Source organism: Onychostruthus taczanowskii, unplaced genomic scaffold, assembly GCF_017590055.1.
Source record: "Onychostruthus taczanowskii isolate IOZ18803 unplaced genomic scaffold, ASM1759005v1 scaffold2, whole genome shotgun sequence".
Taxonomy (NCBI): Eukaryota; Metazoa; Chordata; class Aves; order Passeriformes; family Passeridae; genus Onychostruthus; species Onychostruthus taczanowskii.
Genome location: NW_024499239.1, coordinates 27,392,106 through 27,462,839, shown reverse-complemented (window position 1 = coordinate 27,462,839; position 70,734 = coordinate 27,392,106). Strand labels below are relative to the sequence as shown.

General features: G+C 46.5%; 1 protein-coding gene across 1 annotated transcript; it reads left to right on the top strand.

The window, feature by feature from the left end:
• The first annotated feature begins 16,270 nt into the window (after nt 1-16,270).
• Nucleotides 16,271-69,505, top strand: SMOX (spermine oxidase). Its single transcript, XM_041403168.1, has 7 exons — nt 16,271-16,815; nt 43,824-44,058; nt 48,533-48,759; nt 57,395-57,568; nt 60,390-61,089; nt 67,467-67,627; nt 69,027-69,505. The coding sequence occupies exons 2-7, from the start codon at nt 43,851-43,853 to the stop codon at nt 69,162-69,164; spliced, it is 1,608 nt and encodes a 535-aa protein (XP_041259102.1). The 5' UTR covers nt 16,271-16,815; nt 43,824-43,850; the 3' UTR covers nt 69,165-69,505.
• The last annotated feature ends 1,229 nt before the right edge of the window (nt 69,506-70,734 follow it).

Sequence of the window (70,734 nt, the reverse complement as noted above, 5' to 3'; positions counted from 1 at the left end):
CCTCCCCAGCCTTTTCCTTTGTGCTTATCCTACTGTGATGTAAACTGAGTAACTCCTGCTTTGTAAAGCAGCAGAAAACCTTCAGCTTCAGATGAATATACATAAAAACTTGAGTAAAAAAAGGTACTTCGTATAAGTACTATTTAATATTTACATGCAAAGACTTTCCATCAGGATTAATTTCCATTACTTTGATCCTGAAATAGTTTGGGTTGGAAAGACCTTAAAGACAATCCAGTTTCACCCCTTGCCATGGGCAGGGACACCTTCTGCTAGTCCAAGTTGCTCCAAGTCTCATCCAACCTGGCTTTGAACATTTCCAGGGATACTTCTGGCCATATGAAAGTCAGGAATGGAATCTAAACATTGCCCAGGCTCAGAGGATGGGCTGAGATTTACCCCTGTGCTCGAGATGCTGATGAATCAGTTCCCTGCTCCAGCTGTGGTCTGTGTTGGGAAGGTCTCTGCAGTGTCCCAGGTGGGTGTCCCACCTCTGGCTGGCTGCTTTTGCTTTGGTCTGTTTGTCCCACAGGAGATGGAGGGGGAGGAAGAGGACTTTTCTCTTTCAACCCACTCACCCCTGGGACTGCTGCCTGTGCTGCTGAACCCAAACAGCAGCCAGAGGTCACAGCCTCAGTCCTCAAATGTCCCAGAAGAGGAAGTGCTGTACATGCTGAAACTGTCTCCTCGACAAAACAGCAAGACCAAAGCTGCAGCTGGGGTTTAAACAGCCTGACCTTGAGTAACACAGGCTTGCCAGCTTGAAGAGAAGGTAAATGTGTGATTTGGGGTGGGAAGGCAATGGTGGGAGGGAAAGACTTGGCTTCCAGAAGGGTAAATCTCTCTGGATCCTGGTGAAAATATCTTCACTGTAAGAGCGGTCAATCATTGAAACAGGCTTCCCAGGAAAGTGGTGGAGTTCCTGGGACTGTTCAAAAACATGTAGGTGAGGCCCTGGGACATGGGTTAGTGCTGGCCCTGGCAGTGCTGGGTTAAGGGTTTAACCCGATCTTAAAGGGTTTTTCCAACCTAAATTGTCCTGTAACTGTGTGGTGATGCTCCACACGGTGACAGCACAAGGAAAGGTGTGTAGGTGCCCTGCAGAACACACCTGTGCCTCACATGGGCATTGCCAGGACCTCTGGGACAGCCAGGCTGGGTGGGGGCTGAGCCCCCAGCAGTGGATGTAGCTACTGGATCTGTCCTGGGGCAGGGAACCAATGCCTGGATTGAGACCAGCAACCCACTGAGCGTGGTGACAGCTGTGAGCTGCAGCTTGTAATGGGCACTGACACAATTCCTGACCATGGGGACGTATCCTGGCACATGTTTGTCAGCTCTAGGCTCATGCTGGGGCTGAGGAACCTGTGCCTGGGGGTTGCACAGAGCCTGTGGCTTCATTCCCCTCCTTCCTCCTTTGGGCATCTTGGCTTAAAGCCTCTTGCCAGGGCTCTCCGGCACCACTCCAGCATTCCTGCACCATCTGCCATGCCCATATGCCCAAGGTTTTGTCCAAGGGCACTCTGCACATACCCTGGTCCCCATTCTGGGGGGGTTGAGGACAGCCCTCACAAGGTCTTTGAGCTGAAGGAATAACAATAATTTCATTTTGTACCCAAAAAGAGCAGGTGAACCAGAAAAGACGTGCAGCAATTCCAGTTCAGAGTGGACACGGTTAATCTATTCCAGGCAAGAACAGACAAGAGCCCACAGCATTTAACCAGGAGCTGCTTCCTGTGGACAATGACTGACAATGTGACCATAGTCCTGCTTAATGAAATAATTTGTAGCTGGTTCAAAAGGTACGAAGGACCTGCTTGACGTTTTGTAGTGGAAAAAGTCCATGGCCTTGTTTTACACAGTGAAACGGGAAGGTCTAAGCCCTGGAGAAAGTAGCTCCAGGCAGGAAATGTGACTGGACATATGGACAGGTGGCTCTAAGGACCTTGTTTGCAAAGAGAGGCTGGAGCAGGGTAATGGACTGGCCTGGCCTGATTGGTTTGGGGGTTTCTGTGTGCTGTCTTGTCATGGGAGCAGTGGGAACAGGGGCAGGGCAGGGATTTTTAAAGGTAAAAGAATGAGCAATGACTTCAACCAATGCAAATGGATTTAGGTCTGCTTTGGTCATCGGGTTACCTGACTGATGGAGCAGTGAAGCTCCCTGCAGCCCAACAGCTTAGGGATAATGTGAGTTGGGATGAATTTGTAGGTGCTCCAGGGCCACGAACTGCCAAGATGATTCCATTATTTGACCAGGAGCTGCAGGAGAGACTTTTGGAGAAGTCTTGAACTCCTCAAGTCATCAGTCTGGGATCCTGACTGCAAATCAACAAGCCTGGCTCCCTGGGAGGATGGAGGAATTGGTTTGTGAGGAGCTCCTCACACCATCCCATGAACTGGCAGTCCTGATGGAAATTTGTCCTGTCCAGTGGTAGCATGTCCCTGGCTGTGCTGTATCAGAAGTTCAACAAACGCAATGTGTTTTCTGTGAAATGTCCAGCATTCCACAAATCTGACATTCTGATGGGAAAAAGAAAAAAAAAAGTGTTGGCCTGGAAAATTCCCAAGCATCCTGACTGGCTCTGTGTGGTGTAAGGAAACGTGACAGCATTATGCTGTCCATCCCATCCCTTGGGTGTAACCTCATCCCAGACCTGAATAACCTGTCACTCTTGGATAAAGGGTCTGGCTCTCTGCTCTGGCTCCCCTGTCCCCACTGAGCTTGTTTCCATGGATTTCTGCCATGAACATGGCTTTATCTTGGTCTCCTAAGGAAACATTTGTGAGCACACTCTGCACAAGTATGGAGGAGGCCTGGCTTCATCTGTGACCTTTGCTCTTTACCTTCCTTGAAGAATTTGACCAGCTTCCACCAGATTTCATGGCAAGAGCCACAAATATGAGCTGGTGGTTGACTTGCACCATGGGGGGATCACAAGGCACAAATCCACATGGAATCATTAGGCATTGTCAGCTTTGTTGCATGTTGAACTATTGTTCATGTTGAACTGTTGTTCTCTCTCCACTCCTCTTTTTGCCCTGCAGGGTGAGATTGAAGGGGCCAAGGAAGGTGCACATGCCTGGAAAAAGGAATTTGCAGGCTTATCTCCCTTTTGCTTTCTGTATGGGGTTTGTAGTAGCTCTCCCCAGCCCAAAGTCAGGCTGGGCCCCTTTGCTTTCCCCTCTGGATGTTTCTCTGCAGAGCAGAGCCCATGAAGTCACTCTCCAGATCCTTCATTGGTCTGTAAAAGCCTCTGAGATTCAGCTGCTTTATAAAAGAAGAAGTTAATTTTTCATGTTAATGTAGCACTTTTGACTTGGCTGTCCAGAAGCCTACAATGTGCAAACAACAAAACATTCCTGCTGTAAAATTCATGTGCTCCTCAAGGGATTGCAGGGAGGCTCCAGGAGTTTGGAAGTCATAATTTAGGCCTTCAGCTGAAGGCTGGAAAATTCAATGGATTTTGGTGTGTATGTGACTTGATAAAATCTGGGTTTCTCCACTTATTGAGCAACTGCAAGGGTGGGGCTTAGGAAGGGTGATGAGGATTTGGACACTCCTGATGACAAGGTGTGAGCTGGCGATGTCCCTTGTCCTAGAAACACCTCAGGTGGACAAAATGCATCAACACAGAAATGAGATGTTTTCTGGCATCTGATAAAACCAGTGAGCTCTGGCATCCAGACCCTGCCCTGATTGTAAAATGGCCACAGCCACCACCAAAAGCAAGAGTCATGCTTTGTCCACGCCTACACAGGAATCACGTCCTACAGGGATGTCATTTGAGGATGGAGTCCACTCTGCTGGGAGTATTTGGGCTGAACAACACCTCTTGTCCATTCCTGCAGGAATGAGGGACTTTGTAAAGAAGCAGCAAGCTCCATGCTGCCAGCCAGAGGGATCCTTGGACAAATCCAGGTGCTGCCAAGCCACCCTCTTGACCCTGCTCTTCTGGAGACACAACATCTCCTTGCACTCCTGGTTTGGAACATGAGTCTCCTCCCCAGCCACCCAAATAAGCAGTTGTGGTAACAAAGAGGCTTTCACAACCTCCTGTGTGACAGTGGAAGACGTGGGGAAGGTGATGATGTCAAGGGTGGTTCCTGCAGCCACCCAGCATCAGGGTGTGTGCACCCTTTCCAAGAATGTGGCTGCGGGGTGTGGGGTCACAGCTGAAGCCCTCGGATGGGGTGGATGGAACACGGGGATCAAATCAATATTGAACCAGAAAAAGCAGGGGGAGGAGAAGTGTAGGAAAGAGCCACAAAAGGAATTTGAGGGGGGCAATGGGAGTCCATGGAGGACAGTATGATTAAAGGCCTGATCCTGCTGCTACGTGCCACCTCTGGGAGTGGCCACCTGCTGACCTTGGTGTCAGTGGCACTGAGCACCAAACACTCAGTTTCTTGCTTGGTTTGACCAAGCAGGGAGATCCCAACAATGGAAGGAAGGTCACAGGCTGCTCTTGCACCCCTGACCTACATCAAAAGTAGAATAGAGACTTCTATGTCATTAGAAGAGCTTTAATTTAAAAGAGATCCAGGCGAGGGACCCTGGTCTCTGTCTGGGGGCTCATGGAGAGGATCCCACTGGAAGGCAGAGGAAGACCATGGAGCAGCAGAGACTGGTGCTCTCTTCTCCTGGCAGGTTTGAATTTCCAAGTGCAGAGTGTGGTGGGCACAAGACAAGTCAGCACATGGTGATGGATAGCATGATTACGGATAGATGGCATTATTATGTATTATTGTCTCTGCCCCATTCCTGGAAGTGTCCAAAACCAGGCTGGACAGAGCTTTGAGCCACCTGGGATAGTGGAAGGTGTCCCTGCCCATAGCAGGGGGGGTGGAACTAGGTGGCCTTTCAGGTTCCTTCCAACTTAAACCATTCTGTGATTCTAAGAATACAGGATTCTGTGATCTGCTCGATGGGTTACCTCAGTGACAGGTCAGCAGAAAGGTCTGGGGATCCTAAGGGATGAGTCTTTATGCTTCAGGACCCCACTGCACCCCCCTCTCCTGTGGGCAAAACACCCTGGCTGCCCTTAACGTGGAAAGATGTCAAAATTCTCTTTTGCACCTGAGGAAGAGCCAGGCACAGCCCTTACAAAGCTGCATAATTCAGGAAGATCTCCAGGTTCTCCCCTGGACTGCAGCCTGGAGGTGCTTTGTCTGAATGTAGCAATGCTCTCTGATGTGTGGGATTTAGTGGAAAATAAGGGCATTTATCAAATTCTCTGAGTGCAGCAAGGAGAGGGGTCAGCACGTTCCTGCTTCCCAGCCTCACAGCTCAGTTCTGTGGAACAAGGATGTGTGTTGGAATGAGAGAGGTGGGCCAAAGGCCACCAGGCTCACCCTGATTTCAAATCCCTCTGTTCCCTCACAAGCCCAGGGAATCTCCAGAGGAATTCTCTGCCTTCCAAACACACAGGAGCTACAAACTGAAAGGCCTCTCTCCTGACTGAAAAATATTAGCCAGATAAGCTGAATATTCTTCTTTTAATTTAATTTTAATAGCCAAAACATACTATGCAGGCAACAGATCCGATGTTTCTTGGCTAGCAGGGATGATTAGATCTCTATAACTATATGCTATGAAGTGTTCTTGCTACAATAAATAAAGGTCAAAGGCAAGACACTTCCTGCTACTTTTGCTGACACGTGGCTGCCATTTAGTGATTCATAATCTCTACACACGGCTTGGCACACGCAAGGGATTTTTTTTTTTTTTTAATAGGAGCTGTTTTCCACTTGTGCAAACACAACAAAGGATTTAAAGGGACCTGCTTTGAGCCACCTCCACCACCAGCAAGATTCAGCAAAAGGTAAAAAAGATGTGCAGGACCATGGGCTGTGTGTTGAGCTATGCACAAGTGGGAGCTGATGCTCTGCTGGCTTTTAGGGGTCTTTGAGCTGAAAAAAGTTTAAAGATATGCCTGTTTTTGATTTTTTTTTAAATAGTTTTTTTCTTCTGTATATCCCAGTGCCTCGTGGAACTGCATAAGCACTGGGAGTGCAGATAACAAATGCTGGGAGATAAAAAAAACTGATGGTGTTTGGGTAGGATTGTGGTGGGCTCTGGTCTTCTGGTCCCCAGGCTGGGATTTAGTTGTGACATGGACTCTGATGAGATAAATTTTATTATCTGGACAGGAAAAGGAAAAAAATAGTACAGGAATTAAGTGTTTTGCCATGTTGGGTCTGCTCTGTGGTTTGTACAATTTGTTGGTAGCAGGTGTACAGGGGCAATTGCAAAAATATGTGAAATGCCCTTCATATTTAGGAAGAAAATTGGGCATAAGCTGCTTGCTTCATCCATCAGGCATTCTTAGTTCTGAAGAGTTAAGTTGTGTAAGGCTGTGGTTATTTTATTTGAGACAACTTTTTTTTTCTGTTTCTGTGGAAAATATCTGCAAGACTCAGACAAACCTGAAACATCAGGATGTGGAGAGCTGCTGGGTATTTGGGTGTTTGTCCTGAATGCAGTGAAAAGGAATGACTTTTTAAATGCACTCTCACGATTTCTCAGAGAAAATCAGACTTTTCTGCACTAAAAGTCTGCCTCGTCTCCCATTTTGTTTTGTTTCAATGACCTCACAAGATGTTTCCAGTTGGAGGTGGACTGGGAGATGTGCATCTGTGAGCAGGTAATTCCATAAAGTTACCTTTGGTGGTCGGTCCACTTCATTTCCTTTTGGTAACTTTATTTTTCTACTGTGCATTCATGAAAAGTTCAGGGAAATGGTTTGAATTGTGTTGTTTGAGTGAATTCCCCATGCAGTCATGGAATTGTAGGCTCACGGAATGGTTTGGGTTGGAAAGGACCTTGAAGATCATCTTGTTCCAATCCCCTGCCATGGGCAGGGACACCTTCCATGATCCCAGGTTGCTCAGAGCCCTGTCCAACCTGGCCTTGGACACTTCCAGGGATGGAGCAGCCACAGCTTCTCTGGGCAACACGTGCCAGGCTCTCACCACCCTCACAGGGAACAAATCCTTCCCAATATCCCATCTAAATCTTCCTTCTTTCAGTCACTTTGGGGTTTGTATAACAGCCCAGCTCAGAGACTGCTCTTAATTGTGCAGCAGGAGCCAGTCCTTGCATGGGAGCCAACAGCCGAGGGGCACAGGAGAGAAAAAGCTGGCTGGGGAAGGGGAATCTGAGTGGGAGCCTTACACAATCCATGGTCCTACTGACTGAATCACGCTGCTGATGTCATTTATTAGGGTTGTTTCCTGCTGAGGAACAGACCCAGCAGCACACAGGTCTCCAGCCACTGCTGGCACGCTCCGGCGCGGTGAATCACCCGTGCTGTTTGCTGAGCTGAGTCACTGGCGAGGACAGAGACCTCACAGAAAATATTCCTTGGTGAACAAACTACTCCAGGATCTCAGTTAAAAAAAAAAAAAAAAATCCAGGTTCCTTTCTGGCATTCTTTGCCTGATGAAAGGAGAGTTTTTCTCAGTGGAATATCTCTGCTCCAAGGTGGTGTCTGGGTGCAGAGTGACCTGTGTTTCCAGCTGGCAGAACAAAGGCAGGGATCGTGTTTGAAGGCTGTTTGTTCAGCATCCCAGTAGCAAGACTTTGGGCACCTGGAAACTTTGGCAAGCAAAACCTGCATTTCATGATTTTTTTTTTTTTTCCTTCTGAAATCTAAGGAAACAGAGAAAAAAAAAAGGTTTAGGTTTTTTTCTTTTCAACCAAAAAGGAAATTGTGCAAGGAGGGGGAAAAAGGAAAGTTGTTCCAAGTTGTTCCAAGTTGTTCCAAGGCCAAATTATCACCTGCTCACTTTTAATATTGGCTCAGGTAAGTAAAAAGAGAACTGAAGAGCACACATAGTAGGTCTGGAAAAATCCTGTGCTTGAGAGACAGGGTAGTGAGGGAACAGCCAGCCAGTGTCTTGGCTCTACAGGAACTAGTGGCCAGAAAATGAAATTGGTGGGATACCTCCATGAAGGTGGTTCCTCATGCAATGGGTAGCTGAGCTGGAAATGTCTTTCTGAAGGATATTGTGGATATGAAAATGTTCAGGAGGTAAATGGGCTACTGAGAGATGATGGAATTTATGGAGAGACATCTTCGGGGATTTACTAAGCAGATAAATCCCATCAGGCTCAGGACATCCCTTGAGGTGAATATAAAGAAGGCAAGGAGAGCTTTGGGGAGATGTGTTTTGTGTGTTTGACCCTGTGATAGTTTACTTCTGGGGAACAAAGTTCTGGGAGTTCCTTGCACTTCAAATTCCAACAGACCCAACCTTGAGCAACTCCTCGTGGCCACTGGTTTTATTTATCTTCCCATTACTTTAACCTGAAGCAGCAGGAAGGAAAATGAGCTTGGCCACTGAAGCCACGGTACTTTGCACCATGTGAGCAGAGTTGGGAAGAGCATCCCTGGGCACCAGGGGCAGGAAAGTGTCCTTTAAAAGTTTGAGGTGCCCCAAATGATACCAGAGAGCTTATGAGGATGTTCAGCTTTCCTCTTACATTTTCTTTTCCAAGTCCCTTCCTACCTTCATCTGCACCAGCCAGAGCAGCTTCCAAGCTGGATGGAGCCTGAGCACTGTGGCTCTTTTTATTCCCTAATGTGTCCTGGCAACACTGGGCAGCCAGCCTGGCATTTTGACTGAGATTTTAAAGGCTTGCTATTACTGATTTCTCTTTTTCCATTTCTCTCCCAGCAACACTGGGTTATTTTACCTTTTTTTAAATTATTTTTTTAAACTCTTGCTTTGCCCTTCCTTTGGGGACTAGGACAAAGGACATAGCTCCTCAAAAAATATTTAGATGCCAGATCCCTGCTAGCACCTATCACCAACTGTACTGTGCTGCTACCTCTCTTCTTCCCCACCTCAGAGCCAGGCAAACACATTCTGTTCTTTTGAGATTATATCCTGGAGATCTGAATGTCACAGCAGGCTGTGCAGTTTAACACAGGAAACATTTGTGCCTGCTATTTAAGAGAAATAAGTTGCTCATGTTTCCCTGGGAACCAGCCCGTCAATCGAGCTCACTTGACTCCCCTGTTATTAAAATAAAATGTGAAAGAGTCAATGGATATATTGCAAGCCGTGGAAGGGCAAAAATGCTATCTGGGTGTATTTTGTACCCAAAATACGCATCCCTATGTAAAGAAGAAGTGTTTTTTCAGCTTTTTCAGACGGATTGCTGCTCTTTTGGATTACTTTTGCTGGCAGTGTTGTGTCTTCACACACAGAACTTGGAGCTGACTGTAAAAGAGCCCCCTGCAGCTCAGCAGTTGTTGCATTACGTCTGTGTGCAGGTTACACACAACACTTGCTCCCCAGGCACCCTGGCACTGCTTTTGTGGCTGTACCAAGCCTGTGTTCTTTATTACATCTCTTAGACCGCTCCTTCAGAACTTGCCTCTCCACCCCAGGAGTGTTCCTCACCTCGTTTTTTTGCGGCTTTATAGGAGGGTTTATCTTTAAGACCTGCCACTGGGAGAGGTGGCAGGTTATCCGTGGGGCAAGGCTATTTTTAGGGAGCGCAGTGCCAGGATGGCTCACAGCTCTTGGCAGCGAACACGTGCGGAGCACAAAGGCAGCCTCTGTGCTCAGGGCTGCAGAACTGGGCACCCTCAGGAGCTGGGAGCCAGGCACAGGCAGGGAACAGGGCACAGCAGGAAAAAGGAGCTGCTCTGGGCAGGGAGAAGGGCTGTGGGCGCTGCCAAGGCACAGGAGGGGAGGCAGGGGCTGCCCAGACTGGGATGGAGACAGGGGAGATTCTCAGGATCGTTCTCTGGCTTTTGCAGCTATCAGCCCTTGGCTTTTGAAGGGAAATAGCCAAACCAGTAACATAATGCCTGGAAGAGAGATATATTGCTCTCTTTGATTATTGAAACACCTGGCCAATGCTGGAGATCAAAAATGGGAGTAGTTTGCATTTTCCCACCGTGCTTTCCTCTACCTGCTGTGAGATAAAAGGCAGGAGCTGTGCTGCCGTCAGCAGCAAAGCCTCCTCCCAGATTTCCACATCCAACCCTGTTCCTTTGCACCTGCCAAATATTCATTTCCTGGATTCTTTTTGTGTTCAGAATAGTTTAAGTGATTGCGGTTTCACGCAAGCTGTGCTGAATTGGCGACAAAGGGCTGTAAGTGTTCATAGCTGCTTTCACAAGAAGGCATGTTGGGTGAGATAGGACTGGATCTCCTGGGGATAACTTGTGAGGAACAGAGGTTAGAGGTGCACAGAATAGTGATAAATTGCTGGGAATCCAGCTGTTGACTGTGTCACACAATATAAGGACATGAGAGCACTGAGGGCTGGAGCACCTCTCCAAAGAGGAAAGGCTGAGAAAGCTGGGGGTGTTCAGCTTGGAGAAGTCTCCAGGGAGAGCTCAGAGCCCCTTCCCGTGCCTGAGGGGCTCCAGGAGAGCTGGAGAGGGACTTTGGACAAGGGCATGGAGTGACAGGCCAAGGGGAATGGCTTCCCACGGCCAGAGAGCAGGGATAGATGGGATTTTGGGAAGGAATTCTTCTCTGTGAGGGTGCTGAGCACAGGTTGCCCAGAGTAGCAGTGGTTGCCTCATCCCTGGAAGTGTCCAAGGCCAGGTTGGAAGGGGCTTGGAGTGATTTGGGATGGTGGAAGGTGTCCCTGCCCATGGCAGGGGATTGAAACAGGATGATCTTTCAGGTCCCTACCAATCTAAACCACTCCATGAATCCAGGATTCTCTGATGAATGGAAATAGCCAGGTCCTTGCAAATCAAAGGATTTTGCAAATCAAAGGATTTTGATTATTCCTTGATTCATTGTCAATATTTACCTGAAGAAAGCAGACCAGCTTGTGGAAACAAAATACAAAGAAGGTTATTAAAAACAGGGGAACAATGTCTACCCCACGAAGCCCCTGTCAGAAAATAACTGGGAGCTGAGAGTGGTGAGTCCTGTTCTCCCACTTGTGGAGACTCAGGTTGTTCCCTGGCCAGCACACAGGTGTGTGGAGAAGATAGTGCCACCTTTTAATCTGCTTCCTGCCTGTGCTCCAGGGAAAGAATTTCCAATTTTCCTCATCCAAATGAAACCAAAAGGGCACTTTAGGTACAAGAACTCAAAGAAATGGAATCGTGAAGGATTTTTAAATTTAGCAGAGAGAAATTTGTGGCAAGAATAAGTAATTGGGACTTGAAGCTGGACAGATAGAAGCCAGAAAGAGCAGCACATTTCAAGTTTTTAGGGTGTGTGCTTGCTACCCCAATTTATTGAGGATTGCAAAGGATCTTTCACACATGGATTTTTTTAATATTGTTGAGATTGGATACTTTACTCAGAAGCTATATCCTTCCAGAAATCCATGTAGGAAAGTGTCAAATCCTGTAGCTCTCAGGAAGAAGAAATTACTGCTTGAGCAGTCTCATTCCAGAAATTGCCTTCCTAGAATGGAATAAGGATGAACAAACATGGGAGGGGAATTTCTCCTTCTCACCTGGTCTAGTTTTATTTTTAACCACAGAGGTGAGCTGGGTGGTTGTTCTGTGTCCAGATTGTTCATCATCATCATCAAGGGGAAATATTTATGAGAGAGCTCCCTGTCACTTGGACAGCCTGTCAAATAGCAAAGGTCATTGTTACTCATTCCCATGAACTGCTGCAGCTACACTGGGATGACTGGAAGGTCACAAAGACTTTTTTAGCAAAGGGCAGACTCTCTGAAGTGACTTTTGAAACTGTCTGTAGCCTGAATTTGCTTTCCAAGGGAGGCTGCTGGGCTTTCAGGTTCCCTTTGTAGTCTTGGTAAAACCTTTAATTGACTTATTGTCAGGGGATTGTGAGGAAAATGAGGAAAACACCCACAAGATGCAACACTGTTTGATCTCTGTGTTTCCTTGTTGTGCTTGTGATCTACAGCCTTGCTTCAGATAAAATTTCTGGTGGGATTTTGTATTTATGTTAGAATGTTTCTGTCTCCTGCACCGGACGTGGGTTTGGCTTTTTTTTTTCTCCTGGGAACGTATGTTTTTGTTTGAGCGCTCAAGTGTTCCTCAAGTGGGTGAATGAATCATGGAAATTCTGTATTATGGACGGATGGAAAGATAATAAAGCATTATGTGTGGGCCTTCATGGTAAGTTTGCTTTGCAGGTAAAAGGGATTAGTCTTTCTCTAGTAAACAAATAGTGCAGAGGATGGAAAAGCCAGCTGGGCTTGTTTGGAGTTGCTGTAGTTATTTAACACAGGTAATTTTTCAGACTGTACGTGGTGTCCTGCTTAGGGAAACACAAGCAGCTTTGTCACTGTGTGTCACCCTGCCCAGAGCAGGAGCCAAAATCAGTACCCAGGTACCCTTAGGATAATAATGCCTGGCTTACAAAACTGGAAACCCCTTTTCTGATTTACATATTTTCTGTTCAAGTTATATTTTAACTTCATGAGGGTCCTGCCAGATGTCAGTGTCTGAGTGGGATTCCCCAAAAACTTGACCCAAACTCATGAGGCCTTTTCACTGCAGACACACTCCTAATGCCAAAGCCAAATCTTGGCAAGAGTGGGCAACCTCTGAAGCACAGCACAGCCTGTGGCTCATGTTGGGGGTCTTTGTATTGAGATTCCTGATTTCAAGTAAATAACAGCACTTTTCCCAACATTTTTAATATGAGGATGAAAAATGCTGTGCAACAACAGTAAGGCAAAACATTTTTCTGCCAAACATCAGGAATGTGTTTTGGAGCACAGAGGGGTACTCTGGGGTGCTTGATGCTGTGCAACAACAGTAAGGCAAAACATTTTTATGCCAAACATCAGGAATGTGGTGTTTTGGAGAACAGAGGGGTACTCTGGGGTGCTTATTTTTACCTGCTACTCCTGCTCTCTTTTTCAACCAGCTGGATCCTTATTTTTCTAAAAAAAGCTTCATACCAGGCTTAATGCTCATCTCACCTGACAGTTCTAGGAATGGGGCATTATGTTGGTCAATAGGAATCTAGAGAACAATCACTTAATAGCTTTAAGTCATTATTTTGCTTGGCAGAAAATAAAAAAGAAAGAGCAGCATCAGTCAATCCAATAGATCTCCTTGGCCAGACTTCAAACCTGCCCAAACCTAAAAATACAACTTCACAGAGTGCCCAGGTACCCTCTCACCCTCCATGTGCCCACCATGAGCTCTCCTGATTTGTTTTCTGGAATACCTTCCCCATCTGAAGGTGTGTGTGGAAGGACATGAGACCTGAGCTATTTCTGTCCATTCTGTGGTGCAAAAAAACCCTTCCTTCAATTTTCGTTCTTCACATTGATTACATCTCTGGATTGCAGCTCTGGGCAATCTTTTCAGGTGTGTTGCACAAGGTCTTTGTCCTCCCTGTTTTTATAGGATAAGCTCTCCAGACTTTTACCATTTGCTTTACATTTCAGTCATAAATCTGTCCTTCAAGAGTGCTTCCCAGGAAAGATGCTTTATTCACTGTGCGGTCTGCTTATAGAAAACAAATGTCAAAGGCATAAAAAATGCTGATTTTAGGATTTCATCAGATTTCCTTGGGACTACTGTCTGCAAAAGGCACCAGCCCCAGTCCTATCTGTCAATTACTCTTCCTTAATGCATCGAACACTGCATTAAACATAGGTTTGCAAGGTATTTTAGCTTTATTTTCCCACAGGTAATTGCATTTCTGTCTACCCTTAAAACACCTCACAAGCATTCCTAGGGTTTAGGGCTGACTCTGTTGCCAAATCTAAACTGGAGAAAGAGGGTAGAGCCCAGGGGACCCCTAATACCCAGAGCTTGCTAGATTTAGTTCAAATCCTTCGCATTGCAGCCAGGCGAGCTCAGAGCTGGTGCAGCCCTGCAGCACAGTTGTTTATTTGCTGTGGAGGAAATAGAAGTGCCATTCAGTAGGAATTGGCTCCCCAGCTTTCCCAGCTGCTGGATGACAAGCATCCCTCATGGTTCAGCTTTTCTGTGGGTACAGGGGACACCAGTCTGTCCTTTGTGGCTCCTCTTTGCCTACGAACAAACACGGCCTGGATTTGGGGCAGCCCTGAGGGGCAGGTGTTGCTCTGTGAGATGCTGAGGACTCCAGGCAGGAAATCCTGGCTTCCCTTCTATCCTCTGCAGATAAGGATCTCCAGGCTGGACCATCAAACTGTCCCTATTTCCTTATCACCTCTGACTTTGTCCGGTCTGGTGGGAAAGGCTGCTCTTTCCAGCCTCGTTGCCAATTCCTCTCTTTCCAGATAGAGCTGGTTAGAACAGGGATATGGATCATTTCCCTGAAGTCCTTTAATTTGCAAAGCTCTGTTTCCCTCTGTAGGCTTGGTGGACACCCAGTGCTGGGGCTGTGAGGCAGGTGTGGGAGGGCAGAGCCCACCACCAGGCACAGGCTGGCTCCTGGGTGGAGGCTCACAAACCACATCCCAAACAGTGTGTAGCCATGGAATCACAGAATATTCTGAGTTGGAAGGGATGCACAAGGACTGACCACTCCAATTTCTGGCCCCTCTGGCACACGACAACCCCAACAATCCTATCCTGCTCCTGGGAGTGTTGTCCAAACTCTCCTGGAGCTCTGGCAGCCCTGGGGCTGTGCCCATTCCCTGGGGAGCCTGGGCAGTGCCAGCCCCCTCTGGGGAAGAACCTTTCCCTAATATCCAACTAAACTCCACCTGAAACAGCTTCATGCCATTTGTTTGGGTCCTGTCAGCGGTCACCAGAGAGCACAGATCAGAGCTGCCTCTATTTCCATTCCTAAGGAAGCTGCAGACCATGGTGAGGCCTCTCTTCAGTCTCCAGCTGAACAAACTGAAGGACCTCAGCCACCCCTTGTAAGGCTTTCCCTCTAGACCCTTCCCCAATTTCATGCTGCTCCTTTGGATGTTCTTTAAAAGCTTTATATCCTTCCTATATTGTCCCTTTTCCTATACTGATTGTCAAACATAACAGTGGCTTCAGCATCTGGGTGCTTCAAGAGGCTTTGAAGGGTTTTAAGTCCAGTGGTGATGGCAGCACTGAAGGGCAGCCAGGGAAGCTCAAAGTCTGGAGTAAAACAACCTGCAAACACTGCACATATGAAATTGAAAAGTTTGCACAGTTGTCTGATATCTGAGGGAAGCTGGGAACCCCAAATCCACGTTACTCTTGCTGTTTTCCCCAGATGTTTTGGCTGGCTCAGCAACCTCAGCCCAGCTGTGCAGGTGCAAACCTCTGGCAGGCGGCTGAGCATGTTTTATAAAACCTTAAAATGCTGGAAGGCAGCGTGCAGACATGACTGATTTCCATCCAAGGCGCAGTCTTTCCTCCAGACTTTCCCTCCAGGCATCCAAAAGCAACTTCAGCCAGTGTTTAATGGGAAGGCAGCGGGATGTCTGAGCACTCCAGCTCCATGGTGGACCCGCAACCCGTGAGTTACACATTGCTCAATCCTGGTCACAAACTTTTTTTGGAAAGAAGCTGTAATTTAATAAAACCTGCGTTTACAGGGCTGCTGCTTGGATAAAACCTGTGTTTATGGGGCTGCTGCTGGGAGAGGAGACTTTTGCCCTGCAGCTGCATGAAAGACATCGAATTCAGAAGGAACAGGGACGTCTTTCCTTTGCTTTAGGGCTCTGAGTGCCAACTCCCAAACTGTGACACTGGAAATGGATTTTTTTGGCTTTCCCATCCATTTGGAAGAAGCCTCCATGACATAGGCTCTGTGCCCAGAGCCACTTGAGAGTATTCTTATTATATACAGAATTGCAGAATGGTTTGGGTTGGAAGGAACATTAAAGATCATCTTGTTCCAACCCCCTGCCATGGGCAGGGACACCTTCCACTAGAACAGGTTGCTCAGAGCTTTGTCCAAACTGATCTTGAACATTTCCAGGGATGGGGTGTCCCATATACATTTAGTATGTATACGTATGTATATATAAAATATATATAGATACATACAAAATGTTTATTTTTTATAAATATATATATGTGTATTATAACATATATGTAGTACATATATATATTATGTATACATATATTTACATTGCACATACATTATATGTTATAGTGTGTGTGTATATATATATATATATATGTATGTATATGTTGGAGAAGGTCCTTTGTTAGCTTTTAGGGGTCTTCAAGCTGAAAAAAGTTTAAAGCTATGCCTATTTTTGATTTTCTATAACTTTTTTTTTTTTTTTTCGGTATATCACACTGCCCCGTGCAACTGGGTCAACACTGATATCAGTGCCTGGCAGAAACCAGATGGTGAGAGATAAGAAACTGTGACGGTGTTCGGGTAGGACTTTGGAGGGCTGTGTTTTTCTGGACCACAGGCTGGGCTTTAATTGCGAGGTGGACTCCGATGAGATTAATTGCATTGTCTGGACAGGAATAGGAAGAAACTCGTGCAGGAATGAAGCTATTTTCCACACTGGGTCCGCTCTGTAGTTCGGTGAACGCCCCGGAGCAGGGGTATCAAAGCAGCCTTGAAGTACAGCGGCAATCGCAAAAAGTGAAAAAGACCCGTCTCGCTTAGGAAGAAAATTAGGTTTAACACGCTTGCTTCACCAAACAGCCGCTGATATCCTTAGAGTTTCACGTTCAAGCTGCTCAAGACCAGGAGCGGAGCGGCGGAGGCGGCGCAGAAGGCGGAGGCGGAGAAGGGGAAAGAGGAGGAGGCGGAGGCGGGGGATGCTCGAGGCGGAGCCGGGGCGGGCCGCGGGGGAGGCGGCTGGAAAACAGGCCGGCGCTGGTTCTCGGCCCGCAGTGCCCGCAGCCGCCGCTCAGCCGCGCCGGGAGCCGCTCAGCCGCGGGAGGCAGCGAGGCGAGAGCCGGGCGGGCGCCCCGACCCCGACAGTCCCTTCCGGCACCGCACAGAGAGGTACGCGGCGGGCGGCGGCCCCGGTCCCCTCGGAGCGTCCCTTCGCAGGGTCCCCTCGGCCCCCTCAGCCCGCACCTGCGGCGGGAGGGCCGGTGTCGCCTCGGCGGGGCTGCCCGGCTCTGTCCCCGCACAGAACGCCCGGGCAGCGGCGGGGAGAGGGCGGGGGGCTTTGTCTGGGGGCACAGAGCCGGGACTCGTCCCACACGCCCAGCTCGCCGAGCCGCTCTAGGGGTCGTTCCCGGTGCCCCGTCCCACACACCTGCCCGAGGGGCCGTTCCCGGTGCCCCATCCCAAACACCACCCTGAGGGTTCAGCCCTGTGCCCAATCCCAAACACCATCCTGAGGGTTCAGCCCGATGCCCCATCCCAAACTCCACCTTCAGGGTGCAGCCTGGTGCCCCATCCCAAACACCACCCTGAGGGTTCACCCCTTTGCTCCATTCCGAGCACCACCTTCAGGGTTCAGCCCTGTGCCCCATCCCAAACCCCATCCTCAGGGGTTCAGCCTGGTGCCCCATCCCAAACACCACCCTGAGGGTTCACCCCTTTGCTCCATTCCGAGCACCACCTTCAGGGTTCAGCCCTGTGCCCCATCCCAAACCCCACCCTCAGGGGTTCAGCCTGGTGCCCCATCCCAAACACCACCCTGAGGGTTCACCCCTTTGCTCCATTCCGAGCACCACCTTCAGGGTTCAGCCTGGTGCCCCATCCCAAACACCATCTTCAGGGTTCAGCCCGGTGCCCCATCCCACACATGACCCCGGAGGAGCCAGCCCTGTGCCCCATCCCACACACCGCCCTGAGGGGCCATTCCCCGTGCCCCATCCCACAATCTCACCTCCCCAAACTGCTGCAGGGGACCTTCACCCCAAACCACCCCAGGGATTTGCTGACCCTCATTCCTCCGCCCCTTGACACCCCAGCCCAGGTGCAGAGCAGGTGTCATCCCTGCCGCTTTTTATGGGGACCGTGGGAGAAAGGATCGCTCTCTCGGCTAAGGGAGAACGTGCATGGTTGTGTTGGGATTTTGGGGCGGTTTGGGTGGTTTTTTTTCCCCCTCCCCTGTGTTGATGTCGGTGAATCTCTCATGTGACACGAGTCCGCGCGTGCCTCCGCATTCCCCGCCTCGGCGTTCCCGGTGATGACACCGGGAGGAGAGGTTAAGTGGGGAAGTCACCGTGCTGGGGATGCGAATGACGAGCGGCGAGGGCTCACTCCCGGCTTGTTTGTGTTTCTGCTGTTTTCGTGTTTATACAAAGCTGTTACAATACCGGGGGCTTGGCGGCTCGCACCGGCGTTTTCAGTCGAATCCGTCGACTTGTGCGGAATTGCTCCCTCTTTGAGATCGGTGTGGTAGATGAGGGATTAGTTCCGAATGCCGGGTAGTAAATGCACAAAGCCAATTGTCAGTTACGGAAACTCAAAACAAAGCTTTTGTTTACATTCTCAGCCCCATACACGGAGCTGCTCTGCTGCATCCTTGCTCTGCTCATCCCACAAAGTGCTTTCCGTGGATTATAGACATGCTGTCTCAAACCTGGTGCCGGGACCGGCTGTAATTGCCTGATATATTAGATGTAAACACAAGCTTTATATAAAAGTGAAACCATATATATCGCCTAACACGTGTCCACTCTGTGATCCTGCACAAACAAAGTCGAGCCCAGAGCCCTGTCCTTAGCTCACCCTGTTGATCCACTTTTCCCGTAGCCTGTATGATGCAGTCCTGTTCCCAGAGTTACCAGACAGGTTTAGTGGAGACCAAGAAGTCAGCCCAGGAGCATTTTCTGTGTTGTGCAAGAATGCTGGTATGTTCTCAGTCCTTTACAGATGTTGTTTTATTGACTTAGTGATAACATTTTGCTCTCCTAGGTCCTTTTCCCTTTCCAGATTGTTAGGCCAGCACTTACTAATCTTCTATGCTTTTATGGCACTGCTGTGGAACAGATGTACTGCGTTTTTTAGGGAGTAGTAAGCTCTGTGGTTTCAGCTGGCTTTGCCTATAAAAAAAAAACAGCACTGCCTTTCCCTCGTGCCACTGTTGTGGAGTGGGTAGCTGGACTAGGAAGCCTGTTTGGATGACTACTGAGCTGGCAAGAAATCCAACCGGTTTGGGTCTGACTCAGTGCCTAGATCCAAATCATTGTGTGGCTGATCAAACGTTTACCTGGACTTCTTTGGGTTTGGAGCAGCATCCAGCTGGTATTTTGGCTAAGCTGCGTGTGGAAGGGGGTGTAGAGGTCTCTAAATGCTAAAAATGCTGGGTGCTGTGGTCATTTATCCCTCTCCATCCTTTGGCTCCGTGGAACAGCAGCTCTGGAGCTGTTCCTCTTTGTGCCACGCTCCCCTGAAATGCTGGAGCGTGCGGCTGGAACACCACAAACACGCTGCACGTGTCCTGGGGTCCCGTGTCCTCAGCCCTGCTGCTGGCACTCGTGGTTGTCCCTCTCTGGTTTGAACTGGAAGCTCTTTCTCCCCATTGTGTTTCTCCCACCAAGTGTCACGAGTCAGCTGTCGTGTCTCTGAAACTCAGTGTTTTTTTGGGATGGTGGAATCTCAGTTGACTTGGTGGCATTGGAGGGGCTGAGGTAGGGTTTGGAGAACTCTGTCTAATTGTTGACATTCATTACAAACAGCAGACACGATTTCTGGGCTCCCTACAGCATCTAAGAGGTGTAGATGTACTTTTACTGACCTCCACCTTAGCCAAGTAGTGTAATTTGGGTTTTTCTCACTTATCCATCCTCAAAAACTATCGGACCCCTGCCCATCTCTGCCTCAGAAGCTTGGAGAGTATTCCTGCACCTTGCTGCCAGCCTCAGGAGTGTATCTGCCTGTCTCTCAACCCCACTTCCATTGTTTCATGTTTTCTGTTCCTGTCATCTCACTGAAAAGAAATCACTTCTGATCGAATCTGAGGTTCTCCAACTAAATTCCTGCTGGCCCAAGTGCGTGTCTAAGGAAAATTGTGATGCTGACTTCTGAAGTATGTGGAATTACTTTGTGTGATTGGGTTATACAAAGAAGAGAGAGAAATTATTTTCTCTCGTTTTTTTCAAAAGTATTAAAACGCAGCCTGCTGTGTTTCACAAATCTCACCGCTGTCTCCTTCTCTCAGTAATTGTAATTAACAGACCAGAAAATGGAAAAATGTAGAAATACTCTTTTCCCACTGGCCACAAACATTAGTCCTGTCCAGAAGTTAATGAAGTCAAGTCTATGGAAATTAAATAACTGGTTTTTTTTAGTTCTGTTGGTGAGCTAAAACATTGTGTTAGAGTGGTAAATAATAAATATAAAGGGCTGTAAAGATCTCCTCTTGGAATTGATGTGGGTGAAGAATGGATTTGAGCTCTTCTTCCTCTGGAGGGTCTAAACCTCTGGCTTTAAGATGTGGCTGAGGGATCTGTCCTGCTCTGCTTGCGTGCAAAAACTGATCTAAGCCCGGCAGTAAAGTGGGAGAGAGATGGTAACCCACCATGAGAATAGGGAATAAACGCATAACCATAAAAAAATCCCAAATGCAATCAATTCATCAAATTATGGAATCCTAAGACACAAATAGTTTTACAAGTGACACTTCAAAGCCACCTTTATGGTGTTTCCAGATTGTGTTACCATCTTTGTTGTCTTCCTGTTGAGGGACCATGAACATTTTCAGCTACCTTGATCTTTTGTTCCATTTTCAGTGGCTCTGTTGCTGCGTTGGCTTTGCTGTGTCTGGGCATTCCTTGCTCCGTGTTGAGGGCACGTGGGTGTGTGCACTGTAATAAATCTTGAGTTTATAGAAGTCACTGTGGAAATTGGTTGAAAAGCTTTCCTATTTAATTTTTTTTTTCTTTTTATGATCTAAAATTTCAGTGGTTTCTTCTTGTTTTAACAAAAGATTCCAGAAATACCATGGGTGGGAGTGTGAACCACTTGGGAAATAAATCTTCGTGGCCACTCCAGTTACCTCCATGAGCCTGGTGGCACCTGAGGAGCACATTGGTGTGGTGCAGGTGGTGTGTGGCTCTGCTCTGGAAAGTAGCTTTGGAGGTACCTTCGTTTGAGGTCCTGTTTTTGTGTTTCCATGAGAACCAGTGCCCTGGAAGGGCCCTGGGATGGGGTTGAGCTGCAGGCTGGAAGAATGGTGCAGAGCTGCAGGCTGAGAGTGTGTTTCCATGAGAACCAGTGCCCTGGAAGGGCCCTGGGATGGGTTGAGCTGCAGGCTGAGAGAGCTGTCCACCTGGAGAAGAGAAAGCTCTAGGATACCTTTAACCACCTTCCAGTGCCTAAAGGGGCTCCAACAGAGCTGGAGAGGGATTCTGGATAAGAGCCTGGAGTGACAGGACAAGAAAGAATGGCTTCCCACTGACAGGGGGGACTTTTAGATTAGATATTAGGAAGGAGTTCTTTGGTCAAACAGTGATGAAGCCCTCATGGGTGGGAGTGTGAACCACTTGGAAAATAAATCTTTGTGGCCACTCCAGTTACCTCCATGAGCCTGGTGGCACCTGAGGAGCACATTGGTGTGGTGCAGGTGGTGTGTGGCTCTGCTCTGGAAAGTATTTGGAGGTACCTTCGTTTGAGGTCCTGTTTTTGTGTTTCCATGAGAACCAGTGCCCTGGAAGGGCCCTGGGATGGGTTGAGCTGCAGGCTGAGAGAGCTGTCCACCTGGAGAAGAGAAAGCTCTAGGATACCTTTAACCACCTTCCAGTGCCTAAAGGGGCTCCAACAGAGCTGGAGAGGGATTCTGGATAAGAGCCTGGAGTGACAGGACAAGAAAGAATGGCTTCCCACTGACAGGGGGGACTTTTAGATTAGATATTAGGAAGGAGTTCTTTGGTCAGACAGTGATGAAGCTCTGCACAGAAGCTGTGGTTGCCCCATCCCTGAAAGTGTCCAAGGCCAGGTTGGACAGGGCTTAGAGTAACCTGGGCTAGTGGATGGTGTCCCTGCCCATGGCAGGGGGTGGGAATGAGATGGTTTTTAATGTCTCTTCCAACCCAAACCATTCTGTGATTCAGCCAGCAGCCCTGAGCCGTGGATAACACAGCACACAAGGTTTTTATAACAATGTATTTGCTGTCTGAACCCAGCCAGCAGCGTGACAAGGACATTTACTGTGGGAGATGTGCTCTATATTCCGGTGACCTTTTCCTCTGGAAATCTTTAAATGCAGTGAATGTGGTGGTGTTTGGTGAATTTTAATCATGCCCTTGGTTTTAAGTGCAGATTTGGTGTTATTTTTCATGGTGGATTGAAGTTTTTGTTTTGTGACGTGTTGGAGCCGGGGCTGTGAGGCTGCGAGGATGGGATGGAAGGGAAATTCTAAGGATGCAGCAGGAGTGGTTTGGCTCTGAGGAAGGCCTGGGTTGCTCTGAAGGTGATGAGCTCAGCAGCAGGAATGTAATGCAAGAGGGGTGAAAAAGCCCCTCCCTGCTTTTCCTGCTGGAGTTTGATCCCTGAGCTATTCTCGGGTAGTTCTCTGCTATCAGGCCCTGCTTTAAAGTCTCAGTCAAACAAGGCACTTATTGTTGGTGCTCTCTAATTCCAGATGATGGTGGCTGGCAGCTTGCTGGGTCTGCGGGAGACAGGTTTTGCAGCCCCAGAGTAGTGATTTACACAGGGCTGTTGTTGGATTTTCCCTCTTTGGGGCAGTTTTCCATATCATGGAAACTTGAGTCCACGTTTCCCTCGCTTCCTGGAGGAGAAGGATGGAGCGAGCACTGGGGGCCACAGAAGAGATCAGTGCCAGAAAGGGAGTGAGGAGATCTCAGCTGTGGAGGGCCCTAAAGAGCTGAACTGACGTAAACCCAGGCAATTTCAGCTTGTAGGGAATTTTTGGTTTGGTAACTTTCATTCCTTTTATCCAGTAGGTCATTCAAGGGCTGCAGAGCCTTTATGATGGCTTGAAAAGTTCATTTAATTCCACTTTTAGTGTGTGCGTGTGTACTTAGTAAGTTCAAAGGCAGGAACTACCTTTTAAGAAATAAAGAAAATATTTGTTTTCCTGGCTGATGAAGTAGAAAACTAAATGGATGTAGATAACTGTTGAAGAATGGACACTTAGTTATTAATTTCTTCAGCATTCATTATTCTTGATAATGCCAGATTTTTCTAAGTGTGTCCTCTAGATTGAATTGAGTGGCATGGAATAGTGTAGGTTGCTGGCATGCTCAGAATGACTGAAACATTGGACAGGATATGGTGATGTTGGCACATTTTGAGAAGGGGGAAGAAAAAGCACGTTGCTTTTGGATGATTTGTGTTGTGAATCACTTACTCAAGCTCCCTTGTAGCTGATGTAGGCAGAAAATGCCTTGTGCTAGGTGAAGCAGATAGTCCTAGCCTATCCCTAAGCTGGGAATTGCATAGGAAAGGAGGAGTTTCTTTTCCTTTATAAGAGTTGGTTCAGTTCAATTAATTTTCCAGGGCAGGTGGGGAATGGATTTTCTCTCAAAGAGGTTGCACAAGTGCAGCATTCAAGCATACTCACCTGATGTTTCTGTTGGATGAGTAAATACTCTGAAACTGAATTGAAAATTCTCCTGTCCCATGGGATGCGTGTTCCAGGATATAGATGTAACCTCCTGCTTTGATCTCCAGTCTTCTTCTAACAGGATTTTCTCTTTTGAAATCAGTCACCATTGTGATCCCAGAGGACTCTGCCAGGCAGATGTGCCTGGTAATCCTTTGGTTGAGCTCCTAAAGCTCACAGACCCTTTGGGGAAGCCTGGCGAGCTGGCACGAGGGTTGTTTTGCAATAGCCTGGCTTTAGGAGTGGAGCTGCCCTGAGATGTTTTCTCTGAGCTGTCCTGTCTCCGACTGCTTGTTTCCTCTCTTGCATAACCCTTTTCAGCCGTCAGAGCGCAGGCTGGCGGGTGACTTACACAGATTTAAGATGCTGCTTCTAGGAAAAGGAGTCATCCTATTCCTGTGCATGTTCTGTTTGACTGTGGGTGCGAGATCTTGGTCAGGGAGCCCACACACTCTGGCAGAAGATTGTTATTTTTATGGGGTCATTTTAAGTTGGATCCAATCCCTGGCCCGTCCTGTGACTGGTGCTGTCAGCACTACACGTACAGTCAGGACTGTCCTTTAAGGACAGTACAAACTGGGATCTAAGTTTTCTGGGATTGCATAACTGTGCCCTCAGATGTGCCAGGGTGTACTGACAAACACACACATGTGTGGTTATAGCTGGCATGTGCTCACAGAAACTCTCACATGTGTGAATATTTCTCCTTGGGACCACTTCTGTCACCTTTCTCCTTTGTTGTTCCATAGACAGAGCTTGGAGGTTGACTTTGGATTTTCAAGAATGAGCCAAGAGGATTGTTGGGGGGCTCGCAAGGAAGCAGAAATTGTTAAAATCGCTTTGATAGGCCAAGCTTTAACCCTGAGATAAAGGTTGGTACTTCAGAGTTTGCAGTTGACACTCTGCTGCTCGCATGCTCTGACCCCATGAGGCACTTTGTGCCATTCATTAATGCTTGCAGGAGCATAAAGTGCTCCCAGCAGACTAAATTAAATGTCCTTTTCTTTGTTGTGGGGAGCTCACACCGTTGCTCCAGTGTCACAGTGGCATCTGGTGTCTCTGTTTGGGCTTTGAGTGAACTTGACAAAGGGCTGAGTGTGACCACGGGCTTTGGAGTGAAGGACTGGGTCATTAATCTTTTTGTCCCCTGATTCCCTTTGGGGTGGGATCCAGGGCTGTGGTGGGCAGGGATCCAGTCTTGAAGATCTTACACAGGAAAATATTCCAGGGAGGAACAGAAGAAGGGCCTAAAGAGAAGAAAGAACTACTCAGACTGTAGGGTGAGATGGGAAGGGGACAATGGGAATGGGCTCCTGTTAGTAACTGTCCCCATGCTGTGGGATGTGAGAGGGTCTGTGTTGTTGGGAAGGCTGTGCTGGGGAGCTCTTCTTCCCGTGCCTGTTCTGTGAGTCCAGCTCTTTGTGTTTTCCCTGTATTGCTCCTCCAGGGATGGAGGGAGAAGGTACCATGTGGGAACAGGCAGCTGCTGCACGTGGGACCTTACAGTGTTTCTCCAGTGTATGACAGAAATATCAGGGAGGCTTGTGTGCTTTGGGGCTGCTGCTGACGTGTTCTGTTGTCATATTTCTGTTACAAGCAAAGAGCTGCAGGGCCAGAAGGGACCTTATGTTGTCTAATCTGACCTCCTGCCCCAAGGCTGGGTCAGATCTATTCAAACTTTCCCAGCAGATGTTTGTCCAAAGCAGTTGTTAAAGCTTCCGGTGATGGACTTTCCTCATCGTCCCTGGGTGATCCTAGAAACTCCGTAATTGTTCTTGCCATTACCATGATTTTCCTGGTTTCTGACTTTGATTTCTGTGCAGCAGTTGAGAATTGCTGCCCTCTTGCCCTTTTGTTACTGTACAGAGTGAGCTGTTCAGTCCTCTCGAGCTGCCTTTGGGAATCTCTGGGCCGTGTCTTCCTCGAGCTGCGGCGTCCAAAACTTCCCTGGAGAGCTGTGTCTGATACCTGCATGTACTGAGCCAGCAAACACCATTTTGTGACTCTCATGTAGACTTTTGGGGTGTGATTAATGCATTTTAGTTTTGGACAAAGCACTGGTGAAGTGTTTTGTCATGGAAGGTTTTATTGTGGCTTTGTCTCTTTACCAAATATAAGAACAGAGCACTTGCTTTTCTTGCTCAAGCACTATATTTCCACAGGGATGTGTTCTGGATCTCTGACTGTTCCAGACTAATTCCTTGCTGTTCTAAGGTGAAGGAAATCCTTGCCAGCTGCCCTGACCAAGGCTTTCCCCATGACGAGCTTGATTACAGCTCAGCCATTGTGCTTTCCTGCTCTGACCTGCCAGCTGTAGCTCAGGAGTGACCTTCCCTTCTCCCTCCCTGCCGTGATTACACTCTGTGCATCTGATTTTATACCTGCTGTCCCTTTGTTTCCCTGAAGGATTCAGCTATTCATGCATTCTAAAGCTGGTAAAAAGTGGATGGAAGATTATTCTGAGAGGTAGCACTCAAATATAAAGCATGACAGAAAACAGATCAGCCAGCACTAGAGGCATTATTTGCTAAGGTAAACTCCTTCACTTTATTTTTGAGGGAAAAAAAAACCCCAAAACTTGCCTGTGTGTATTGTTCCAGGTATTTTCTCTGGATCTGTTAACACCTCTATTATACCTTTCAGTGGGAAGAAGTAGGATGTGTGTGTGAAAGGTTTGTCTGCACACAGATGGCTTTTGTCCTGAGACAACTGAAGAAGCTCTTACCAAAATGAAGGCTAGTCTGGACAGGTCTGAAACATCTTTTGGCATCGACTTGTGTTTATTGCTGTGGGAAGAGCAGGTAGGGAGGAGCAGTCTGGCTTTTTTTTTGTTTGAACTATCAGTATGTATCTTTGAATTCCTCAGTGTTCTTGCAGAGTTTTTGTATGATAACCTGTGTAATGTGAGTCCCCAGTTTCTCTTGTTCTCTTTCCAATTGCAGTGAAAGCTCTGGTCTTTCATTCCTTACTTTTTTTCTCTGTCAGTTGCAGACACTGGGATGTTTAGTCATGTGGAAGGTATTTTATTGACAGCTTTAGAGTCTGAAGTACTTGCTAGCACTGAAGAGGTGTAAAGTGATGTAGACTCTTGGGCAAAATCCCTTTTCCAGTGTTCCTTGATAAAGATTTCTTAGAACTGAAGAGTAAGTGAAGTGGCTCAGGAGATTTGAAGCTCTCTCATCGGACTTCCTGCTCCAGACAGAGCCAGGATCAAAGGTAGGTTTCTTGTGAACTTTTTTGGACTTTTTTTAGTCAAGAGTGGCAGGTTGACGCCATGCTTTGTGCCCTCATGGTCAGGAATCCTTTCCTCCTGTCTGATCAGTATTTCCCTCGCTGTCAGTAATTCCCATTGTTTCTTGTCCTTTGGTTTTTGCCATCCAGTCTGGCTCCATCTGCTCAGTAAGCCTCATTTAAGTAAAGACAGTAACTGGATCTCCCACTAAGAACCATTTCTTCTCGAAGCTCAACAGCTCCAGTTCCCTCATTCCCTTCTCACATTAGGTGCTCCAGTCTGTTGGCTGCTGCCTTTCCAGCTCAGTGATCCAAGCAGATTTGGTGACCACAGAGTCATGGAATCACAGAATGGTTTGGGTTGGAAGGGACCATAAAGACCATCCAGTCCCACCCCCTGCCATGGGCAGGGACACCTTCCATTATCCCAGGTTGCTCCAAGCCCTGTCCAACCTGGCCTTGGACACTTCCAGGGATGGAACAGCCACAGCTTCTCTGGGCACCCTGTGCTGCGACCTCCCCACCCTCCCAGGGAAGAATTTCTTCCCCATATCCCATCTATCCCTGCTCTCTGTCAGTTTAAAGCTGTGTGTTTCACCCGTCCAATTAGTATGTCCCCATTTTTCTATGTTGATGAGCCCTGGACTCTTGTTCTTTCCACTCACATTGATGGCCATTATCTTGTTTGAAAACAAAGGTTAAAGCCAGACGGTTCAGTTCAAGGGAACCAAACTCTGAATGTTCCTGCTGGATTTGGAAGAAGAGGTCTACCTTCAGGATGTGTCCTGCTTGCTTGCCTGCACTAGTCTGTTCTTAGGAACATTTCTGGTTTAAATGGATCCAGCTAAATTTCACACCTGGTGTTCTTTAATTTTGTTGTTCTCCGCAGGGTACTCTCAGGTCTGCTGTTCCCAAGAGCACATGAGCAGTGAGCAGCTCAGGGCAGGACTTTGCAAGGCACAGCTGAGTGCTTTCCATGGCTCATCCCTTGGGCTTTGCCTTCATGCACCTGTGGAACTTTGTTGAATGTCACCATTTTGTCTTGACCCTTTAAGAGCCTTTTCTGGAGTCTTTCTGAATAGAGAGTTGCTCCCTATTTTTGTATTTGTACCTGGGGCTTCTCTTTCTTAATTACCTGATGTCAATATTGGACAGTGCATGAAGGTAATTTAGAAATTGAAATCTGTACACTGTGGTGCTTGCAAATCCTCCCAGCTGAATCATCTGTTGGGTTTATGGCCATACATTCCAGTCTGTCATCCCAACTGGTAATGAAAATATTACACAGCTCTTATGCCTGGCTGGACCCGCTTTCCAGTGCCCTCCCAGTTAGATAACAAACCCTTGATAATTATGCTCCGAGAAGGATGTTGTCATGCAGCCATTTTATGGTGATTACATCTAATTAATGTTTTCTTAGGTAGATCTTATGGGAATGTCATTATGTGGAACAGCATCAGAGCTAATACAGATTGCATTTCTGAATCTCCTTATCAATCTTGTACATTTTTTCCTGGTGATGCACAGATCCTTTATTGCTCCATAGATGTCTGATGCTAGAAGGAACTACAGAGGTGATGAAACCTGCCCCTGTCAACAATGAAAGTTCAACTGAGCAAGTCACACCAGATTGATCAGGAGTTCTGTAACGGGACAGTTGTGACACAGCAGCTCCAGGAGATCAAGAGGAAACAAACGTGATGTGTTTATGGATCCCAAACAAAATTAAACAATTACCTGAGTGCAGCTTTCGGAGCAGCCTTTGAACGAATCCCAACCCTTTTTCTGCAAGGGCTGGGAACATAAAGAACGTGTCTAATCTGTACTGCTATCAGGCAGCAGTTATCAGTGCCTACGTGCTGTTACTCAGATCTCGTTAGCTGCCTAATTGGATAATAGGCAGGACACTTCACAACTGCATAAATATATTAAGTTTAATCTGCTCTGAGGCAGGGAGGGGAAGATGGGCTTGGTGAGAAATGGACACAAGAAGATGCACAGTGGGGCAGAGGTGTAAATATGGGGCTGTGTCCCCATCACTTCAGTCCCAGTAACTTTCTGAGGCAGAGGCTCTGTGTGTCTGCAGCATTTACATCAGTGCTGGAGTCCCAGAGCAGAGACTTTCAGACTTTATGCATGTTGGCCAGGCAACTTCACCTCCAAAAGCACAGTTTTTGTAGTAGTTAAATCCCTTTCTAACTTATTTTCAATAAAATGTATGGTATAACTTAATACATTGTTTTTAAATCCAACGTGATAGAACAGAGAGAAGCATCCTGTGTGTTTGTGTGGTACTGGACTTTGCAGCACATTCCTGGTCCTATAGCTTGTTTCCAGCACATGCAGATGGACAGTGGACAGGATCAGAAAGCTTCCACAGTTCTGTACATGGAAAGGAGAAGCTGTTTGAGTATTACATACTTTTCCTTTTCTTTCCTGAAAGAATGCAATTACTGCAGTTACCCAGTTTTAAACTTTTGGAGTGGGTTGTCTCTTTCCAAAGGTTCAATGAAACGTAAGTCAGATTCTTGTAGACGTGGGTATGAGCACATTTCATGAGTTGTCACCACCTGTTCTATTCTCAGGAGAAGGAATCTGCAAGGGACATTTCTAGGTGCAAAAGATGGATCTGCTAAGGGGATCTTTAGCTTAAGGTAATGGGAGAGTGACTGTGTGAACTGTGTCCTCTCCATTTTTTTTCTGGCTTCCTTTGGGACTGTTGGAGTGTTTTCACAGAAACCCCAAATTGAGCCCAACTTTTGGCCCTGTACCCTGTGTGAGGTGCTTACAGCTTTTCATTAATTTCTTGCTTAACCTCATAGGAAAAGTATCTTCACCTTGTGCTGTCCAGAATCTGCCTGTAGCTAGGCAGGAAAGACGTGAGCCACCCTCTTAATCTGCAAGTGTCTTAAGTAAAGGTAAACTCCATTAAGTGTGTTTATCACTGAGTAGCTTGTTCCCAGCTCTGCAAAGCACCTTGTGGTTGGTTTGTATGGAATGTACAGAGGATTCTCTGCTGCTTTGTCCTGACATCTGTGTTTGTGACCAGCAAAGATTAAGAGCCAGGCACTTGTCACTAAAGGTTAAGTGTGAGGACACAGTTCCACTGTGCTGTGGATTTACAGCCTGCTGATTTTCCCATGGAAAATGTTATTTCAAAACAGAACCCCTAAATTGCTTTTATTTTGGATGAAGGGAGACACCGAGGGTTGTTTGGTCCATTTTGGTGTAAAAAAGCTCTCAGATGGAGGAACTAAAGAATAGTGATTGAATGCAGAATAATTTTTATGGTTACCCACACCTGATGTATTGCCTGCACTAAAAGTGTGATCAGCAGGGAAAAACAGTATTTTTTTCCAAAGGGTAGCTCACATCTCAGCAGCCCAATTCCTGGAACAGGCTCTGGAGAGAGTCTGTGTCCTTGTTTTGCTGACGTAGTCCCTCTGAGGCACTGGTGGGGGGATAGCTGCAGGTAACTCTTCCCTTCTGTTGCTTGTGCCTGGATCATGCTGCAGTTGGAGGCATCCAGGAGAAATGAAGGAGAGTGGGCTTCTACAGATGGTCTCCTCAAAATGTTGGATGTGTTGATAGCATGTTTTCTGTAGCTATACACACCAATATTGCCTTTATCTCCCATCCAAATCTGCTGGGTATTGATGTGGACTCAATCCGTCATCAACTTCGAGTCGGGCTTGACTTCAACCTGTACTTATTAAAGAGTGAAGAAGGCTCTGTCTTATATGCAGTTGATAAGGGAATTTAGAAATAAAAGTGCACATTAAACTGTCAGTAGCATTTTTTCCCCTCTTTATCTGGAAAAAAATAATGGTAGGGGTTGTTTTCTTCCTCCTGCGCGGGCAGTTTCTAGACATGCCCAACACTTGCAGGATTGTTTTTCAGACCCAAGATAACCCTTAGGGTGGTCCTGTCTGCCCCTGCCTGCTACAGATCAAACCCACACCCAGACAGGCAGGAATCAAAAGCAGAACACCTGCTTGGTTGGTCTCTAGTGTGTTCTTTGCAGAAAGTTTTAAAAACGTGTTTTTTCATGACAATGAAGAGGTGAGATTTGTGACACTGTGGATTCATCTCGCCCTGTGGCTGAGCGTGGATGAGCTGTCCTTGTAGAGGGAGCCACAGGAGGATTGTGTCACTCTAGGTCTTCATTAGGGTTGTTAAGCACTATTTTAAGTTTCCTGAGCTTAAGTCACAGAAGATCTGATGTCTGGAGTCAAGGCCTGGCCTGTGACAGGCAGTCCTTTGGAAAGCTGTGCAAAGATCCTCGTGTCTCTCCAAAGCAGTGCCCTGTATTTCAGAAAGGAACATTGTGAGCGAGGAGAACAAGTTTCAGATCACATGTTCCCCAGCAAATACTGTCCTTTCGATAGGAAGACTTGTTGGAGAATGTTAATTGAGTCCCTTTTTAAATGAAGGAGGCTTTGCTTCCTTCCCAAGTTTTCAAAACAAATTTTCCAAATACAGTGCCTATGTTTCATTCAAGTGTAAATCCTTTCTCTTTAACCTGGAAGTTATCCCAGAAAAAAGCCTATCCATTCACTGCAGGACAGACCTTTGTGGTTGTAGAGGAAAAAAAGAAGTGGATCAGATTGTCCAAACAGGAAGGGTATTAAGAAAAGCCTTTGCTCAGTGAGCAGAGCTCTCATTTCAGTTTAAATGGCGTCCTACAAATTCCACTTTATATCTCCATTGCTTTTGAAGCATCACACAATGATTGAGGTGTCTGCTAAATTTAGAAATTACAATTTTTTTCCTGCCAACACGCCAGCCTGGCTGGAGGGATTTCAGCATGTCGTTATGGGATGGATGCAAGTGGTGATTTGAAATTTACTGGCTTGTTATCTCATCTGACTTGCACATAGCTCTGTCCTGGTAGGGATTTAATACCTTACATTGGTGCCTTTTCATTCAGAGGGCATTAGTGGAAATGGTTTTCTGGCAGAGCCAGGTGCTTGTGCTGTTTTACATTTGGTGGAGCTGAGGTACTGAAAGGATCCAGCGTGGTGTGCTGAATAAAATGAGCTCCCACCTAAACACATTGAAGTTGTGCTTTATTTTGAGCAAGTTATGGGCAGGATTGTCACTCTTTTACTGCAGTCACATGGCAAGGCTGTGGAAGCAGAGATAAATCACAAGTGTCCCAATTCACAGTTTCTACTGCTTACCATATGACAAATCTTCCTGCTCTGTGAAAAATGTCTTAGATCTAAAATACAATTTTTTTTTCTTTCCTCAGCCTGTGGTATTTAATTACTCTCTTTCTGAGCAGCATTTAATCTCATTTCTGTTGAAGCTGTTTGAGGCACAATTTATGCAGAGGATCAATACTACAGTAAACTTCCTTTTGTTTTGGTAAAATGTCTTGATTGTCACAGAGAAGAAACATTTTGAGTTCAGGTGTGTCGGGAGAAATGAAAGGCACCTTGCAGCAGTGGTAATCCATCACAGGAGTGCATCCCACAGCACTCCAGGCTCCACTTTACCTGCAAGGCACTTAAAACCTCAAAGCACAAGAAGTCGACTGGAGGATGTTTTCTGTTGGAATCTCCAGACAAAATTTCCTCCTCGGGCTTTGTTTTGAAGTTTGCAACAAGATGGGAGCAAAGGTGAAGGTGTCACTGTTGTGTTTTCTTCTCTTTCCTCACCCACCCTTCTGTTTCTTGTCTTTGGTGTTGTTTGACCTTTAAAGATCCCTTGCAGCCCCAACGATTCTGTGATTCCATGATTAATGAGCTGTTTCTGCTCTCTGCTCCATTCTGCACTCAGAAGGAAAATCACTCAGCGGGGGGAATTGTTCCTGTCACTTTACAGCAGGGATGTGGTCCTGTATAAGAGATTTTCCATGGCAATACTGATTTCCTTTGGATATCTCTGGGTGACCTGAGTGCAGGCAGTCTGTGGTGAGGAGACTCTCTTTGCTTTTGTACTGAAATACTTCTTACTGTCATACACAAACCCATAGGGAAAAATTCCCATCTTATTCGAGGGAAGCTTTTGGTGTGACCAGACAGCCACTCTGCCAGCCATAACCCAGCCTTCAGGATCTAAGGATTTGCTTCCCAACCTGAATTGCCCTGGGCTCTGTGCTGCTCCGGGGTGTGTTTGTGCAGGCAGCAGGACGGAGAAGGCTGCGTGAATCGGTGCCGAGGCCAGCCCTGGGTACGTGTCTGCTGCCTCAAAGCTGGAACATGTGGTTTCTTTAATGCTCCAGCAAAGCACAAGCCCAGGGAAGGTCTCTTTGATACAGCTGCACCTGGAGAGACATATTTTTCCTGGAGTCACGTCTAGTCTGTTCCAGGCTGAAGTCGATCCAGTTACTGTGGGAGTAAATCCATGCGGTGTTTGGCTTTTCTAATTCTGGTTCTCTTCCCATAGTGTTGCTGTTGGATTTAATGATTTTCCCTGTGGCTTGAATGGTAAAGATGTGGTAACTGCTTGGGGATGGCTTAAAATCAAAGATTCAGTGTGGGTGTTGCTTTTAAAAAGAGAAGAAATAATGCTATTTCAAGAGCTGTGCTGCTATTTCAAGGCAGTTTGGTAGGTCTGGGTTCTGAGGAGTGGTGAGGAAAAATAATTGCTTTTGGCTATCGTGTCTCATATGATGTGTCCTGAAATGATCCTCATGTACACATAGAGCTGGAACCCGTATTGAGCCTCTCTGCATGGGAATTTGTTCCCTGTCTCACCCTCCTGGTACAGAGGATGGGAGGAGAAGAAAAGATTCCTGTTGAAATTTTGCTCCCAAGCTTGCTGCAACGAATTTAAAACCCCAAACCACAGCAAATTCCCAAGTGTAATATGGACACCAGTGTTTATTTGACTGAGACATGATTGTGTTCTGAGTTGTGCAAACAGAGGCATATTTCCCATTTAATTAAGGCTCGTTTTATGAATTAAGATTCCCAAACAAAAGGAGAAAGAAGGAGGGTGGAAGAGATAAGATCTCAAGGTTGTGTAGACGGGATAGGGTACAGCTCTTTTTGGCAGCTGGAATATGACTTCTGCAGGAAACTTTTGCAGCATTGTTCTATTAATTATGCCAGTGTTTTTAGCTTATAACCTTTTTTTTTGTTCCTGTAGTTCACTGTCTGTCTTTCCTTCCTTTTACAGTCCTGAAACACCAAGCTTTACTTCTGCCAGGAGTGTAGGAGTGGCAGATACCTCCCAATGCTCAGTGTGATTGAGGAGCTGGAAATAGGGGTCGGCAGAGCTGGAAATGGGGAACAATTCCCACTAAGGATCTACCAGAGCCTGGCAAGCTCACAAAGGCACAGGAGAAGGCAGGCCAGTTGGGACTGGTTGTTGCTTGTCCTGCTTATTTCAACAAGTCCAAGTTGTTCCTGAGCTGTCAGCCCTTGGAAATGGGGAACAATTCCCACTAAGGATCTACCAGAGCCTGGCAAGCTCACAAAGGCACAGGAGAAGGCAGGCCAGTTTGGGACTGGTTGTTGCTTGTCCTGTTTATTTCAACAAGTCCAAGTTGTTCTTGAGCTGTCAGCCCTGTGTCCTGTCAGACTGACAGAGCCAAACTGCAGTTTGATGCTCTGGTTTACGTTCTGGCCAGCTGTTTTTAGATCCCTGGTGGCCAGTAGGATTTGGAGACCAAAGGCACTGGAATTCTTGGCTAGATCACAATTTCTGTCACCAGGGTTGCGATGGGAATATCCTGTTCACTGTGGCAGGTTGAGTACAACTGGTGTCCCCCTGTTCTTCAGCTTCTGACACAGGAGAGTGTTGTGGCAGTAACAGCTGTCTCTGTGATGGGTGGATATTGTGGGATGCATGCTGGGTAGGTGGGACCTTCTACCTCTCTGCAACCTTCCAAACAAGGGGATGCTGATGTGCCAGCTGCAGCACTTGTGTTCAGTCTGCAGGGGGTGTGCAGAGCAGTGGCTGTACTGGATTTGCTCCTGTGTTGCCTAAGGAACATGCCAGAGCTGTTCTTTTTGTCACTGCAGTGGAACTCCTTTCAGCTGTGTAATACTGTAGCCTCAGGCACACGAACCACAGCGTTGCAGTTCAGATCCTGCTGGATGTAGGGACAGGAGAAGCTCTGTAGCCCAGACTACATCCTCAGCCCATTTCTCTGGGAATCACCTAGGGATGATGACTGCCTCCAGAGGGAGTTTGTGATGGTGGAGAGAATCCTCTAGTCCTTCATTTTATCCCCACACTGTAAATCAAGATGCTCTTCCACTCACCAAGGTGTGTTCCTGGTAGCAGCTTCCATCCCATCCCCTTGGAGCTGGCAGATCCTGCCACGTTCTCAAGGAACCCTTCAGCCAGAGGAACACAATTATTTTCATTTCTTTTCCCTCAGATGAGGAGGATTTGAAAAACACATAATGGTGCATTTTATCAGTGAGTTTTAAATGGTGTGATTCATCCCCTGTGCTCTTGGCATGACGCTCCTTGGTTTATTTTTTTGGATATCCATGCAGTTCTGTCAGTGCCAAGCACTATAAGGAAGTGCCCCGTGGCAGACAACCTGCTCTGCCCATATGTTCCCTTTAAAAAAAAAAAAAAAAAAACCCAGCTCATAATAGGAAGTCTTTATACTGCATGCCAAGACGCTTGGGGCTTGTTAAATATATTCTACTTGTCAACAACTACCCAATTTAAAAAGTAGCCTTGGTGTGAATCAGCTTTGAACAAGTTCATTTGACTCAAGGGATAGTTGCAGGCATTAAAACAAGTTGGATCACAGTGGTAAAAATGTGCAGTGGTTTCCTGATCAAAAGCACCATCCAGTGACCCTTTTTTTTTTTTTTTTGGTTTGTTTTAATCACCTTCAAAAGTGCAGAGATTTTCCCAGCTGGTGATTTTGGAGGGTGAAGGAGGTTTATTGGGGTGAGTGTTTCTGGGGACCACTCAGTGTGTTGCTGGAAAATCAAATGGCAGAGGAGGTGCCTCGTGCCTCCAAAGTAGCAGGTGATCTTATTCTGGAACTTGTTCCACCATCTTTGTTGATTGAGAGTTAATTATAAAATGTCAAATGTCATGGTTAAAGGTCTTTTTCAGCTCGAGTGGTTCTCTTGAGTGCTGTGGTTTATTCTCTTGCTCCCTTCTGCGTTTTTCCTTGATGATGATGTTGTGGAAAGAGGCAAAGGGGATGGCTGTCCTGGATCATACTTGCAAAAAAAACCTCAGAACAATTTTTTTTTACTGTTGTTGAAGAACTCAAACATTTCTGCTTCACTTTCTGGGCCAGCAGTGCAGGACCACAGAGTGGTGCTGTGGTGGCAGACTGTATTCTGCGTGAGGTGTGATGGCCTCAGCTTTAATATCCACCAGCTTTGGGCTTCTTCTCTTTCGTAACTTTTGCAGTAGTTTACAGAGTTTGTTATTTGTTCTGTGTGCACTGAAGAAGCACAGCTTCTTCCCAGCTTGGGAGAGGAGACAATTTAGTATGGCCTCTTCCCTGTCTCTCCTGAGATGAGGGGAGGGGAAATTCCTGCAAGTGAGAGGGTAAATGAAGTTAAGGCTTGGTAAGGTCAACTTCTCAGAGTTAAGGAGACGTGAGTTTGGACAGGCAAAGGTTAATGCTGTATTTTCCCGTCTCTTCTGGGATGTGTCCAGAGGAAGAAGAGCACAGAGCCAGCCTGAAAGTCCCTGTTGTCTTCAAAAAACCATTGCTGAGGAGGTTTGGGAGCGAGCTGCAGGTTTGGTGTGTGGGAAAAACGGGAAGCATTTTGGCACACTGCTGTCCAAGAGTACGCATGGTGTGTCATTAATGCCTTTCCTTCCTTGATGTTTGAGCCAGCCTGAACTCCCTGTGTGTCAGTCACTGGGGTGGGTCAGTAATTTGTAAATGGAGCTGGTGTTGCTGATGTAAGATCAGCATTTTCAGTGCCTTGAGCCATGCTTGATGGCTTGGGCTTTTACAGGGATAAATTGTAGTAGTGGATGGTAACATTTATCTTCAGTTCCAACTATGTTTTTCTCTCACAGCCACCCCTATAAATTCCAGCAGCTCTCTGGAAATCAAACCACTTTATTTCAGATTCTACCTGTGGAAATACAAGGCAGGACACAAGTAGTTTGTTAGCACAGGGAGTGCTGGTTTGTTTTTGGGAGTCTGTGTTCCTTGTACCACCATGGTGAGAAAGATGAGCCTGGTCATCTTTCCATCGTGAGGGCTGGTGGGCAGAGATGAGGCATGCAGGATAAATGGTGTGGGATGCAGTAGAGAGGGTGCTGCAGAGATGATGGAGATGTTCCACTCACAATCTGCTTGAGACTAGGCAGGGTTGCTCACTCAGGCTCATGTGTCCCTGTGCAGCTTCTGCAAGGCTCTTTGCTCTGCCCAGGCAGGAAGAGGTGATGGGGGGATGAAGTGTCACTGATAGGACAAGCAGGGATTTTGCATGTCTCCTTTGTTTCAAGTATTGAAAAACACTGTGTTCAAGGAGATCATGCTGGTGATGGTCCTGCTTGGAGCAGCAGGTTGGAGCAGAGCCTTTCTGACCCACACTTCAGTTGCTGTGCACTGTCAGGACAGGTCTGCTCACATCTGGCAGCTGCCTGCAAAAGAGGGGAGCAGAACTGGGCTGGGACTGAGTGACTCCTTCCAACTTCTGCATCCACTTGGCAAAGCTGCTCACACTAAAATTCTGGCTTGAATAAAGCCTGAGCACAAGGCTGACAAGGAAGTGTCACTCTGCAGGTGGTTTCAGCCCAGCAGCTGGAAGTGAGCTGCCAGCATGTGCAGGTGTAACATGTGTTAACCTTGATCCCAGTGGCGCTCTACTGTCAGTGACACAGGTTTATGAGCTTGGGAAGGGCTCTGGCATGTACAGAGGAGGCTGTGGGCCATCACCCTGCTCCTGCAGCTCTGCAGGTAGCTAAATAAACAAGGTGTGTCTGCTCCCGTGGAGCTGCAGACACAGCTGGCCCGGGCTGGTGTTTGCACAACACCTGTACAAAGGCAGCTTGGAACAGCAGGCTGGTGTCACCCCCTATGTCTGACTGATGTGGAGGACTTGGGATCAATTAATGACACTCCTGGAAGGGTGTGAGTGGTGATTTTGTAAAGGGTTGTGAGTTTGGTGTACAGCCTGCTGGGTTAAAAAGGAGGGAGAAGGGAAAAAGAGACATCTTCCAGTTTGACATATTTGCAGTGTGGAGAGCTTGGAAAGAGCATCTTGGAATAACAGGCAGTAAAGATTAATGTGCTTGTGTTTGAGAAGGCTGATGAAAGGGGGAAGGAGGGATAAGTTACAAAATGCTTGTTCTGTTGTGCCAGGAGCTGTGGAGAACAACAGCTCCCAGTTTTGGGAGGCACTGACAGGCAGTGCTGGAGCCAGCCCAGAAATCCCTTCCACTTCAGTTCTGTATCTGCTCAGAGATATGATGTGTCCTGACCTGTGCTCAGGGAACAGCCTGAGTCTGAAACCTGCAAATGTGTTAAAGGAGATAAAATTGCTCCAACCAGAATAATCCTTCCAAGCACTTCTCTCTCAGCTTAGGGAAAAAGGTGCTTTAGAGATGATGACTGGAAATTTTGTTATTGCAGTTACTTAGGTGAGGGTTATGCACTACAGCCATGCTCAGTACAAGGAGTGCTGGGCTGTGTAATGAGTTAATGGCCTAACAACTGCAGTGTCTTTACATCTGCTGAATAAGTCACCTTTCTCTTTCTGTGTGGTGGAGCTTTTGCCTTCGGGCTCAGCTAACAGTGCTTTCAAATAAACACTTCTCTTTATGCAGCTGATGAAATAATAGAGGTTATTACATCTATTGAAAAGAGGCTTTTGAAACTCTGAATCAAAAAGTTTGCTGGTATTATTATTATTTTTTTTTCTGTTTTCATCATGGTAGATTCCTGAGGTGCAAAGGCCACAAAATTCTGTTTTGCAATTTAAACCTGGCCATCTCCAGTGAATTGGCAGGATAATTCCCAGCTCCACAGCTGGGTCTTCTGCTGGGATTGGAGTGTAAATGTTTGTGACAGATTGGATCCTGAGTTGAAAGCTTCAACCAGTATCCTCTCTGTCTTTAGAGGAAAGTATTTCAACAGCTGATTAGTGTCTTTGTTAAAATTAGATATTTTATTTTTGTTGTGATTTTTTTCCTAGCTTCTGCTCTTGGTTTCTCAGTCTCACTTTGTGTCTGCTTAGACTGAATTAATTTGGTGTCAGATTTTCTCTGTAAACACTTTCAGCTGTGATGACAAACCTGCATTATAAACACATGTGTGTGCAGTACCCCTTCATGTGTTGATAGTATTTTGAATAGCTGCACTTAAAATAATGAGGAAATAGTAGTGTGTTTATTTCTTGTGCTTCCATTTAGTCTTTCAGCTGATTCTTGTTGCTTTTATCCAAGTTCCTTTCAAACACATGCAATATCATTGCTTAGCTTTCTGATTAGGGATGATGCTTAATTCTCATCAGATAAAAACCTCCAGGGAATAAAGTGATTCTGGTAAATTTTTCCGCTGGTCTGTGCAATCAGCAGGGAATTTGTTTGTGTTGATGATGCATTTCTCACCCTCCAGATTGGCTGTTACACTTCTTAGTCTGAAGGCTGTTGATTCAACACAATTTAAGAGCACTCAGAAAGGTCAGGTGACCTTTCAAAATTGTCTGTAAGCTCCCTTCCAGCTCAGCCATCCTGAGACAGGAATGCCAGGGGTCAGCAGGATGGATCTCTCCTCCTCCCCATTCCCTCAAAGGCTGTGGGCAGCAAATGCCAGCTGAAACCTGCAGTAGTGACAGGGCTGAGATGGGTCCCTCTGGGATAATCGGGAATTTCTTCTGGGAGTGCCAGCAGTCCCAGCTCATGGGTAAATGGCAACCTGCTGTGTGATACAGAGTCTGAAGGAAGGTCACTTTTTAAAGATTAACCGGTCCTGGTGGAAAACCCCAAACAAACCCCCAAATCCCGACCAGCCTTCAGCCAAGCCTTCAAGCACACAAACCTCATTTTCAGAGCATTGCCTTGCCCGAGTCTTTGTGTCACCAGGGCTACAACAATACTGCCACAGGAGAAGTTGGGTGAGCTAAGAATAGCAGATTTCCTTGAGAAATGCTTTTGTTTATTTTGGTTTTCTATTTTTAAATAGTTGGAGCCTCAGCGACCTTTTTCTGAGGGGTCCTAGAAGAATTGCCTGGTCACAGAGTATTGTTGTATTAAGGAGGGCAGTTGTGAACTGCCTTAATTCTCTGGCTTCTTCCTTGTGGCCTGCAAGGTTTTGCTGGCAAAATAATGGGGGGAAAAAAAAAAAAAGAAGAAGTTGTCACCCCACTGAACTTGTAGTGGGTACAAATGCCAGGAATGGAAACCCAAGATTCTGGCTTGGTAGAATGATGCCCATCTTAGAAAATATGTTTTTGCAAAGATTTGTCTGCTGGAAAACTTTGGTGCAGGATTTTTTTTTTTTTTTTTTTTTTTTGGGAGGGGTTGGTTTTAGAGGTTTTTTTTAAAGGTGTTCATTTGGGTTTTTTTGATAGAAGGAAATAGACAGGAGTGAGAGGGGATGAATGGAAGGTAATTTCTCTTAAGAAGTCAGGGACAGAATGGTGATAGAGACTGAGAGAAGGGGGCAAGTCTGGAAGTAGAAGTGATTAAAATATCCTGAGTGAGGCACTTAAAAGAGCTAAGAGGATCAAAGCTGTATCTTTTAGACAAAAGGAAGATGTGTATTTGGATATTTTCTTCTTGTGGGTAACCAGTGCCTCTTGGCTGTGTCACAAAATGCTCTAAGCAAGACAAAGCAGGGGAATTTTACTTTGAGTGAAGCTGTGATTTAGTGCTACCCTTGCTCTTAGATGGACACCAAGTAAAATTACAGTCTGAGAGAGATTCACAGTACAACAGCCAACACACTTCTTACCCTGTGATTAAAAGAGAAAAGAAAAAAAAAATAAAAGAGAAACAAGCCTTTTTAGCATTCAAGAAGAAGTAAAAAGCCAAACTTTGTGTCAGAGGACCTGGTAATATCCTGCCTCTTGGCTGTGTCACAAAATGCTGTAAGCAAGACAAAGCAGGGGAATTTTACTTTGAGTGAAGCTGTGATTTAGTGCTACCCTTGCTCTTAGATGGACACCAAGTAAAATTACAGTCTGAGAGAGATTCACAGTACAACAGCCAACACACTTCTTACCCTGTGATTAAAAGAGAAAAGAAAAAAAAAAAAACAAAATAAAAGAGAAACAAGCCTTTTTGGCATTCAAGAAGAAGTAAAAAGCCAAACTTTGTGTCAGAGGACCTGGTAATATCCACTGGCTCGAGAGTCCTGACTGATGGATTGGCAAGTGCTGAAGGGAGAGCACTGCACACAATGGGTGACAGAAAAAGAGGACACAATCTCAAGCTGTACCAAGGGAAATACAGGCTGGATATCAGGAAAAAGTTTTTCACAGAAAGAGTGATAAAGTTCTGGAATGGCTGCCCGGGGAGGTGGTGCAGTCGCCATCCCTGGGTGTGTTTAACAAAGCCTGGATGTGGCACTGGGTGCCAGGGTTTAGTTGAGGGGATGGGGCAGGGTTGGACTGGATGATCTTGAAGGTCTCTTCCAACCTGGTCATTCTGGGAATTCTGTTTTATGTGCTTGTCTCACTCATGAGCCTACCAGAGGGAATAATTGAAATACAGAAATAAAGTGTAGTGGGGGCTTTCTATATTTTTCCACCTGTTCATTCCACTGTGGAATGTGGATCCTGGTTGGAAAGCTCAAGCTTTTGGTAAATTTTAATTGCCTTTCCCTGCTGATCATATGGTACAGGTTGTTGGCTAATTAAGGGTGGTTTCCAAATCACACAAAATACCCTGCTATTTTCTCATCTGTCTGGACAGGTCACATTATCCAGTATTAAAATGCTGAAACGGGGGAAAACATTTTCTTGCAGCTTTCATGTGAACAACTCACAGAAGCTTGCCAAAGCCCGGATGAGGAAAGCTGTGCTTAAAGAACTGAGCTAAAACCCTTCAATTTCTACTGACTATAGATGACAGAAAAGATGTTCCTTTACTATGGCAATGAAAATACATGGATCAAAGTGTTATCAGGAGAACGAGAAGGGGAGAGGGCTGTAGAATGTCTGTGTGAGGCAATTCTCCCCTTTTGTTCTGCCCTAGTGAGACCCCACCTGCAGTGCTGGGATCCCCAACAACAGAAAGACCTGGGGCTGCTGGAGTGAGTCCAGAGGAGGCCACAGAGATGCTCCAAGGGCTGGAGCCCCTCTGCTCTGGAGCCAGGCTGGGGGAGCTGGGAATGTTCCCCTGGAGAAGGGAAGGCTCCAGGGTGAGCTCAGAACCCCTTCCAGGGCCTAAGGGGGGCTTACAAAAAAGACAGAGACTTTTTACAGAGGCAGACAGTGATAGGACAAGGAGGGAGCAGTTTTAAACTAGAGAGGGCTTTAGATGGGACATTAGGATGAAATTCTTCCCTGTGAGGGTGGGGAGGCCCTGGCACAGGTTGCCCAGTGAAGCTGTGGCCTGCCCCTGGATCCCTGGAAATGTCCAAGGCCAGGTTGGATGGGACTTGGAGTAACCTGGGGGAGTGGAAGCTGTCCCTGCCCATGGCAGGGGTGGGAATGGGATGAGCTGGAAGGTCCCATCCATCAGAATTCTGTGATCTACCTTCTGTTGGGCTGTGGCCGTTGGAAGTTGCTGCAGTGGCAGTTGGAGCTGATGCAGGGCCAGCTGGGACAAGCTGCAGTGGCAGAATCAGAGTTTGCACACACTGTGCAAATCCCTCTTGCAGGTGAGTCCACAGAAGGGTGGATTGAGCTGAAGCTGTTTCAGTTGAAAGCAAACATTTTCAAAAGAGTTGTCAGAGCTCCAGTGGGACCACTCTCCTCTTCATACCACTGCCTGAATCCCTGCTGACTGTAGTCTGGTGTCAGCTCCCTTACAGAGAGTGGATATTGCTTGGTCAACATACATAAATTCTCTAAAATCATGGAGAAAAAGGGACTCTCCAAATGAAACTGCTTCATTAGTTCCTGTGATCATATACTGCAGTAGGCCAGCAGTGTTTTAAGTCGACCCTTCTGGTGATGGAAGAGAGGAGTAGGAATCTTTGTCAGTGGCCAGATGTTGGGAGAATTGAGGAAGAACTCAGAATGGATATCCAGCAGCTTGGCAACAGGTAGAGGCAGCACACTATGAGCTCCTTGGATATCTCTGTTTGGGGAGGGAGGAGAGGGAGGCAAGGAATTGTGTTTGTGCTTTATCCAAATTACTGGGCATCAGCTGATTCCAGGGCTGATAAATCCTGGGCTGTGTGTTTATCCTTTACAAGTTGGGACTCATGTCAGCTCGGGTCTGAAGGGGTAGGAATCTCTGCACCCTGTTCTTCGTGCTCCTGAGGGCGGGTGTGAACCACCCAGAACCAGGTAAGTGCACACTGGCTTTTGTGAATAAAGACATCCTGCACTGGTCATCCCTGCTCAGGGCTGAACCTTACCCATGGGCTCAGGCCATGGTCCCACCTACTGAAATGATGTGATGGGACCTGAGAAGTAAGGGTAGATAGCAGTAAAAAGGTGTCTGCTAGGAGTTTGCCAAGGAAAACAAGGTCCCGCTTGGAGGAGCAGTTGAATGTATTGATAGGTGGAGATTCGGGTAGATTTGGACTAGTCAGGACTGGTGTGGGTTTGAACCTCTCATCTAAGCCTGAGGCTGAGCCTGATGTGGCAGGACAGGGTTGGCTCCAGGGACTGCATTTTGTGAAAATTTGGAGTGGCCCTTGTTGACTTAACATCACTTGAAACATTTCCCTGTCTGTCCCGTTTCTGTAATGGCTGGCTTGAGATCCAGTGTCCTTGCTTTGAGCTAAATCCTCCTTACCTCCTCCCCTACTTAGAGGATCTGAAATTTAGGCTTTGTGGTTGCCACAGTGGCAAAGTGGAGCTTCATTGCTGGGTTGTGGAGCTTGTCAGCAGTGGGGACGTGGTTCTCTTTCTTCTAAAAGTCTTCACCACAAAATTACCACTTTTGGAGGTTATATAAAAAGATGGGCGTTTGAAAGTCCTTTGACTTGTTTGGAAATAGTCTACATGGCATGAAAGGGTGGAGATTTCTGAAGTTCTTGGTGCTCCAGGCTAAAAAGTTGTTTTGCATCCCAGCTTGACCTCAGTTATCCTTTCTGTGCATCCCATGTTGAAGGCTGGGTCTAACTCACCGAGTTTTTTTTTCCCGCCGGACTTCTTCATTTTTGATCCTTCTAACTGCAGAGGATAAGCTGTGTCTGAGCTCCCTGAACACACCTGTGTGCTTCCTCCTACAGGTTCCTTAGAAAGAGAGCTTGGACGGCATGCAAAGTTGTGAAATATCTGCAGACAGCACGGATGATCCTCTTAGTAGTGGCCTACGGAGAAAGCGACAGCCTCGAATAGTCGTGATCGGTGCTGGGCTCGCGGGCCTGTCGGCAGCCAAGGCGCTCCTGGAAAGCGGATTCACGGATGTAACAGTCCTCGAGGCGACCGACCGCATCGGGGGCCGCGTGCAGAGCGTCCAACTCGGTGAGAGTGAGCCGCCTTGGGCTTCAGCTTTCTGTTTTTTTTGCCTTTGTTCTTCTGATTTTTGGGCTGCTTTGGTGTGTGGGTGTGGGTTTCGTGTAAGGGGATGGTGAGCTCTCTTCACGGAGTAGGGAGACACGACAATGCCTTGTCTAGCTGGGAGACCCAAAGCCAGATCCAAATCTCAGGCCCAAGAGCGTAAACAACGTGGACTGAAGAGAGAAAAATATGAAGGATGGGACTTCATGGGCTGGGGCTGTAATTGGACAATTAGCTCCGATATGCTAATGGACCAAAATTTATAAAAATGTGAGTTCTTGTGACTAAGCCCTCTTTTTGCTTGCATCTTGGAGCCATCCGGGCAGAGCCAACACCGTGGCTCTGGTAGTGCCAGGGTGTGGCCGTTCAATAAATATCCTTATATTCCCCTTAACTCTGTTAGCCTCTGTTCCAGCTGTTTAAGGCATCAGCTTCTGGTGACCATGAAGGGACAGTGAGGCATCTGGAAATGGCATCAGTGCCTACAGAGGGCTGCTGGTGGGGTTTGTGTGGCATGACGTCAAATGAACCTTGGAAATGGAGTTATGTGTGTTATCAAAATGGTTTGAGGTGTGGCTGTGTCAGGAGAGTAAATATTTAAATCCTTGGGTACCTCTTGGGGTGGGTGAGTGATTCTGTGCTGTCTGGTGCTTCACTTGCGACCCAGGGCTGCTCCCAACCTGTGTTTCCATGAAATAAAGGATTTGGGTGATTGTTTTCTCTTGCACATGAAGAGCTCTGTGTAACAGGTTTGTGATTGAGTGACTGTACGCAGACTGTTTCCACCCAGGTTTTCCAGCTTGACTCTTTCCCAGGAGCAGCCAGTAAATCTCCAGGCTGTTGATGGGTTGTTTCTCAGGGCTTAGAGCCCTTGGAAAGGGGAAACCCTGAGCTGTTCTGCTTCACAAACAGCCCCATTCATTTCCCTAGAACTAATTTGCTGTGTGGGGCACTACCCACTGGGAATCAGACTGCTGGAAAAACATCTTCAATGTATCCCTTTATCCTGATTTTCAGCTTTCCTACCTCTGCAGCCTCCTTTCTCAGTGTGTAATAAAGGTGCAGACTCTGAATATTTGAATGCCAGGTCAATTTAAAAATATCTACAGGCAAAACTCCTGGAACAAACATTGTCCTTTGTAGCACAGGAGTCACTGAAGCTTTTCTTGGTATCCCGAAGGACATTGCCTGTCTCTTCACTGCAGGAGGCATAAAGCTCTCTGCTTTTCCTGAATTGCTTTCCTGATTTCAATTAACTAATTCTGTTTCTGACCTCACTCTGGAGATTACCTCTGGCCTCTTGCTGCCCTTTCTTTTTATTTCTTAGGTGCTTAAATCACTCACTGTGTTTCACTTGATAAACTCACCACAGTGAATAAACAGCAGCCTCCTGTAAACTTGCAGAAGGGAAACCAATGGAAAGGCAGTCAGAAAAATCTAATCTCTAGGGGTTTGAGTAGGGCACTTTACATTCTGCTGAGACTTGGCATAGAGGTTAGGATGGGAAGTGTGTCCTTTATACACAATCCGTTGTATTAAAAATATCCTGGACGATGCCTGTGAGAGGAGGGAAGTGTGAACGAGATGAAATCTTTGGGGAGCCACAGATCATTCTCCCAGAGCACCTGTGAAATAGTTCTGGTGTTTTTAGTACTGAGGCTGATTCTCTTATCTTTGCCCGCCTTCACCAGTAACTCGCATCTTTGCCTTTGCTGGGAATCCACCTCCTCCTCATTGACACCTCTTAATTAACAGTAGAGGAGAGCAGATGTTTCAGTCTGGAGGCAATTTCAGAGTTTGTAGATGTAACTGTTAGTTGCAGAGCAGAGGCTGACATCCAAAGTCTTAGTCTTTTGTTAATTTTTTAAAACTCCAAACTGTCTTTTCTTATCTTTCTCTTATCTTCTTATCCGCCAGCTCTCAAGGTTGCCCTGTGTGGGTGTGGGCTGCAGTTCTCTGCCAAGGTGGATCCATGTTCTGGCTCTGGCCTCTCCCCTGTCTGCACACTTGACTAAAGATCTGATTTAAATTTCAGCAGAACTACTAATTCGGAAGAAATTCCTCCCTGTGAGGGTGGGGAGGCCCTGGCACAGGGTGCCCAGAGAAGCTGTGGCTGCCCCTGGATCCCTGGAAATGTCCAAGGCCAGGTTGGATGGGGCTTGCAGGAACCTGGGGTAGTGGAAGCTGTCCCTGCCCATGGCAGGGGGTGGGAACAAGCTGATCTTTAAGGTCCCTTCCAAACCCCAAACCATTCTGTGACATTGTGCCACCTTCTCAGGGTTATATCTGAATCCTTCTACCTCACTGAGCCATGTCTTGTAGGGGACAGTATTTTCCCTCAAGTGCACAGATAGTTGCTTCTCAGCCCAGGGGAATAATTTGGATATTCAGAGGCTTGGTTCTAGCACAGGTGAGGCAGAGGGTTTGTGTCTTTGTGCACTGTGTGTTTCCTGCACATGACCTATAACATCTGTATCCACTGCAGCTGTTTCACAATTACCCAAGAAATGGCCAGGGCTGCAAAGGGAAGTGTCAAAGTTATCCCTGTCCAGGAGGCTTGATGTACAATCTGTGTGTTTCTTTGCTTTTTTTTTTTTTTTTTTTTGATTATTGTATGGCATGATTCATTCCAAATAGATTAATTTTGAACCAAAAATCCTTTAAGGCCCTATTTGTTTTTTTTTTTTTTTTTTTTTTTTTTTTTTTTTTTGGTTGTTGTATGGCATGATTCATTCCAAACAGATAAATTTTGAACTGAAAAATCCTTTAAGGCCCTGAAAGTAAATTGGCTGTCTCTGTTTAAAAGAATTTTATTTAATTTTACACTTTTCAATAACTAATCATTTAACTTACACCTGCTAAGACCTGGCTTATCTAGTAGTGATGATAGTGAGCATGAATATTACAGGCAAGAATGAGCTTTTAATTTGTTGGTATTTGATTGTGTTCCACACAGCTCAACAGGAGAACTTGGAACACATCATCACTGTCACCAAGCACTAAGGCAGCAGCAGGAGCTGCTGGCAAATTGTTTTCTTGGAAAAATCAGGTGTCTCAGCAGGATTGCTGTGCAGCAGAGACCAAGCTCCTGCCCTAGAGCAGGAGGCAGCATTCCTGCTGCTGCTTGGCACGGCCTGAGTTGCAGGAGGATTGCATTAACCAGGGGGCTGCCTCTTGCAGTATTGATGAGCTCTGTACCTTTGGGTGCCAGTGTTCAGTCATTTCCACCTGGCTGGGTGCTCTGGGCTGTGTTGGAGTCGGTGTCACCTGAACTATTGGGGTCTGTGTGTTGGTGCTGCTCTCTGCAGCAGGTGCTGTGGTGTACAAGCCTCCTGCTGTAGTGCAGGTTTTGAAGAGCAGTCAGCTCTCACTGACAACGGGGCTGCTTGGAAAATGAGATCCGTGGAGCTTCCCTCCGAGGCAGGGGCTCAGCCAGGGAGCAGCATTCCTTGGAGCTTTCACTCTTTAAACCTGACTGCAGCACAGCTCAGTGCTGCAGTGCCTCTGTCTGAGCATACATTTACATGTTAAACAGCAAACGATAGCTGGGAACTGCACCATCCTTTCTTCATCAAGCAGGATCCTATTAATTATCCTGCTTAATCAGGCATTCCCACACTGCTGCAGGGGTGCTGGGAGATGCCCAGCTCTGTCAGACTTTAAACTAGCTTTGGCCTTCTGAGAATCTGTCAGAATATGGGGGGATACGTGACCCAAGCTTATTTTTAGCATCTCCTTTCAGCTGCTGAGCATCCCCCTGTGCTCTCAGCCCAGTCTGGCAGTGCTGGATTTGGGGGGGACAAAGCCCTGGTGCAAATCCTGATAGTTGTAAGGGGAGAGTGGGGCTGACCAAACTCTTTGTGTTTTTCAAGCAGAGAGTACAGGTGACGAAAACAAAATGCTTTTGATGTTTAGCCTGACAATGCCTCTTTCTAAAGAACCTGATACATAAACCTCCAAAGGCATAAGTAATAAAATACAGCCTATGTACTCATTTGGGGAATGGAAGTGCATGTTTTATTGCAGTTAATCTGAGGTGTATTTGTAAATAACAACCATTTTTAGTCACAGTACAAGGTTCAGTATTCTGGCCAATGTTGCAATCCACATTTCCTGCATCTCCCTGCTGGCAACAACCCTGGTGAGAGCTGGGAACTGAGAAGGGCTGAATTTCTCCTTAAGTATCAGAGGTGTTTCACTGTGAGGGATCTTTATTACAACATCCCATCTTTCTGGCAATACCCAAACCTGTATCCCAAAGGACCAGCTGGAAGAATGCTGGCATTGTGTCTAACAGAGAAAACTCCCTTAAGGGATGTTCAAACATGAGCTGTCCTTGGGCAATTCTGCTTTTGCACGTTTTATTCACGGCTGAGCGTGAGAAGCTTCCAGGAAAACAGGCTTCCATAACCAGTTTGCTTGGCTTCCTCTCCTGCAGGGCATGCCACTTTTGAGCTGGGAGCTACGTGGATTCATGGTTCACATGGAAACCCAGTCTATCATCTAGCAGAAGACAATGGTTTGCTGGAAGAGACCACTGACAGCGAGAGGAGCGTTGGGCGGATCAGCCTTTACTCCAAGAATGGGGTGGCTTATCACCTCACCAACAGCGGGCAGAGGATCCCGAAAGATGTGGTTGAAGAATTCAGTGATTTATACAACGAGGTTGGTGTCCAGCTGCTTTGTCAAGTGGTAGATTTGACTGGAACACTGAGACCCCTTGGCAGTTAGAACATTCCAGGACAAAGGTAGAAAAACAGTCATGTCTTTAATTTATTTGGGAAAAAAAAAAAAATCAATGCTAAGTTTTCTCTCACCTGCTTCACTGTACCCCATTTGTCTCTGTTGTGGGATTAACTCTCTGTGGTGAGGAAGAACAATCTTTCAATTTTTGTAATCTGTTTAATCACTTCCAGCAACTATTTCTGGGGAAGACCCAGTAATTTGCTGGGGACATCCTGTAATTAATCCAGTACTTGATTAAAAGAATAGTGGAAGGATCAAGTTGCTAAACCAAGTAGAAGGCAAAACCTTAGCAACAGCCAGCTAAATATTGTATCCCTGTGACTTTTTATTGGTTATAAATACTACGAAATGCTGTGTGGTGTGCCAAAGTCAGTGCAGTTTTGTAGGAATTTAAAGGTTTTTTTTGCATCAGAAGGAAAGGAATCTCTTTTCTGGGAGATTCAGACCAGCATGGACTTCAGATGAAGGTTATTTAAACTCTTTTGCTTGCCAAAGTTAATTATAATTATTCCCCACATTTTTTTAATGCTGTTTGTGAAGTACATTTAGAGGGGTCAGTGCAGACTGTCTGGCCCTGCAGGTAATGTGATCTCTCAGTGGGTTGTAGAAAATGGAACAAAACATGAATATTTTCATCAGGCTGTAACAGTGCCTAAAACCTTCAGATTTTCATCTGACAGCAAACTTTAGTATTTGACTCTTGGCTGAACACTCACTAGATTCAGGTTACTCTTGCATACTTTGTTTAAAAATATGTCTGGGAGCATTAGAAAAGTCACTGTAGCCTGTAAAGAATTATGAAGAATTGGGTGGGGAGCAGAAAAAGGGACTTTTTTTTTTGAAAAGATTTTTGGCACTGTCCTGTGTTTCTGAACTGGAATCAGTGATGGGATGGCACAAAATCATTTCAGTTTCAGAGAGGAGTAGTAGGAATTTAAAAGAAATCTCGTTTTGGGAAGGATTTGTCAACCTGTGGACAATGTCTTGGACAAATGCAGGTGGATATAATTCACCTGAACAATTTTTCATGCTACCAGATTAAAAAAATGAATGAGACTTTTTCCAGGCAGGAAAAAAAGACAGATGAGATGTGTGTGGAGGAAGATTAACAGCAACTGGGGCTAGAAGGAGTAAATGAAAATACTGCAGTGAGCAGCATTATTTATGTAAATGGAATGGTGCCAAACTGTGCGGGGCTTGGTGATCAAATACTGCAGTGAGCAGCATTATTTATGTAAATGGAACGGTGCCAAACTGTGTGCAGGGCTTGGTGATCGTCCTGTCTGGAAGATGATAGGAAAATCTCCAGCAAAGGGAGGGCAGACTCCAAAATGAGAAGGGAATACAGAGATGAGAGCCACTTAGCTTTGAGATAAACCCAGTAAGATAAAGGTCATAACAAGGTACCAGTGTTTTAGAAATGATTAATTTGGTAAATCTACCCTTTCTTTTAAAGGGGAGAGAAAGGGGCAACCAGTGACATGAGAGAACAGCACATTAAAAGTTAATCTTCTTTACACAACACCTAATTAGCTTATCATTGCCACAGGATATCTTTATCGCTAGGAGACAGAAAAGGCTTTCACATTTATGGCTTGTAAAAATGTCTGCAGCCACTCGTGGTGATAAAAAATACTTAAGGGACATCTGGAGCCAAGCAGGGGACATCAGCCAGCCCCTTAATTGCTCTTGCTGGGAGGGGCTTTTTCTGCCTTCCTCCAAAGCCTGCTGGAATTTCTTGCAGGAGCAGCTCAAGGTTTTGTGGAGCTGCTTGTCCCAGCTTCCTTGGGGTGCCAGGCTGGAGGATCTGTAGTGATTGAAGGCATTTGGCTGTGGTTTATTCCCTGCTCTGCCTAGGAAAAGTGGGAATTCAGGCAAGCTATGTGATCTCGTAAAAATTCCCAGTTAAAATGGCTGTAGGAAAAACAAGTGCCCTGGAGTGGGGGCAGCCAGGAGCAGGTGTGTGGCTTTGGGGACATTTTCCTCTGGCGTAAAGTGCAGAGGGTGTTCCACACATGCTGAGTGTGGCGGAGGTGTTTCTGGCCAGGTTGGACAGGGCTTGGATCAATTTGGTTTAATGGAAGATGTCCCTGTCCATGGCAGGCAGTTGGAACAATACAATCCTCAATGTACCTTCCAATCCAAACTATTCTGTTATTCTGTGAGGGGCTTTTTGCTTGTTCATGAGATGTTACTAATTTTTTTTTTTTTGGTCAAAGTTCTGTTGCTTTAACTGGTGATGAAATGAATGCTGGGGAGGAGCAGCAAGAATTTTCAGTTCTGCGTCTCTGGTTTTTTTTTTTTGGAAGGCAGGTTTTATGATTGGTTTTGTTAAAGCATTTTGGAGTTGTCCAGGATAAAAAGTCATCTTACAGATCACTAAATCCTGAGGTCAGGGTTTTCCCTTGTCTCATAGGAGCTCTCAGGCCTTTCTCAAATTTTTATTAGCAGTCTCACCATCATGTCATCTCACCCCTTCAGAGGAGGCTGAGATAGCAAAGGTGACACACCCTGTCCTGAGCCAAAAAGAAAGACCCCCCCACAAAACAGCCAGCAACCCATGATGGATGCAAAGCCTAATCAGGGATGTAGGACTGGCATGAGCAGTGGAAAATGTATCCCTGAATGAGCAGGGCTAAATTTGTCACCCTTCCAAAGGCCTGCCCTCCCTGCACAGCTGCTCGCTCTCCACGCACTCACACCCTGCCTGGCTTTGCCTGCAGCTGCTGCTGTGGCTCCAGCCTGTGCCTCCAGCTCTTCTCCTCCAGCTGGGTCTCTCTAGCCCCAGTTATCTTGTCATCTGGACACCAGATTCTAGGGAATTCAAAGTGCAAGGGGTCTCCCTTGAGTTTCACTGGGGCATGTGGAGTCTCTGAAACTGCATTTTAGCAAGGCAAGGTCTTTCTCTGCTGAGTTTTCCTGGAGTGAAAGGCAAAGCACCTCTGTACCTCCAGAGCTTTGCCTCGCTAATTCATCTGGAAAGTCCTTAGGCTTTTTCCAGGCACTTATCCAATCTTTTTTGGCTGGCTTCTTCTACCTCAATACAAGTTTTGCTGCATTTTTGTTTGCAGTAGCCTGAATTTTTAATAGCTGTAGGGATGTCTCACAGGAGCCTTTATTTGGTTACGAGGAAGTGGAGCAGTCAGACTGCTTGAAGACTGCTCAGCTCTTTATTTCTCCAGCAGAAAGTTCCTTGGGTGAGGCTGTTGCCCTGCACTGGGGTCAGTCAGGATTTGTCATGAGATTGATGTGACCTGAATTCTCTTTGTGGAAGGAGACCAGTGCCTTCAAGGAAGGTCTCCAGTCCACCTGGATTCCCAGCCATGCATTGCCAAGGGAAGCACCATGAGACAGGGCAGGACTTTTAGGATTGTCCTTCTTAGATCGTGTGCTGTGTGGGGCTGGCACTGCTCAGGGTCATTGTCACTCCATTTGGTCAGTCTCCAAAAGGAAAGGCACCAGCACAGGGAGGTTCCCCAGGGTGTGATGCCCACATCATGTATTTGTCATCTTCCAACCTTCCTCTCCATTCCTTCTAGGATAACTGGGGGAATCCTGGGCCTGTCAAGAAGAGACAAGTCCACCTGGATTCCCAGCCATGCATTGCCAAGGGAAGCACCATGAGACAGGGCAGGACTTTTAGGATTGTCCTTCTTAGATCGTGTGCTGTGTGGGGCTGGCACTGCTCAGGGTCATTGTCACTCCATTTGGTCAGTCTCCAAAAGGAAAGGCACCAGCACAGGGAGGTTCCCCAGGGTGTGATGCCCACATCATGTATTTGTCATCTTCCAACCTTCCTCTCCATTCCTTCTAGGATAACTGGGGGAATCCTGGGGCTGGGAGAGGATTTTGTCTCTTCTTGCTTATACTACATTTGCATGATTCTCAGGAAAATGACCAGAGTGGGACCTCTGAGGGTAATGTCTGCACCTTTGGGGTCTGTGTGTGTATGACTCCTCAGAAAATGGGAACAGGGACAATTTATCTCAGAGCTGTTCCTCTGTCCCTGGTAAGTTCTTATTTCCCTTTCCAGGGAGGTGTTTGAAGCCGATTCCCAGGTATTAGTGAGAAGTGGGAAGTGGTGAGCTGGACAGGTTAAATGCAGCTGGAAAATCACAGTCCATCACCAGCCTGATTTAGGAGAAGTACCTGCTTTTACTTCAGCTTTTCAGCAAGGATGTGGTCCCGAAAGAGCTGCTTCCCAGGAACCCTCCCTTTAACAATCAGCTAATTAATGGCCTTGTTATCTGTCAGCTTTCTCCTGTGTGCTGCAACAGCTTCTCGGGGAGGGATGCAGCCAAAGAATGACAGCGTTTTTCATCCTCCACACCCCCACCCCGTGCTGGGCTTCCTGCCATCCCCAATTAAGCTCCAGTGCCTTGCCTTGCAGTTATCATGGAAAGCAGGACCAAAGGGCCACCGAGAGTCACCGCTCCCTCCCTGCCTCTATTGCACTGACAGATGTCTGGCCTGGGAACAGCACAGCCCTATCTCCATCAGGGCTTTTTACTGGACAGGGATTAAGTCACGGCAGTTTTTAAGCCAAGTGAGCAAAAGACAATGCTGGGCATCGTCACCGGAGCTGACAGGAAGGAGTGTGGATGGGGATGTGCTTTCCTGACCTCCTTCAGTGCGGAGAAACTTCTTTATTTAGCTTTGTTCTTCCTAAGAAACTGCTTTTTCCTGTGGTGGAGGAGCACGTAGGTAGTAAATAAACTTGTGGAGGAGGAAGCTTGTAGGTAACAGAGGGGTGACATCCCTGCTGGAATCCACGTTCCCTGCACAGACCCTGGTTGTGGGATGCCCCAGAGCTGGTCAGAAAGAAGACAGAAGATGGAAGCTGAAGTGAAACTGTTTTAGGACTGTGGACATTCAATTAACTTGTTTTAATTTCTTACCTTTAACCCCTTCTGTCTTGCAGACCCAGGGAGCTGGGGTTGTTCAGCATAGAGAAGGCTCCAGGAAGACCTTCCAGCATCTTCCAGTGCTTGAAGGGGCTCCAGGAGGGCTGGAGAGGGACTTTGGACCAAGGATGGACTGACAGGATAAGGGGGAATGGCTTCCCATTGACAGAGGGCAGGGATGGATGGGATATTGGGAAGGTATTGTTCCCTGTGGGGGCAGTGAGGCCCTGGAATGGATTTTCCAGAGAAGCTGTGCCTGCCCCTGGATCCCTGGAAGTGTCTGAGGCCAGGTTGGATGGGGCTTGGAGCACCCTGGCATCATGGAAGGTGACCCTGTCCATGGCAGGGGATGGAACTGGATGGCCTTTAAGGTCCCTTCCCACCCAAACCATTCCATGATTCTGTGAATTCCCTGGAGGATTGTATATAAGCCTTCAGAATGAGGGAAGGAAGAATGTTTAGAATGAATGGTTACTTGAGATCTCTGTTTTTTACTTCAGTTTTTTTTCAGTCAGGCTTCCAGTGCCACTTATGCTGTCCCACCTCAGGGGAACTTCAGAGTGAGACATGTTCAGGTCATCCTGCTGGGATGTGAGATTGCCAGTGGTAATGATGCAGTCTCTCCTTTGCTTTTTCTCCCTGCTTGTATCAGGTGTGTGATAATAGAAAAGCAAAGGTTGGCTGGACTCTCTGTGGTGTAGCTCTCCTTGCTGGACATGGAGCTCTGATTTGGATGCAGGGAGATTTTGAAGGGTTAACTAGAAAATCAGCGGAATCTTTCAGGTCATTCTTGTTGTTACCTTTCCCCAGGATCTTTGAGGGAAAGCCCATTTCTACTCTCTCAGGAATCCTGCTGCTGAAATGTTGAAATGATTGGAGGAGTATGGGTTTTCAGATATTACAACTGCCTGTTCCCAGTGACCCCAGGGGTGGTCCCATAGGAATGACAGTGCTTTCCCCATCTGGAGAGGGAAAGCCTGGATAATTCCAACTCCAGACAGCATAATTTTGCTCCTGCTTAGTTGGAAATCTACCTTAAATGAGGTGTCCTAGTGAAGCTTTTCCATAGCTTCTTACACAGGATGTGTTTGCTGCTCATGTTCATTAAAACATACATTTTAAGCATCTTTTTCACTCATTTATTCTGACCATATTCTGACTCTCAAGGTAGGACCTGCTGTTGTTTCTCCTTTTGCTTCTTGCCTACCACAGCTTTGCCTCCTCTTCTTCCTCTGATGGTTCAGCACCCCCAAGAATCAGAGTATCCTGAATTAGGAGGATCATCAAGTTCAGCTCCTGGGCCTGCACAGGAAAACCCCCAAAGTCACACCTTGTGTCTGAGGGTGTTGTCCAAATGCTTCTTGAACTTGAAAAGCAAGGAAATAACAGGAGAAATAAGAAATCCTGATGTGATTGAACTTACCTGCTGTCTGATGAATGGGATGGCACCTCCAGGAAAGACTTTCCTTCGTGGTTACAGCACACAGAACTTGTGCCTTCCTGCTCTGCTCCCTGTGGGGCAGTGAAGAATATAATGGTTAACAAAAACATAGTCAGGCTCACTTCTCCTGTGGGCCAAGTAGTGGCTGGGTTTTAGCAGGGCTTTGCTTGTCCTGTGAGTTTGTTATCTGCTTACAGAGCTCAATCAGATTATGAAAGCCGAGCTGATTGTGCTGACGCAAGGTCTGTGCAGCCTGGACCTGCTGCAAGTGCTTGTGGCCTCAGAAATCCAGGGACCTGAGAACAAAGGGATGCTGGAACTGCCAAAGTTTCCTTTGCTGGAAGCCTTTGTTTCTTATAGGACGTTGGGCCCCACCATTCTTGTCTGGGAATCTCCTTGGAATGGCCATGTCCCAGGCAGTGTCTGCAATTCTCTTCTGTCTTTACCAGTCCCACTCATTTTCCTTGTGATTGTTTCTTCTCTGTTTTTATAATTTATTTCTCCCCCCCTTTTTTTTTTCATTCTTTCCCTTACTTTCTTCAATTTTCTCCTCATCCCTTACTTTTCAACTCACCTTCCTCCATTTGTTCACAGATCTCCTCTCTCTCACTCCTACCACTGCAATGTGTTTATCCTCCTCCCTTTCCTCCTGTTCTCTCTATTTTGCCACATCAATTTCACTTTATTCCTAAAACCCAAGATAAAATCAAGCTCTTGGGGAAAATTGGAGTGGGAAGAACGTAAACCAGAGTGGATTAGCCCTATCAGCAGGGAATGAGAAGCTCCAGGAGTTTTTGAAGGCAAGGCTGCCACAGTTTTTTACCAGCCTTGTACCAGATATTTACTGTAGACTTCAACTTCTTGACATATCCAGATCATCTCATCGCATCCAAAAAATGATCATAAGGTGTAATCAAACCATCTTTGACAGGAAAAACTCCCCAGGCAGAGATGTAAGAATATTGTTCACTCTGTGGCATGATGTGCATGAGAAGGGGACACATTCTGGACAAACAAATCATTAATGGGATGTGCTGCATTTCTGAGAGGCATCTTTTGAAAGCCTTCCTGTGTTAAAAGATTCCTCTTGAGTTTTTTGTTTTCCGTAGAAAGGAAGAGCCATGATGCAATTGCAGGCTCTTCTGGCAGTAATGTAGATAGAAATACAAGTTTTTCCAGACAGCCACAAGCAGAGGGCTGAGGTGGATGGTGTTTCCTTGCCTTTACGTAGCTTGTATGGAAAACTGGGGTTGAAAAACACCAGGAATATCTTCAGAGAAGAATGATTTGTCACAAGGGATTTTTACTGTGGCTCCTGGTGAGGGGCTCTAGGCATGTCACTGTTTTCCATGGATTTCTGCCTGTCCTGTGCTCAAGTAAAATTGTGTGCATACAGAATTCCTCTGCTGTTTGTCACCCTGATTTCATGGGATGTTGGAATCCAAAATGCAGGGAATTCTCAGAACTTTGGGCCTGTAAGCCAAACCTAGAATTAAATGCAAGATTTGATCTGAGACCTTGGAAAAGTCTTCCAAACTTAAGTACTACAAGCGAGAATGTGGATTTATAGTTTAAAGCAGAGACATGTTAAGGTAAAAAGAGGAAAGTTTAGAGTTTTAGAATTTAGGATATAGAAAAAATAAAAGTAGTTACAAAGGTAAACAAGTTTAGAATACAGTACTGTAAGTTTATGTATCATAACATAATTAACTAAGAAAGGTTGCACTGCAGCATAAGTCCATAAAAAATCCTAAATATTTAAGGATTAAGTAAAAAACATAAATATCTTTTTTAACAGTGTTTTATTAATCAATAAATCCTTAAAAGGTCTTATAACTAGTGATCTTGTGACTTTCTAAAGCATGCAGTAAAGATGTGAGCTAAGCTCACCCTTCCTGTCGATGTCGAAGATATGAAAAATCACATTCTCTAAAAACTCAAAAATCCCATCTCTAACTCATTCAAAATTCCTTCAAAAATCCCCATAAATGGAACAACAGAATAACAGCTGTGAAACTCAATTCACCCACTCTGGTGGATTCCTTCTAAATAATGGAGAAGGTGGAAGGGCTGGTGTCCGGATGGGATTGGCACGGAGGTGGGAGAAGAGCCGGTGCTTTTTATCAGATGTGAGGAAGGACGTGGCTTCTGCTGGGAGGAGGAGGTGAATGTGCTGGATGATCCCATCCTTGTGTCCTGTCTCTGGCAGGTCTATAACCTGACTCAGGAGTTCTTCCAACGAGGTAAACCAGTCAATGCTGAGAGCCAGAACAGCGTGGGCGTTTTCACGCGGGACGTCGTGCGCAAACGCGTCAAGGCCGACCCGGATGACACGGAGGCCGTCAAGAGGCTGAAACTGGCCATGATCCAGCAGTACCTGAAGGTAGGTGTGCACATCATTGGGGTGTTCTGTTTGAGTTTAAACTAGGAGCAAAAAAATCTTCAACCTCATGCACCTCTCTGAGCCCTGCCCAGCCCTGGAAATTGCTTTCTGCACTCTCTTGCAGTTTGTGTTTCTGTTGACAACTTGCCCTCCTGGTGCAGATCCAAAGACACTGGGCTGCAAGAATACTACCTTTATTATTTTTTTTCTTACTTTAAAACCCCAGTTGTCTTAATAGAAGAGACTTTCCTAGGCCTTGTTAAATTTTCTGGTATGATCTAGGGGTTTTTTTTGCCACCTGAAGTAACTCTATTGTCAGGTTCTTTTAGTAGTGTCTTATCTTGTGACTTACACCTGCATCCCCTGATCCTGCCTGAGTGTTTTTTACCTCTCAGAGACCAGAAGAAGTGTAACTTTGATGCTAGTAATTTGCTGAAGAAGTCCCCAGAAAGCATTTTGAAGGTAAAGCAATAAAATCCAAGACAGACAACTTTCCACACAGCTTCCATAGTTTTTTTTATCTCCTTGGTGCCTTGGCTAATTGAGTTCTCTGTGGGATGAGGACTTAATGCTGCATCAAGCACTCCACGAGTATAGTGTATCAGTTATTTTTATTTCAATTAGAATGACTTAAAAGCTTCAGAAATGAGGCAGGGGAGGCAAGCAGCACTTTGTTATGAATTCACTGTTTTCAGGTGGGAAGCTAAACCAAAGAGGAATAAAGACCTAAAGTGTCTCGCAGGAGATTTGAGATGAAGCTGAGGTTTGAACCCTGGTGTCCTGAGCCTAATATCTCAGCATCCTCACCCAAAACCTTTTCTCACAGAGTGTCTCCACAGCTGCCACGTAAAGCTCAGTTATTTATTGTGTTACCCATATACAGCACCCATGCAGACAGGGTTAAGTCACTGGATACAGCTCTGGGTTTCCTGGTGGTTTTTCCTGTGCTTGCTCCAGGCTGCCACAGTGGGAGCTGTTTCTGCAAGTCTTGCAAATCCCTTCTCATGCAAATACCTGAGAACAACAAAGCTTCTCATACTTAAGACTATCAGATGACAGAGTGGGGATTTACCTGCCTTGGGTTAGAGTCTTCCTAGTTGCTTGTTTTTTCCCCCTGGCATTTTGCCTTCATGGTTGAGAGAATCAAACAGCCACCAGTGTTTAACTTCATAATGAGGAGTGTCCTGTTGGAGCATCCAAGCAGGATGAGGATCCTGCTGTGTGCCACGGATTTTGTGTTGTCACCCTGGGGGATGTCTGGGAAGTGCTTGGGTAGGGTGGAACTACAGCACAGTCCAAAGATGGGTCTTCACTCAGTCCCCACTGGAGTTATCAGGCAGTGACCAGGACAGGGAAGGCACCTGTTGGTCCCTGCAGGCACAGGAGCAGCCTGGGACCTGCTGGTACAGCCCTGACTTGTTCACTTTGTCCCAGCACAGAGATTCCTGCTCTGCACCAGGGTGCTCCACAGGGAGACAGTCTGGGCTTGTCAGGCTTCCAAGCACAGTCATTAAAGTGTGGAAAGGTCTGGAAAATAAGTCAAAGGGCGAGGTAAGGAATTGTAATATTCCTTAAAATGCTTAGAGAATTACAGTGTGCGAGCGATTGTGACTCCGGTGATGTGAAGATTTTAAGATCACTGTGTCCCGTGCATCAGGATTATCATTAGAAGCTTATCACAAGACAGGCCAAACATCCTGCCTTTGTTCCAGGGATTGTTGGGAGCTACAGCTATGCTTAATACTCCTACAAACATTAACCAACAGGTTAATGGATCTAAAGCTTTGGTAATCACATCAAACACGCGTGGCTCACATCTTGGCATTTCCCTTTTCCGTCTCCTTCAGTTCCTCCTGTGCTGGGTCCTCTCACCTCTGGCAGATTGTTAGCTGGCTGGTTGCTGACTGTTTGACAGCAGGCTGAAAGCTGCAGACAGCACAAAGAGCTGCCAGAAGTTTTTTGTGGCTCCTCGAGGGAACATTTATTAGCATTGGAATGAGCATCTGATTAATGCAACTCCAGGTTCTGCTGTAGGAGCACCAGGCAGTGGGTCCCTGGCCACTGCAGAGGGTTTTAAAGGATAGAAACCAGAACTTTAACCCAGAATTGTGCAGAAGCAAAGACATAATGGAATGATAGATTCACAGAATGGTTTGGGTTGGAGGGGACCTTAAAGACCATGCAGTTCCATCCCCTGCCATGGGCAGGGCACTTTCCACTATCTCAGACTGCTCCAAGTCCCATCCAACCTGCCTTGAAAACACTTCCAGGGCTGTGGCAGCCACAGCTTCTCTGAGCACCCTGTGACAGGACCTTACCACCCTCACAAGGAAGAATTTATTCCTCACATCTAATTTAATTTGACCATCAGTTTAAAGCTGTAATTCTTTCTCCTGTCACTCCTTGGCCTTGTCCAAAGTCCCTCTCCAGCTCTTTTGTAACACCTTTAGGTACTGAAAGGTGTCAGGAGGTCTTGCCAGAGCTTTCTCTTCTCTAGGCTGAACAGCCCCAGCTCTCATTTTGTCTTCAGATCAGAGGGGCTTTGTTGTACAGGGCTCCAGCCCTCTGGTCTCTGAACGCTGGATGATGCAACTCCAACTCTTTACCATGACAAAATGGTTTCTCTGGTTGCAAGAAAGGCTAAGGATTGATTTTTGTCAGATCCTGTGGCCAAGCACTTCTTTACTAGCAAAACTAATCTGGTTTCAGAGTGGAATTCATCACTCTCATCTCATGCAGCTCCTCTGTGCCCTTGCAGAGCTGTGCTGTGGCTAAAGGAGTTGCTCTGTGGCAATGTTGCTTTTGTGTTGCTTTTCCTTAGGTAGAGAGTTGTGAGAGCAGCTCCCACAGCATGGATGAAGTCTCGCTGAGTGAATTTGGGGAATGGACCGAAATCCCCGGGGCTCATCACGTCATTCCTTGTGGTTTCATTAAAATCGTGGAGATTCTGGCCCGCTCCATTCCCAAGTCTGTCATTCAGCTCCGCAAGCCGGTCAAGTGCATCCACTGGAACCAGTCGGTCAGCAAGGAGATTGAGAGGGTGGCTGACCACAACAGTGACCTCCCCGAGGAGAACAAGGGCTCCAATGTCTTCGTAGAGTGCGAGGACTGTGAGTTCATCCCAGCTGACCATGTCATTGTGACTGTGTCCCTGGGAGTCTTGAAGAAGCGCCACGAGAGCCTGTTCCATCCCCGCCTGCCTGAGGAGAAGGTGATGGCCATTGAGAAACTGGGAATCAATACCACTGACAAGATCTTCCTGGAGTTTGAAGAGCCTTTCTGGAGCTCTGAGTGCAACAGCATCCAGTTTGTCTGGGAAGACGAGGCAGAGAGCGAGAGCTTGACTTATCCTGAGGAGCTGTGGTACAAGAAGATCTGCAGCTTTGATGTGCTGTACCCACCCGAGAGGTACGGCCACGTCCTCAGTGGCTGGATCTGTGGAGAAGAGGCTTTGATTATGGAGAAGTGTGATGATGAAACTGTGGCAGAAACCTGCACCGAAATGCTACGTAAATTTACAGGTCAGCCTTGGTGGGAGAGGGAGCATGGGGCTGGGGAATCAAACAACCACGAGGAAGGAAATGCTTTAAAGTCATTTTTAGTTCTTTGGCATTTTGTGTCCCTTTGAATGTGCGTGTGCTTCCAGCATAGCTCCTGCTTGGGTGTGCCTGAGAGCTATTTATACAGAGGGGCTGATAAACCGGCTCAGGAAGTGATGGGCAGAAGTGCTGGAGGATTCCACATCCTCTGCTTTATTGAATCACAAATAACTCTTCAGCAGCTGAAGCTGTCGGGCTCTGAGGGCTGATCTCAGCTGTGGAGAGCAAGCATGGCCCCTTCAGAAATTGAACCTGTTTAGATCAGCTGAGTTGTGTTTCCGTCACATCCCTGACTTCCATTCAGTATCAGATAGATGGAAATAATCTCCAAGACCTAAATTTCAAAAAATTTATTGATCTTGAGAGTTCCCATTTTCTGGATGCATCACTGAAACCTTCCTGGACTTCTCAGATTTCATGTTCTGTGATCACACATCACTTTTAGGGCAGCAGTTGGACTGAGGCAAGTCTTAGTGCATTACACTGAGGTTCCCATTTTCTGGGTGCATCACTGAAACCTTCCTGGACTTCTCAGATTTCATGTTCTGTGATCACACATCACTTTAAGGGCAGCAGTTGGACTGAGGCAAATCTTAGGTGCATTACACTGAAAAAATCCAAATGAAATCACTTAAAGCAATAACACTTGGATGCTGGGCTTTAGCTTGTCCACAGTCACTTCTCTGGACATCACACACCTTTCCAGGAAAAGGGATTTTTGTATCTGAGAGTCTTTGACATCCTCTGATGGGAGGCACGGTGCAAGTGTAGGTATAAGGTAGTGACACTGAAAGAAATAGTGATGGACTTAATAGCAATTTTGAAATAAGGGTTTTGAATTTATACAGAATTACAAGCAGTTATAAGAGGAGCATCCTTCAAGATTAAGTGTAGTTTATGCTATTTTAGAGATGGCTCCTGTGATTAAATGATTAATATCTTCCTGCTAGCTGGTTTTAGCCCAGTCTCAGCACTCGGGGTTTCCAACCTTACCTCTTGTCCATGGAGCTCCAGCTAAGTGGAGAAGTTTGTCTTCACAAGTGCAGCTTTCCCCTGTCCTTACTGCCCATTTGCCACCAACAGCATGGAGATCCAGAGAGTCACAGAATCACAGAATATCCTGAATTGGAAGGGACCCATCAGGATCATCGTGTCCAGCTGCTGGCCCTGCTCAGGACACTACAACAATCCCTTTGTGCCTCAGAGCATTGTCCAAATGCTTCTTGAGCTCAGTCTGGCTTGGTGCTGTGACCATTCCTTGGGGAGCCTGTTCCAGCACCTCTGGGTGAAGAACCTTTTTCCTGAAAGGGCTCTGGAATCTGAGGACTTCCTGCATAACTGACTACAGGCAAAAGAGGTTTTACCACTTTCTACAAGAGCTGTAGGGTAGAGACTCTGAATTGAAAAGGGCCCAAGCCTGCATCGTTGTTTCAGCTGTGCCTCCTGAGCTGCTGGTGTTCAGGGTGTTGGGTGTCCCCATGTCCTGTGTTACATCATTCCCTATGTGCCATCTTTCCCCTAACCCCAGCAGGGAACTGCTGCTCTACACAGGCTTAGCAGGAGGCACTTCTCTCACAGGCCAAGTTGTCGCAGTGCTGAATGTACAAACACCCTTGTTTGTTGCAGCTTTTCTTGCTTAAGGCCTATTTAAAAAAAAAAAAAAATTCCAAAACCCACTCCAATTCATCAGTGGGAATTTGGCTGTTTGGGTCTGTTGTCGTTTGGCACGTGGGAGTTTGCTCTCCCTCTTCCTTCTTGGGTTTTTTCACAGCTACTGTTTACGTGTGTTGGATGTTCCTCTCCTCCCAGCATGGAAATATGTGGCTCTGGGCCCTGGCTCTGTGCTGCAGTTGCTGTTGCAGCTGATGCTGCACCTGGTCACTGTCCATCAGGCTCTTCCACACAGCTAATCCCAGGTTATTTCTCCTTGGAGAATTCCAGACCGGATTTACCAGGGCCTTGCCCTGCAATGAGCATTTTGTGCTTCAGCTGAGAAGTGGTCTTGCAGCTGCTGAAAACTGTGAGAGGAAAACCTGTTTTTGGATCACCCATTACCCAACATGACCTGTTCCACTCTGCCCCCAATCCCTTTGTTGGTAGAAAACCTTTTCACAGCTCCTGCAGGATTCCCTGGCTAAGGGAGCTGGGTTTATCCTGTTTCCCTTGCTCCTGTTTTCCCTAGAGGTTCCCATATGACCTGTTCCACTCTGCCCCCAATCCCTTTGTTGGTAGAAAACCTTTTCACAGCTCCTGCAGGATTCCCTGGCTAAGGGAGCTGGGTTTATCCTGTTCCCTTGTTCCTGTTTTCCCTAGAGGTTCCCAGAAGGAGCAATACCTCAGGGCTGATCTGGGCCAGGTGCCAGGCTGGCTGAAATAACAGAAGTGTGCTCAGCTCTCTGTGCACCTCCCTTCTTCCCTGCTGATCTGTTCCAGGGGGAGTGTGAGAGGGGGTTAGAGCAGCAGCCCATGATACACCTACAGCCACTTCTGAGCACAGCTGCACTCCTCTGGTCCAATTAGCACCACCAGACCCAGCTCCGAAAGCCTTTCCCAACACTCAAGTTCACACGGGTCAGCTAACCAGCTTAGGAAACTAGTCCTGCCAGGATCCTGATCTCCTTGGAGAGCCTGGATCTTCCATAAGGCAGCTCAGATCTTCCACACCTCACCTGGTGGTGCTCTGTGACATCTTCTGAAGCAGCTTTTCTCTACTGAGTATAGAGGGAGCCTTATATTCAATAATGAAGCAGATAGTTTGAGCCTTTTAATGTTCCTTTTGCCTTTTGTGGCTTTCATGTTCTGGGTATGAAATGCCCCATGCTCTTATTCTTCTGAGAAAGAATTCATACATTACCAGGTAGGTTCCCATCTTTCACTGTGTTTTCCCAGTCTATTGCTTGTGGTGGCCTTTCCTCTGGCTTCAGAGTATTTTATAAGTTTTAAGTTAAATCCATTCTTTTAGGCTCACACTGAGAATCTCTCTGTGAACTGACCTTGAATTTTCCTCTCAGGTCGGCGTTGGGGATTATCTGGCTTTGCTGTGAAAAGCTCTGAGGATTGTTCTAACCTAAGAACCATCAGCAATTACTTCTTTTCACAACTGGATGGTGAAAAGCGGTGTCTCCCAAATCTGATTAAATGGAATACCTCAGTGCAATTAGGAGCCTTGCTCTGCCTTCTTTGTTGGATAAGCTCCCAGAGTAGGAAGCCAGAGGCTCCCTGCTGAAGGGATCACTGGAGCCTGGCAGGCTGCAGCTGGAGATGCCCTGAGTTTTCCTCCCTGACCTCCAGGAGGGGAACAGATCTGTTTTAGGTTCTGCATCACATCTCCCAGTCCCATGTGGGTGTCTGGGGTAGCCACTCTTGTGGTTGTAGTTGGTATGGGGGCAGTACCACTTGGTGGAATCTTACATCCTGCTCTCAGGTAGGCAAATTAATTTGGGTGCCATAACTTAGATTGATTAAGTTGATTTTATGGTAATTCAGTCAGCCCTATAACCAATAAACCTCTGTATCCACACCTCCCAGGAGCTGAACTAAAGTGGGATTGTGTGAGGCACAGGGAGTTGTCTTCTGTAGCTTCACAAGTGGAAATCTGTGGCATGGAGATATGTGCCTTCCTGCTTTAGTGAAGGCCAACATCCTTTCTTTAGCCGTTTAATCTCTCTTTGGATGGTGGGAATAGAGAACTTTCCACATCTGTGTTGTTACTTTCATCTGTAGACAAAGGCTGTTTACCCTGTTTAAAAGCAGAATGAGAAAGTCCAGTGAAAGATGTTCCTTGAAGGACTGTGGCTCTCAGCCTTTGTAGTTGCTGTCTTCAAACAACAGCTCAGGATCAGAACTTGTGCTACGTGCTTCTGTCTGACCTTCAACCAAAACCCTCCTCTGGGTCTCCTGATTTTCCTCTTAGTAAATGAGGAAATTTTTGCTTGCATTAAAAGGTGCAGAATTGCAGAGTGCAGGGGCACAGTTGCTGCACAGTGGACACTTGGGTCTTGCTGACATGGCCTGGTGTGCTGGAGACCTGGGAAGGAGCTCATGTGGATGGATGTGGATATGGAAACATGCACCAGCTCTGGAAGAGGCACCACCAGGCCACTGCAGAGACTCCTTTTGTTTGAAAACCACTCGTGTGCTGTTTTTGTGCAGTGCAGTGGGATGGGTGGCTGCCTTGGCTCTGCCTGGGGAGTGTTCTATGACAGCTTCCATGGTGTATTCTCCTGGGCTTTCCCACAGCCCTCAAAAATAAAACATGATAACTTACTTCCTTGATATATCTGAGAGCTCCCAGTTCTCAGACTCCCTTGGGCTTTCCACTTCCAGGCATTTCTGCTTTGAAGAGTCTTGCAGGAACATGTTTCAGAGGCCTTTGTTATGCAAAGCTCTTACTCCTGAAACAACATTGCTTTGTAGGATGTGTTTTGTTTGTGGGATATATTTATTTGCTAGTCTGTGCCATATTTTTATCTGGGGCCTGGTTTTAAAGTGTTCACAGAGTACTCTGGGCAGGCCATCCTCTGCTTTGTTCCAGCCCCTTATTCCATTGCTCTGGCTGACAGGATACTTCTGAAAGCAGAAGCTGAACCAGGACCTGCTCTTGATTTTAAGGAATTGAAGGCACAGCTAAATAACAGTTTATGAGAGTTAAATAATGCAGTGCCTAACCAGGGTTTACATTTGGGTGTCTCCCTCTCAACTGGGATGAAGAAAGTGGGGGAATTTGGGTTGTCTCATGGCAGGCTGAACATCTTGAGTTGTCACAGAGTCAGGGTCTGAAGCAGGCAAAGGATGTGAACATCTCAAAACTCCTATTTTTTGTGCTGACGATCTTCTGGAATCACAGAATTACTTAAGTTGGAAAAGCTCTTTAAGAACATCAATCCCACCCATTCCCCCAGCACTGCCAAGGCCACCACTGACATATGTCTCCAGGTGCCACATCCCCATGGCTTTTAAATCCCTCCAGGAGTGGTGACTCCACCACTGTCCTGGCAGCTCTGCCAGGGCTGGACAACCCTTTCCATGAAGAATCATAGAATGGTTTGGGTTGGAAGAGACCTTTATGATCATCCAGTTCAAGTCCCCTTGCTGTTGAAGATTTAGACTCAACTCAAGGTTCAGGTAGCTGAACCTTGCTTGGGTATGTGATGTTACCTCAAGGGTGAATCTTGCCTTCTGCAGAGGGAATTTCTCTTCACTGGAATTCTCCATGTCCCCCTGTTCCTCTCCTGCCATGCCAGATACAATCATGGGACTCCAACAAAAGCAGCGACACTGAGATGGTGCAAAACTAGCAAGAGAATCTCCAAAGTGTGACTCTCCCTGCTTGTACCTGAGGCTCTTGTGCCACCAGCTGGTGGGCTGCAGTCCTGGATCCTATGTTCTCCAAGGTCTATGGGATGGGGACAGTGGCTGGTCACCCTGTCCTAGGTGCATTGTTCTCCTCTAGGTCCTGCATCCTCTTAGCTGTGGAAATCCTACGGTGATGTAGAAATTTGCTTCCAGCCTCAAAAGTCTTCTTTCCGTGCCTTGTGCATTAAATAAATAGAGTCTCCTGGATTTTTCCTTCATTTGGGGGACAACGGTATGGGAAGCTGTTGGAATTAGTTAATACAGGTTTTGAGGACTTCCTGACAGGTTTTTCAATGCCTCCACATAAGGAAGATTTGCCTTCTTTCCTCTTTGGAGGCACATCTCTCTCACAAGGCTACCTGAACATCCAATTCAGACCAGGCACTCAATTTCATACCTAAATTTTTGCGAGATCTGTCACATGCTTGATTACCATCAGGCTGCCCACTGCAAATGAGACCAGAAGATGCTTTGTATTTCCAAACCAGGCTGTGTCCAAGGTTCCCTGAAGCTCCCCAGTGTTTCAGGAACCTAAACATTTTAATGCTCCTTTCCAAAACAAATCAGAGAATCATTTAAGTAGAAAAAGACCTCCAAGGTCATGGAGTCCAACCTGTGACCAATTCCCCACCTTATCAAGCAGACCAGGGTGCTTAGTGCTTCATCCAGTTGCTCCTTGGACAGCTCCAGGTGTTGTTCCTTGGACACCACCCAGGTGGAATTCCCCCAACACCCTGGAAAATGGAAGAGCTGAGGTGAAAAGGGAGGCAGTTTCTGTTATATAAATTGTTAAAACTCAGTGGTGGAAGAGAGATCTGCTTTGGGGGCTCTGCTAGGATGGATGTTGAATAAAGTGGAATCTCTGTCACCCACACCTTGCTCAGGCACTGCCCTCTTCCCTCCTGGACACAGTCTGACTTTTTTTCCTTCCGCTTTCCACCCAGGGAATCCAAACATTCCGAAACCTCGCCGGATCCTGCGGTCCTCCTGGGGCAGCAATCCCCACTTCCGTGGATCCTACTCCTACACCCAGGTTGGGTCTAGTGGGGCCGACGTGGAGAAACTGGCGAAACCACTGCCTTATGCTGAGAGCTCCAAAACTCCTGTGAGTATGGCCCAGATGGGGCCTGGGGCAACAAAACTGATGGGACACTGGGTAGCAGCTTTTTGGGGAGGGAGGTTGAAAGAGAAAATCCCTGCTTTGGCCTCCAGTAGTGTGTTTCCCCCTTTCTATTTCCTACAAGTGATGTGTGTAGGATTTTACCTATTTAACGTTTGGAATGCCAATGTCTCAGGGATTCCCTCATCTCTCCCTGAATTTATCAAGAGCTGCTCATGTGTGTGGCTTTTGGAATTGTGATGTTGTCATTTAATGACCGTCAGCCCTATTGTCCAGTTCAGAATTCCTCAGGAAAGCATGTGCTAATCTGTTTTAAAGATTATTATTATTATTATTATTATTATTATTATTATTATTATTATTATTATTATTATTATTATTATTATTATTATTATTATTATTATTATTATTATTATTATTATTATTATTATTATTATTATTATTATTATTATTATTATTATTATTATTATTATTATTATTATCCTGCTAATGTCTAGGTCTGAATGTGTCAGGGGTGCATACTGGGAAATCTTTCTGTGCTGGCAGTGCAGGCTGAGGGAGGCCCAGTCCTTGGCAGGGGATGATGAGTTTTCTCCCCAGGCACTGCCTTGGCTTTCTGAATTTAGCAAGGAGAACTGGAGCACACATGGAGGTGGTTACACAGCTCAGGAACACATTAAGCCAAACTCACCCCATCACTCAGGGTTATGTGTCCAAATCCAAAGGCTGATGAAAATGCAGCATTCAAGCAGCTGCCCAGACCATTTCCTCCACCACTCCTGGCCCGAGCAGAAATTATTTTATTCAGTGCAGAAATCTACTTAAGAAAACCCAGTAGGAGCTTTAGGAATCTTTCTGTGTAGTTCCCAGGGAAAACCTCCCAGAAATTCCTGCCTCAAATCCGAGTTGCAGTTCTAGCAAGCACCTCACTATTGGTCTAAGAGATACAATGCTGTGTCTCACCCTCTGGGTTTTGAGACATGGCTGTTAATCTACTGAAGTTGCTGTCCAGAAGAAAAATTCCCTTAATGCCTAAAAGGCTGAAATGTAATTTAGGGGAGCAAAGGGAGGAGATGGTACAGATGGTGCTCTGTGCCTCCTGCAGGTTTGTTAAGGTTTTTTGGAACTGGCATCTTGTGGTGCCTCTCGTGGGGAGTTTTGAGAACCAGCCCACCAAAACAGATGAAAACCCCTGGATCCCTGGAAGTGCTCCAGGCCAGGTTGGAGACAACCTGGGATAGAGGAAGAACTGGATGATCTTTCAGGTCCCTTCCAACGCAAACCGTCCTGTGTGGGAGGGCACAGAAAGTTTGTCTCCTTTTACCCTCCCAGCTGCTCCCCAGTGAGCTGTGCTGATCTGTGCCCCTTGTGCTGTGCCCTGCAGCCCGTGCAGGTGATGTTTTCAGGGGAGGCCACTCACAGGAAGTATTACTCCACGACCCACGGTGCTGTGCTCTCGGGGCAGAGGGAGGCTGCTCGGCTCATCGAGATGTACCAGGACCTGCTGCAGTGCCCGACCTGAGGGAGCCCTGCCTGACCACCACCACCTCCCAAATCCTCCTGCAGGTGTGTGGAGGGGGTTCTGTTTTATTTCAGTTCGCAGTAGAACAGCCTTTTATCTTTTCTATTAAAAAAAAAATTAAAAATAAAAACCTCTGATTGTTAAAAATGTTAGTCATCAATAGCTTCATTTCCATGTGCTGTATTGTTAACAGGGAAGGGTGCTCCTTTTTGGTCTGGTAAACTGTTTCTCTGTCATTTTAATTCTAATTTCACTTTTGGTGCCTATCATGTTTGTTTTGTTTCTTTTTTCTTTCTGTATTGTAAGTGCCTTCTATACTAAAATAAATGTTGTAATAAAAAGACTGGGTGCTGTGCTACTTCCTGGACACTTCACTTGGTAACTTCCAGCTCTTTTATTCAACATTACAAAAATAGGGTTTTTTTTTCTCTTCCTATAAAATTTGGAGTAGGAGGAAAACAAGGTTGAAAATAGATCAGAAACACATTACACAAATTGTGTTTGTATGGAATAATCTCTCCAAACTGGAGATTTTCTGTGCCAGCACTACAATCCTGACCAAAGGGGTCTGGTTAGGGCAGAGCTGACAGCACTGTGGTCAGCGTGGTCACAGCCCCAAGGCTCATGGAATGTTTGGACAACGCTCTCAGCACAGGTGGGATTCTGGGGATGCCCTGTGCAGGGCCAGGAGTGGGATTTGATGTTTCTTGTGGGTCCCTCCCAACTCCGGGTATTCTTTTGTTGCCTTATGCTTTAATTATGTGTCCTCCAGTGTAACAGGAGCACTCACCCTGTCCAAGCAGCCCCTGGACTGTGCAGATGTGTGTCACTAACTCCAGATGTTAGTGACTCCCAAGGTTTTGTCTGCATCATGTGGAAATGGCCATCAGGAATGAGAAAAAAAACTTGTTTTTTTTTTTAAACTCCCTCAGAAAGATAAATCATGTGCTTCTTTAAAGTCAAGTGAACACAATGTAGCCATCAGCATAGTTTAAAGATATCTAAACAGTTTCCAAAAATAAAAGTTTTCAGGGTGAAGACCACGGGCGTTTAGCCACTGCCTTATCTCCCTGCATTCCATTTCTCCATCTGGCTGGCTGCTGGCCAGAGCTGCCTGTGAGGAGTGAGGGATGCGTCTGCTTTGGCATCTGCTGCCCCATGTGAAGCCTCCCTTCCCTCTCTGTGTGTGTGGGGTGGGAGTTGTGTTGATAAATGAGTTACAGAGGGGGGGGAAAGGGACAGAGAGAGGGAAAAATCCCCCTCCAGAGGGTGAGTCAGTGCATCCCAAGATAAATGTCTGCAGGGGAGGCACCAGCTCTGTCTGGTTCTCTCCAAGCTCAGCTGAGCTCTGCGGATTCCCTGCTGTAGTGTGGAGTGGGATGCCTTCCTGGCTGCTGGAGAGCTGGGAAGGATGGTGGTATGTTGAATTTATTGCTGTTTTTCTCCCATTTTATCTCTTTTCATGCTGTTACTGAGTTGAGAAGGAGTTGGGCTGCAATAGGAGGGTGCAGCACTCTTGACTGAAGAGAGATAAAAACTCTGTCCAGCTTCAGTCCCTCAGAGCTCAGGC

What these genes read in the sequence shown, in the direction of transcription:
- SMOX (XM_041403168.1), top strand. Translation starts at nt 43,851, where the DNA reads ATGCAAAGTTGTGAAATATCTGCAGACAGCACGGATGATCCTCTTAGT. An exon ending in TCAGTGATTTATACAACGAG is followed by an intron (nt 48,760 to 57,394) that starts GTTGGTGTCCAG and finishes TGTCTCTGGCAG; the next exon opens with GTCTATAACCTGACTCAGGA. An exon ending in AATGCTACGTAAATTTACAG is followed by an intron (nt 61,090 to 67,466) that starts GTCAGCCTTGGT and finishes CTTTCCACCCAG; the next exon opens with GGAATCCAAACATTCCGAAA.